This window comes from Ornithorhynchus anatinus, chromosome 6, assembly GCF_004115215.2.
Source record: "Ornithorhynchus anatinus isolate Pmale09 chromosome 6, mOrnAna1.pri.v4, whole genome shotgun sequence".
Taxonomy (NCBI): Eukaryota; Metazoa; Chordata; class Mammalia; order Monotremata; family Ornithorhynchidae; genus Ornithorhynchus; species Ornithorhynchus anatinus.
Window position 1 is genome coordinate 25,174,631 of NC_041733.1, and position 68,331 is coordinate 25,242,961.

At 41.6% G+C, this 68,331-nt stretch overlaps 1 protein-coding gene across 1 annotated transcript; it reads left to right on the forward strand.

Annotated features, from left to right (window-relative positions):
• The first annotated feature begins 12,156 nt into the window (after positions 1 to 12,156).
• Positions 12,157 to 60,726, forward strand: LOC100081443 (integrator complex subunit 6-like). Its single transcript, XM_029067260.2, is given in 21 exon segments — positions 12,157 to 12,636; positions 12,838 to 12,915; positions 30,216 to 30,227; positions 30,229 to 30,366; positions 31,441 to 31,530; positions 31,787 to 31,867; positions 31,869 to 31,971; positions 32,191 to 32,252; positions 32,255 to 32,321; positions 35,977 to 36,140; positions 37,826 to 37,978; positions 40,820 to 40,952; positions 48,800 to 48,894; positions 50,518 to 50,628; positions 53,066 to 53,281; positions 53,669 to 53,792; positions 53,971 to 54,113; positions 54,466 to 54,700; positions 55,498 to 55,884; positions 56,689 to 56,782; positions 59,743 to 60,726. Coding segments are annotated over 21 exon segments (2,697 nt in total). The 5' UTR covers positions 12,157 to 12,525; the 3' UTR covers positions 59,843 to 60,726.
• The last annotated feature ends 7,605 nt before the right edge of the window (positions 60,727 to 68,331 follow it).

Here is a 68,331-nt window from a genome sequence, read left to right on the forward strand (position 1 = left end):
TGTGCCTTTAATAAGGCTTTGAGGTGGGGAGAGTAATTGTCAAATATAAAAAGGGAGTGTGTTCCAGGCCAGAGGCAGGATGTGGGCAAGAGGTTGGTGGCAAGATAGATGAGATCAAGGTACACTGAGTAGATTGGTATTAGAGGAGCAAAGTGTATGGGCTGGGTTGTACTAAGATAGTAGTTTAGTGAGGTAGGAGGGGGCAAGGCGATTGAATGCTTTAAAGCCGATGGTAAAGAGTTTGTTGGTAGAGGTGGATAGGCGACCACTGGAGGTTCTTGAGGAGTGGGGAAACATGAACTGAATTTTTTTTTTTAATTTTAGAAAAATGATCTGGGTAGTAGAGTGAAGAGTGGACTGGAATGGAGAGAGACAGAGAGAGATTGGAGTAAAGGAGGTCACCAAGGAATCTGATACAGTAATCAATGTGGGGTAGGATAAGTGCTTGGATTAACATCGTAGCAATTTGGCTGGTCAGAGGGCAGATTTTAGTAATGTTGTGAAGGTTGAACCAACAGGATTTAGTGATAGACTGAATATGTGGGTTGAATGAGAGAGAGGAGTCAAGGGTAGCACTAAAGTTACGGGCTTGTGAAACAGGAAGGATACTGGTGCTGTCTCCAGTGATGGGAAAGTCAAGGGGAGGACAGGTTTGAGTGGGAAGATAAGGAGTTCTGTTGTAGACATGTTAAGTTTGAGGTGATGGCAGGACATCCAAGGAGAGATGTCTTGAAGATTGGAGGAAATGCAAGACCACAGATAGGGAGAGAGATCAGGTTTGGAAATGTAGACTTGGGAATCATCTGCATAGAGGTGGTAGTTGAAGCCATGGGAGCGAATGAGTTCTCCAAGGGAGTGGATGTAGATGGAGAATAGAAGGGTACCCAGAACTGAACCTTGAGGGACTCCCACAGTTAGGGAGTTGGAGGCAGAGGATACTTTCCTGATGCCAGAAGTGGTGAAATTTTCATCTAAATTACATATGTACCCTTAGAAGCATGAACAGCATTCTGGCAGATACTTTTGGAAGAATTTAGTAAGCTTAAATATAAATACAATAAGCTATTTGGAAGAGGTTTTTGTTTGGTTTTTTTAAATAGACTACTTTTTAGATTTTGTTCAACTCCTGAATGTTTCCATACAGGGGTACAAGTATTGGAAGGTCTAAAAGATTCAAAAATATATATTGATGATATATTGATTTTTGGATGTATTACTTGAGAAACCTAATAGGAGATTTAAATGGACATTGAGTGAAATTTGTAAGAAGGGCATAACTTTGACTAAAAGTAAATGTATAGGGAGACTAAAGGACATTTCATGTTTAAAGAAAAAATGTCAATGATTACAAACATTATTGTTTCAAAAAACAAGGAAAGATGGAGGAAGTGTGAGAAATTTTACTTTATTGGAGAGTATATTACAAATGTAGCAGAAGAAACAAGATATTTAAGTTTTATATCAAGGAAAATTTTGCACTGATCTTGGGAAGACTATCATTAAAGAAGTTTGACAGGTTAACATGTTGATTTGAAAACGGCTCAATATTTAAGGTAATTGATACTATTAGAGAAAGAAGGACCTAAACAGATGCTCTGAAACAAAGACTAGGAGCAATTCTCATGCAGAATTACATGTCTGATGAGTGGCCTACACATCTAAATCTATGACAATGACAAATATTATTCTCAAATAAAGGAGGCTGAAACACTTTGCCTATGACACGCAGCCTTTTTTCATGTCATGTAATTTCTTGTGCAAATTGATCAGAAACAATTAGCCAATTTGAAGAAAAATTTATGATACTTTCATCATTAAAAAGACTAATTTTACACCTATGGATGCAAAATATAAAACTGTGTTAGACTCCAGGGGAATCATTAATTTTTGTAGACATACTATTTAGAAATACATTTTGAAATACATTTCCACATATGATATAGAGTCATGATTTGGTGACACAAAATATGGCAGAATTTTACAGGAGTACTGACTCAAGATAACCCACTGAAAAAATCAAAAAAGGATATTCACTTAGGATGTACCACAAAGAAAATATAGTTCTCTTATTTGAGATTCAGTCAAGAATTAACAGAAGGGGTAATTTTCAAAGCTAATCCTATCAATCGTGCTTAATAACCTGAGATTAGACATAGTGGCACAGATACTTGGGAAAAAGAAATGTAAGAAGAATGTACTGGGTTACATTCTGACCACAAAAGAACAATGATTAAAGAATTTTGTGAAATCTTGTGTATGATAACCTGCTGGGTCAAGGTGCTCTGTCCACTGTGGACACTTCAATTCAAATGGGTCCTATTTGTACCAAACCAGCGGATGTATTTTACAATCTGCTGCACCTCTTGCGCTTGGATCATTTGGGCATTTGGTATTCACTCCACCTTCAGCCCCACAGCACTTATGTACAGATCTGTAGATTATTTCTGCTTATTAATGTAGGTCTCCCCTTCTAGACTGTAAGCTCCTTGTGAGCAGGGAACGTATGTGTTTGTTTTTATGGTATTTGTTAAGTGCTAACTATGTATCAAACATTGTTCTAAGTACTGGGGTAGATAAAAGTTAATCAGATGGGACCCAGTTCCTGTCCCACATGGGGCTCACAGTCAAAGTTGGAAGGAGAATAGGTATTCAATCCTCCGTTAACATTTGAGGTAACTGAGGCACAGGGAAGTTAAGTGACTTGCTCAAGGTCTTACAGCAGGCAAATGGTAGAAACACGGTTAGAATCCAAGTCCTCTGGCAACCAGGCCGGTGTTTTATCCATTAGGCAGTACTGGTGTCTGCCACCTCCCAAGTGCTGGGAGTTCCAAGTGTAGTGCTCTGCACCCTCTAAGTGCTCAATAAATACCACTGATTGAATGATTGTTGATTGACATCTGTTGCTTGCCTACTTGTTTGTTGTTCCATAGCACGCCAAGAATGTGACTGGTAGAGACAAGAGGGTGCAAGTGGCACTGGGGATAAACCCCTAGGTTTGTCATTCCCAATGGGGTACTCCATCAACAGCATCATCATTGATTGCCATTCAAACTTTCCTTCAATGATAATAATAATTGTGGTATTTGTTAAGCACTATGTGCAAAGTGCTGAAGTCAATACAATATAAGGAGATGGGCCACAATACCCATCCCACATGGGGCTCTCAGTCTCCCATGGTCTAAGTGGGAGAACAGATATTGAATCCTCATTTTACAGCTGAGGAAACTGAGGCACAGAGAAGTTAAGTGGCTTCCCACGGGTATACAGCAAGGAAGTGGCAGAGCTAGAATTAGGTCATTGTCTTTTGAGGAAAAAACATTAGAAGTAGATTACTGAAAATAATGGAAATGAAACTAGTGAAGGTGAGGACAGTTAATTATGATAGAATGAAATGAAAATTAAAATCTTGGCATGTCAGGTGTTATCAGTTTGCCATAAATTTATCATGCTCTCTTCATTGTTGTTCAGCTGGAAAGATAGGAAGGATGATATGACTTTTGTTGTCAAGTGGCATCATGAATATAAGAAGCTAAAGTGGAACCGTTATTGGGCAGGGATTGTCTCTGTTGCCAAATTGTACATTCCAATTGCTTAGTACAGTGCTCTGCACATAGTAAGTGCTCAATAAATACTATTGAATGAATTAAAAAGGGCAAACTTTCAGAAAAAAGGAAACATTTACAATATTGGCTAAAAGGAAGAAAGAATAATGGCAAAACACAATTTTGGAAAACTGGTTAGAAGGAAGCTGAATATGGACATCCTCTACGATGCTGGAGTTCACAAGAAAACATGAATAATAATGACAGTACTGAGGGAGGAAGAAACAGTTCCCTGTCAAGATACCTTAAAATCAACTAGAGTAATAATTCAGCCAATTTGAACTGTTTGATTAAGAATGAAGTCCTGAAACATATAGGATAAAGCTGTGATGTATCTGTTATTCAGTCAATCAGTGGTATTTATTGAGTGCTTACTGCATGCAAAGCACTGTACTAAGTGCTTGGGAAAGTACCACAAAGCAAAGTTGGTAGATTTGATCCCCGCCCACGATGATCTTAATGTCTACAAGGAGAGACAGGCATTAAATGGATGGTGCAGAGGGGAAGTAATAGAATATAAGAATACATAAATACTAAATACTTTTACAAGTCATAATTGGGAATTATCTTATTTGTATATGATGGGGAAATTTCCCTTTGCTGTTGTACATGAAGCATATGCAGTGGTGAGAAAATGGCTACTTTTTTCTGTTCAAAAGTAGCAATTTACTAGGTTAGAGATGCTAATGATTAGTAATACAGGTTCAGACTTTCAAACTGGAGAAATTGCCTGAGACAAATGTGGAGATTCATTGTCTAAAACAACATGTCACTGGTGAACTACATGTGAATCCAACCTTAGGAAGAGTGAACTACAAAGCATATCACTGCAATGTGCTTTCTGTTGGCTGAATGAAAAGTGGGCATGTTTTCTTGAAACTCTGCCCTTAAATTCTACTGAAATGGGAAGGTATCAGGACCCTAGTTATTGTTTCTGCGGTGTAATGATTGATTTAAAGGAAATCAGGACCTTGATTTGCATTTTGAAGGTTAGTAAGTGTAGAAACTGCATTTTACTAATTTCATTCATTTTGATATTAATTAATGACTCTGCATGGCCTAGTAATGCTTAAATTATCTTAAGCCCTGTTATGTACTGAATCCCTTTAATTCATCAATAGTCTATCTAGATTCAATGCTTCCAGCAACTTCTTTCATTCCTGTTCTATATTCTTCCAAATCTGGATTATGTAGCTCTTCTGTGTTTATATCTATTTAGCTGTAGTTGGTTTTGTATGCTTTAATAATGTTGATATTTAGTGAGTATGCCCTCACTAAGTGCCAAATATCGGTGTAGTCATAGGTGGAAAGAGCATGGGCTTGGGAGTCAGAGGTCATGGGTTTGAATCCCAGCTCCACCACTTGTCAGCTGTGTGACCTTGGGCAAGTCACTTCACTTCTCTGTGCCTCAGTTCCCTCATCTGTAAAATGGGGATGAGGACTGTGAGCCCCACGTGGGGCCACCTGATCACCTTGTATCTACCCCAGCGCTTAGAACAGTGCTTGGCACATAGTAAGCGCTTAACAAATACCAACATTTTATTTATAAGATTTGAGAAGCAGCAAGGCTTAGTGGAAAGAGCATGTGCTTGGGAGTCAGAGGTTGTGGGTTCTAATCCCAGCTCCATCACCGGTCTATGTGACCTTGGGCAAGTCACTTAACTTCTCTGTGCCTCAGTTACCTCATCTGTAAAAATGAGGATTAAAAAATGCAAGCCCCGCAGGGGACAATCTGATTACCCTGTATCTACCCCAGCGCTCAGAACAGTGCTCTGCACCTAGTAAGTGCTTAACAAATACCATAATTATTATTATATTTGACACAGTCCCTGTACCACATGGGGCTCACAGGCTAAGAAGGAGGAACAACTGGCATTTTATCTTCATTTGACAAGTGAGGAAACTGAGGCACAGAGAGGTTAAGTAACTTACCTAAGGTCATTCAGCAGGCAAGTGATGGAGCCTGGACTAAAATCTGAGTCTCTTAGCTCCCAGTCCTATGCTCTTTCCACTAGACCAGGCGATGTTCCTATTCCTTATAATAATAATTATGGTATTTGTTAATATCTCTGTGCCAGGCCCTGTACTAAGTTCTGTGGTCCCAGTGCAGCCTAGTGGAAAGAGCACAGGCCTGGGTGTCAGAAGACTTGGGTCCTAATCCTAGCTCTAGCACTTACTTGCTGTGTGACCTTGGGAAAGCCATTTAACTTCTCCATGCCTGAGTTTCCTCATCTATAAATGGGGGTTAAATGCATGTTCTCCCTCCTACTTAGACTGTAAGGTCCATGTAGGACAGGGTCTGTGTCCAGCTTATTAACTTGTATTTACCCCAGCAATTAGTGTAGGATTTGGCACATAGGGAGCAATTAGCAAATACCATTAATAATAATAAATAACATAATCCATATCACAATACAAATTTTCATGGGTCACAGTTATAGTCAACTTTATTTCAATTAGTATTGTAGCCAGGTCCTTTTGAATGCACCAATCCAGAGGTGGTTTTTTGTGTGTCTGTGTGTGTGTATACGTGCATGTGTTTATAGGTAGTGGGTGGTGGGAAGAGAGGGTGGGAGAGAGTGAGACCTCTCAAAGAGGTATTATAGCAGCCTTGCTAGGCAAACCATTGTCTGGTATGTCTTAAGATCATATTGACTCCACACCCACTGCATCAAAAAGGGGCCTCCAAACTGCCAAGGCAGCTATACATTAAGCTTCTGGAGAACGAAGACACCCACAAGGAGCTCAGCAGCAATATTTCACAGCCCTAAGGGAACAGAAACTCAAATTACAATCCTCAGTGTGAACAACAAATGGGCATTTCTCCACAATAGTAATAATAATAACTGTGGTATTTCTTAAGCACTTACTGTGTGCCAGGCACTGTACTAGGTGCTGGGGTGGATACAAGCCAATGGAGTTGGACACAGTCCTTGTCCCACATGGGGCACCCAGTCTCAATCTCCATTTTTGCAGATGAGGCACAGAAAATTGAAGTGAGCTGCCCAAGGTCACACAGCAGACAAGTGGTGGAGCCTGGATTAGAACCCGTGACCTTCTGACTCCCAGGCCCCTGCTCTATCCACTACGCCAGACTGTCTACCCATCATCTGTCAAGATATTGGCTAGGCAAACACACCAAACCATGGACAGCACTTACTTAGCCAGTACTGCTTTCCTGCTGACCTGTCCAGCAACCTGATGTGTCTGTGGGGTCCAAGCAACTGCTCCAGGGCTCAGGGATCTGGGCTGCATAAGCCATGGCAGCAGGGTGTGGACACCTGAGTCATAGCTACTGTGTCTAGGCTACCAAAATGTAGCTTGTCAGGCCTGCCTAATCCATGACTAGTGGAGAAGGCACCTGTACTGTGAACTTTAGTCATGGGAGAATGTCAGTGGGGCCAGAATGACACCCTGAAAACCTCCAGTAGACATCCTACAGCAGCCAGTTCAGCTAGTCCAGTGACGGCATAGGAGGAAGAAGCCTCCATTCCTCCCGTTTACGGCAGCACCATATCCGCAACTGTTCTTTATCCCTTCCTGCTACTAATCAAAAGCAGTCCTACCGGCCATTTTTCTTTGACCTGCAATTTGTGTCTGCCCTACCTTACATGGGATGATTGGTCATTCATTCTTTGGTGAATGCCATTGCAAAGCCATAAAGCCATTGTTTTTGAGCACTTGTGGAGAACAGGAATAGTCCTTGATGACTAGAAAATGAAAAGGCCTGTCCTTTAAAAGGAAGAATATTGCTTTGGTAATTGCAGACTGATCAAAATAGCTGTGATTCCTCAAAATAAACTACTGCAAATCATTGGAAAAACAACTCTGTAGAAAAGATATGCAGAAGCAACCAAAAAGAGTAAAGAATGTCAATTCAATTTAATTTTCTTCTATGAAAGAGTAACTAAATCAAGGAGAAAGTCCCTGTAACATATCAGGATTTCGATATACCTTTGGGGTGCCATCCCTCATGGCAAGGTAGGAAAACTGGCAAAAAACATATATTCACTGCAGTCAGTCAAATGACACTGCTGACATTTTGATTTTGTGTTTGATTCATGAAGCACTGTGGGCTAGTGGAAAGAGTATAGGCCTGGGAGGTAGAGGACCTGGATTCTAAACCTGATGCTACCATGCTACCATTTGCCTGCTGTGTGACCTTGGATAGATCACTTAACTTTTCTGCACCTCAGTTACCTTATCTGTAAAATGGGGATAAAATAGTTATTCTCCCTCTCTCTTAGGCTGTGAGTTCCATGTGGGACTCTGGCTGATCTGCTTTTATTGTATCAATCCCAGTGCTTAGTACAGTTCTTGACTCATAGGAAGTGTTTACAATTATTAATTCTTTTTATTATCATCTTCAGAAATATTTACTTTGCCTGAGTTTGATGTTTCCACAATGCATATTTAGGTCCCTTATTTTTAATAATAATAATGTTGGTATTTAAGCGCTTACTACGGGCCGAGCACTGTTCTAAGTGCTGAGGTAGATACAAGGTAGTCAGGTTGTCCCACGTGAAGCTCACAGTCTTAATCCACATTTTACAGATGAGGTCACTGAGGCACAGAGAAGTTAAGTGACTTGCCCAAAGCCCCACAGCAGACAAGTGGTGGAGTGGGGATTAGAACCCACGACCTCTGACTCCTAAGCCCCGGCTCTTTCCACTGACCCACACTGTGTAACAAAATCTATAGTGAAACATATGTTCCATACAAACCTGACGATAAACTGCTTTATAATAGTTGAAAGGTTTTTATGAGGGTGCAAAGGTCCTGAACTATATGATCTCTTGCTGTTACTTCCAGCATTACAACAGGACCCTGTGGGGGTAGTGGAGACGTGGATTTTAGTCACACCTCTACCTTCGGCAGGTCACTTAGCCTCCCTGTATCTTAGCGTTCTCATCAATAAAATGGGAATGATAATCACAATGTCACCATGAGGAAAGGAGAAATGACTAGGATAAATTGTGAAAACTACTGTAAAAGGGCTTTGTAAAAATAAAACTCCTAAATTATGATTCATATTGGGTCAATAATTGTAGTTGCAAAGAAGGAAAACAAATAAAATTGGACCCAATTTCTTATAATCTGTTTTAGTAAAATGATCAATGATTAATTTTAATGTATAAATCTAAATCACCAATATATCATAGTATATCTCATGTATATATAAAGAGCAGCATGGCCTAGTGGACAAAGTCTGGGCCTGGGAGCCAGAGAATCTGGATTTTAATCCTGGTCCACCACTTGTCTGCTCTGTGACTTTGGGCAAGTCACTTGACTTCTCTGGGCCTCAATTCCCTGTGTCCTATACCCAATTCACAAATTCTATTATATACCATCTCTAAATCAGTGTTCTTTTTTCAATAAACCAAATCCTCTTATTCAGACATTACGTGTCTAGAAAGCCCAGTTATATAGGTTTTAACAAGATGTATTTGGTTAGCCCTGGACTCCCAATAGCACTTATGTAAATATCTATAATTTATTTATATTACTGTCTGAATCCCCCTGTGGTAAGCAGGGAGTGTGTCTACCAACTCTATTATAGTGTACTCTCCCAAGCACGTAGTTCAGTGCTCTGCACACAGCAAGCGCTTAATAAATATGATTGATTACTGGATCCCAATAGGTCTGACTTTTATGTACTGTAAGGAGAGTGGGACTCTGTTAGGTCCCACTTTCAGCCAGAGCTTCCTAGGGGGCCATGACCTTGGCAGAGGTAATGGTGGAAAGCCCAGTGAGGAAAAATTAATAATTTAATTATTAAATAAGGAAAGGGAGAGAAAAGGCAACCCAGGCTATCTTTTCCCTGATGTTATCGTGATTGTTGCTGTGGCCATCACTTCCATCCTGGATGTAGGTTGTTCCCTGGAGGTTTTGATCATGATTGGGAACGTAGGCTGGGCAGTTGTAGTGAAAATCTCCTGGTAAGAGCTCACAGTAGCAACCAAAATGGAGACGTGAATAGCGATGGTCCTGAACGATGGTGGTAGAGGATGGACAGGACACTGATCTGTTGCTTCAATTACTGGATGGTCTGGATTTAAGACACCATTGAGGTTAATGTTTTTCTTGGGGAGTGTGCATATTTGTATGTGTCTATTTTCTTGCCTAAGTATCTCTCTCTCTTTCTGTGACTACACTATTTCACTTCACTCTCTCTTTTGCCCTCCTTGATCATTTGCCTGTGCCTCATGGAAATCCCATCCCTGGAAGTCCAGCTTCCTCCTACTTTGAACTCTAAAAAATATGGAGACTTTATGTAGCAGTAGATTATTTCAATTGGATGAACACATTAGATCTGCAAGTGATAAGTGACATGGTATTGTGTAAATGAGATAGAGATAAGTAATGACATGACTATCCCGGTATCTAAGATCATCATTTATAAGTCTTCAAGTAACAAAACACTGTTTCCAGCCCTTTAATTTTGTACCCTACCTTATTTACAGTTGGTAAAATAAATGCAGTTATATTTGGATAAAAATAGAAAAGCATGTTTATCATGGACCCAGACATTCAGGATTTTTGACTGCAAGTTCTTTGAGGGAAGGACCATTATTTATTATTTTTATGCAGCATCTAGTATAGTGTCCTGGCCAAGATAGGCACTCAATAAAAACATTTCAATATTAATGATAATTAAGTTTTAATGCACAGTACTCTGGAATTATGCTCAATAATTATATTTATTAAGCACTTACTATGTTCTGAGCAGTGAAGTAGATACGATTTTTCAGGTTAAAGTTCCTTTCCCACACAGGGCTCACAATTTATCTTATCCCCATTTTTACAAGTGAGGAAACTGAGGCCCAGAAAGATTAAGCCCAAGGACACCTGCAAGTCAGTGGCAGAGTTGGGCCTAGAACCCAGATCTCCTTACTCCCAGGCCCATGCTCTTTTTACTTCAAAAAGGATAAAAATGATCAAAATAGAGCAGTATTGATGTTGTTCTAAAACCCCTCTTGGATAAAAATGGTTACAATTTGGTTACTCTCTCCAAAACCCCTGAGCTCTTCTTATGTGTTATCTGGCACTTTCAAGATTGGTAGAGGAAACTTTTAAAGATAGTTAATAATGTGCCCATCCAGCGTGCTTATTATGGCACTGAGGCTCATTGGTTTGGCTTTGGGAATATTTTAAGTCTGTGTCATATTTTCTGGCTTTACCACACAGAGTTGAACAACCCAAATTGATGCATTTTAAAAAATGTGGCTTACGAATTAAGATTTGTTTTTGGAGATAAGGGGCACAGTACCCTCGAACTATTACAAATCCGTAATTTTAAGAGTTCTTGGTGAAATGGGGCATACCGTGGTTCAGCAGTTCTAACCCTAGGATCATTCCCACGACCGGTGTAATATAGGAACTCCTCCTGAGGAAACCGTGTATTCTTGAACCGTAGGGGAAAAAAAATCCAAACCCGGTAGTTTTCCCCGCTATATAGAAAGGGGTATCAGAGAAGCAGCGTGGCTCAGTGGAAAGAGCCCGGGCTTGGGAGTCAGAGGTTATGGGTTCGAATTCCGGCTCTGCCACTTGTCAGCTGTGTGACTGTGGGCAAGTCACTTCACTTCTCTGTGCTTCAGTTACCTCACCTGTCAAATGGGGATGAAGACTGTGAGCCTCACGTGGGACAACCTGATTACCCTGTATCTACCCAGCGCTTAGAAGTGCTCCGCATATAGTAAGCGCTTAAATACCAACATTATTATGATTATTATTACTTAACATTGTCAAAGGCGGGCCAAAGGGCACGCCCGGGACTGCCCACGGGGCTTCATCTCAATTGAAAATGTTGGCAAAACTCCCACATAAAATGGCTGTTCAGGGCCCCTCTCCAGAGCCATGAATGGAGTTCAACCTATAAGGGCCAATTTTTCAGATCGTGGTGAAATCCATGGAGAGGAGGTGCCTGGAGAATTCTCTCCACCCCACCAGGGCAGGAGGATTTAGTGGTGGGACAAGGACTGATTTTTAGGGGTGGGTTTGGGGGAGGTGTGTGTTTGTGTTTGTTTTTTTTTCCCCCCCAAAGTTTACAACTCGGGGGAAGCTTATGGTGCGTGTCCTTGATTTTTTTTAGCTGAGTCAAGGATCGAGCCGAGGGAGAGGAAAAACGAGAAGCGCGGCGCTCATTGGTTTTGTGAGGGAGCGGTCTGCCGAGGGCCGCCGACTCGGAAATGACAAGTTTTCGGCCTCGGTTTTTTTGACCCCGAAAGAGCAGGGCCGGGCCAAGTTGTCGGAGCCTATCCGCTCCGGCCCAACTGTTGCCCCGCTTCTAAATGACCAGATCTGAGGGGGGGGAGGGGGTGAAAAAAACAAAAAAGAGACAAATGTCTAAAAATCCCCGTCGACAGGTCCTGGGGGGGGGGGAAGAGACGGGAGGAAACGTCGGGGCCTCGAAGCCGCCCCCTCCCCGCTCCAAACTACAACTCCCAGGGTTCCCCGCGGTCCCGCCTCCTGAATATGCATGACTCGGCAGCCAATGGCGCGCGGCCGGGTCACATGGTGCCCGCGGTAGGTGAGGAGAGAGAAGTTGGGTCTCAGTGAACAGAGGCAGCTCCCAGTCCGGAGCCGGCGCTCCAGGCAGCGGGTGCGGCGGCCAAAGGCAGCGGAGGCGGAGGCGGAGGCGGCGGCGGCCAAAGGCACCGGAGACGACGATAGGAGCCGTGCTGGTGGCCGGGAGGGGGGCGGTGCTGGAGGACACACATACACCCTTCTCTCCAAGTCCCATCGCGGGGGGGGGGGTGTGTGCAGAAAGAGGCGAGGAGTCGTCGCCCTCTTCTCCCCCCCCTCCTCCCGTCACTGCCCCCTTCTCCCTCCCCCGGCCCTGTGTGTGTAGAGTGAGTGCGGAGCGGCAGGCAGGCAGGGCACCAGGGGGCAGAGGGGGTGGGGGTGGGGGGCTAGGGGGAAGATGCCTATCCTACTGTTCCTCATAGACACGTCCGCCTCCATGAACCAGCGCACTGACCTGGGCACCTCCTATCTGGACATTGCCAAAGGCGCTGTGGAGATATTTATGAAGGTAAAGGAAGAGGAAAAAAAAAAAAGGGAGGGGAGAGAGGGAGGACGAGCGCGGGGCTCGGCCCGGGGGTGGAGGGCCAGCTCCCGGGGCCGGGAATGATCAGCCGCTTCTGTTAACGTGTCTCTCTGTCTGTCCTCCCCCCCGCCACCTTTCCCTTCACCCCCACTCCACCACCACCTTACCCTCCCCACCCTCCCTCAGCTGCGTGCCCGGGACCCGGCCAGCCGCGGAGACAGGTACATGCTGGTCACATACGATGAGCCTCCGTACTGCATCAAGGTAAAGAGGGATGAAGAAAAAAGATAAAAAAACAAGGAAAGGGGATGAAACACCCCCCTCGGCCCCCCCCAGCGTCCGCCGCCGCCTTTTCCTTCCCCGCCCCGGGCGGTCCTGGGGGGGGGAGCGGTTAGAGGGGGGCGAAGAACGGGAGGGGGGAGGTGCGGGGGGGGGGGGGGCAGGCCAGGAGGAGCCGCAGCGGAGCGAGCCCGGTGGCAGCAGCAACAGCAGCCGGTTGCGAAGATGGCGGACATTTTGCTTTTGTATGGGAAGGGGAGAGGGAGGCTGAGGGCGCTGCTGAGATGGAGGGCGGGGGGAGGGAGGAGGGAGGAGGAGGAGGCGGCCCCGCCCCTTGGGCGCGCGCCGCTGCCCGGGGGGCGGGGCCGGAGGGAGGGAGGGGGAAGCGAGTGGGCCTGCGCGGGCCGACGGGCGCCCCCTCCCGCCGCCTTCCTTCGGCGTAGGCCACGCCCCTTCCTTCCCATTGGCTCCGCCCTCCGTGGCCACGCCCCTTTTCGATGGCTCCCGCCCCTTCCGGTCTGCGATCAGGCCCCCCCCAGTCGCCTCAACTCCAGCGGGAGTCGCCAGCTTCCCCCCCCCCCCCAGCTTCCCCACCACCCTTCTTGCCCCTGCTGCCCTCCGACAAGGCCTCGGCCTCCACCCCGCAAAAGTAGCGAGGGAGCCAAAGCGAGGCCTACTTACCATTTAGGCCCAACCCGGCGTTAGGGTTACTCTACTCACTGCTGTAGTGCAGGTCGGGGGTGGGCAAGGGGGGTCAACACCCACCTCTTAAAGGCTGAATAATAATAATGATGAGGGTGTTTGTTAAGCGCTTACTATGTGTCAAGCACTACTCTAAGCGCTGGGCAAGATTGTCAAGCACTGTTTTAAGCGCTGGGGGAGATTGTCAAACACTATTCTAAGCGCTGGGCGAGATTATCAAACACTATTCTAAGCGCTGTGCAGAGTGTCAAGCACTATTCTAAGCGCTGGGCAAGAGTGTCAAGCACTATTCTAAGTGCTGGGCGAGATTGTCAAGCACTATTCTAAGCGCTGGGCAAGAAACAAGGTAATCAGGGTGTCCCACGTGGGGCTCACAGGCTTCATTCCCCATTATCAAGTCCTATTCTAAGTGCTGGGTAAGATTGTCAAGCACTATTCTAAGCGCTGGGCAAGATTGTCAAGCACAGTTCTAAGCACTGGGTAAGATTGTCAAGCACTATTCTAAGCGCTGGGCAAGATTGTCAAGCACTATTCTAAGCGCTGGGCAAGATTGTCAAGCACTATTCTAAGCGCTGGGCAAGATTGTCAAGCACTATTCTAAGTGCTGGGCAAGATTGTCAAGCACTATTCTAAGCGTTGGGAGGGATTGTCAAGCACTATTCTAAGCGTTGGGAGGGATTGTCAAGCACTATTCTAAGCGCTGGGTGAGATTGTCAAGCACTATTCTAAGCGCTGGGTGAGATTGTCAAGCACTATTCTAAGCGCTGGGTGAGATTGTCAAGCACTATTCTAAGCGCTGGGCGAGATTGTCAAGCACTATTCTAAGCGCTGGGCAAGATTGTCAAGCATTATTCCAAGCGCTGGGCAAGATACAAGGTAATCAGGGTGTCCCACATGGAGCTCACAGGGTTCACTCCCCATTTTACAGAGGAGGGAACTGAGGCACAGTGAAGCGACTTGCCCGAGGTCACACAGACGAGTGGCGGAGCGGAGATTAGAACCCACGACCTCCAACTCCCAAACCCGGGCTCTTGCCACTAAGCCATGATGCTAGAGCTTTCCTTTGGTGGCTCAGAAAAGCCTTGATCCGCACCAGCTGTCGTTGGCAGGACGGAGGCTGGCGATCATAGATGTCCTGGAGCATAATGTCTGGGAAGTGGAGGGTGGCAGGAGGGGCAAATGGGTTGGACCGTGTTGATTTGCAAGTCCTCAAGCCACCAAGCGAGTTTTAAGGAGGGATTGAACAGAATTACTTCACTGATCAATACCAGATGTTTAGTTGTAGTTGTAGGGATCTTCTTTGCTTCTGTTGCCAAAAGGGAATGTGGAACCGGAGTACTCAGTTCACTAGTTTGGCAAGAGTAGCTCCCTCCTTAGTTCTTTTGTAGGCAGCCCTCTCAACCCTTTGAACTAGGTTTTTAAGAAACCCTTGTCTTTGGGAAAACAGTGCTTGGGTGCTTTAAGTCTGCTTCACAACATGAGTTTCCTTATTATTAAGAATAGCAAGAAAATGAGTTTGGGGGAACTAAGGGAACCAAAAGTCCAGTAAAATAAAATTTTATGTTTTAATACTTCACAGGAGCCTTAATTTTTCCTAAAAGTTCCCATTGCTTTTTGTTTGATTTAAAATTATTTAGGTGCGTGTAAGCGCTCACATTTTAATCAGGCTCCTTAACTAAGGTTTTTGGAATGTCATTTTCCTAAATCATCCCTCTTTTTTATGCAAAGATATACATAATCAGAATCCTAGTTAAATCTGTATCCTGTGGTTATAAATATTTACAGATAATCCCTAGGTATTACAATCATATAGAATGGCTCGTCTGGTACCCTGAACTAAAGTGGCCTGCTTTATCTAGTGATAAAAATTCACTCACTGTCATATTTATTGAGCAATATTGTGTGCAGAGCACTGTACTAAGTGCTTGGAAAGTACAATTCAGCCTTAAAGAGACAATCCCTGCCCACAATGGGCTTACAGTTTTAGAAGGAGGGAAACTGACATCAAAACAAGCAAACAGGTATCAGTAGCATCAGTAAAAATAGAATTATAGATATATACACATCAAAATAAGCAAACAGGCATTAATATAAATAGAAGTATAGGTATGCGCATGTAGACACAAGTGCTTTGAGGTGGGGTTAGGGGTAGAGCAAAGAGTGAGTTGGGTGAGGCAGAGCTGAGGAAAAGGGTTAGTCTGGGAAGGCCTCTTGGAGGAGGCAAGCCTTCAGTAGAGCTTTGAAGTGAGGAAGAGTGCTTGTTTGGCGGTGGTGAGGAGGGAAGGCATGCCAGGCCAGGCCAGAGGTAGGACATGGGGGCGGGGCAGACGAGAACAAGAAACAGGAGGTTAGGGGCAGAGGAGCGGAGTGTGCCGGCTAGACTGTAGGAGGAGAGAAGGGAGGTGAGATAGAGGGCGCAAGGTGATGGAGAGCTTTGAAGCCAATAGTGAGTTTTTTCTTGATACGGAGATGGATAGGCAACCACTGGAGATTTTTGATGGGGGGGTGAGATGCCCAGAACGTTTCTTTAGAAAGATAATCCGGGCAGCAGAGTGAAAAATGACATTCATTCATTCAGTCAATCGTATTGAGTACTGTCTCTGTGCAGAGCACTGTACTAAGCACTTGGAAAGTACAATACAGCAATAGAGAGACAGTCCCTGCTCACAATGAGCTTGAGGACTGTAATGTAATTATTTCTTCACATAAATCGTCTATGGAAAGTGTACAATTTTCTGAAAGCAGACATTAATACATCCTGTAAGTAATCAAGAATTAATTGTAAGTAAATTATTTTGTGGCAATTAAAAGGCCCCCAAATGGCTTGTTCTGTGAGGAGAGAGATGTATATGTCCTTAAAGAAATTGTAGCTTCTAGTTGCTTTTTCAGGGCTGTCTGTTTTAAATAGAAATCCTTTTAATTTCCCCCCAGTTACCAGATTAAGTGATCTGCATTTATGTATTGGAGGACTACACATTTTGTGTTTCTTTTTGTTGTAGCTCAGTAATTATATCATCATTCATTACATTTCACCAAAGCCTTTAAAATCCTTCCCCTATCACCTTGATTTATATACTGAAAGTGTTCCATTGTTGCTGTGGTTGACATATGAGGCCTGAGAATTTAGAGAAGCAGATTTTACACTATTGCGGTTTAGTTTTGTTTTTGTTGTTCCTATTTTTCTTCCAGAATCACCAAAAACCTGACACTTCTGCAGCATTTTCTTCTGCTATTTAAAATATGCACAAGTATCTGGTAACTATTTGTTCTTTGGCAGCTAGGATTTTTACATTTTTAAAGATCTGATGTAGGAGAAGACAAGGTAGATTTAAAAAATCCTAGCAGTTAATAACATTTATTTAGTACTTATTGTTTGCCACTAAGCACCAGGGTAGATACGAGAAAAACAAATTAAGACCTGGTCCCCGAAGGGGCTCCAAATCCGAGTTGGGGGGTAGCAGGGAGGATAACATAAGACAGCAGAATTTCACAGGAGCACAGTGAAAGTAATAAAATACGACAATGGAAAAAACATGTCAACCAAATAGCAGCTGGAGGCATTGGGCTGTAGGTACCGCACTATTCCAAGCCCAACGGTCCTTGACTTCAAGCAGCCACAACTATTTCTATGTTAGAAAAGTTGGGAAAGCAGCTTTATTCCAATGAGAGGTGCAGAGGAGAGAGGAGGGAGTTTCTTCCTGACACCGGGTGGTTAACATCTTTTCCATCTGCTTTTAATCTTATAGTCATCCTAGACGCCCGGGTCTCCAGGTTGCGTGGTTGCAAACATTTGCTCCACCACCCATTCTTAACTGGGAGAACTTACTGGGAGTCTGTCTCCATTCCTGTAATGGTCAGTGGGAGGAGGGAGGCTGCTCTGGGCAATGGGTGGAGGCCCACTGGATTGCAGAGTCCTGATGGCATGAGGATTTGGGATTCTGTGGTTTGTGTGTTGTTTTACATTCTCTTCTCTTCCAGTATGGCCTTTTAGAAGCAGTTCTTATAGTAACAGTATAAGGGCCTTGACTTGCATCATCCTTTATTGAAATGTTTGCAGCGTATTTGCCCCTTATGCACTTTCAGTCAATTAGTGTTAGGGCTCTGAAGACAGATGTGCTGCAAATAAATGAGATGTATTTTCAGTCCTTGGTCATCTCTTCTGCCGGTTCCTGACAGGCATAGCTCTAGTAGTCGCAAGTGTAATTACAAACATCCTGGATATAGCTTATATCTAACTGAATATTATTGCAAAATGCATTTTTTAAAGTAATTTTTCTTATATTTTAAATCATTTCCATCCATTCTGTAGTAAGCATATTTTTGAGCTGGTTGGAAAACATTTTGTTTTCTGTTAGATGTGCAATTCCCCCTACTGCTTGAAAAGGTCTTACTGATGGCATTTTCTACAAAGTGAGTGTTAAGTATATGAAATTCCATGTTTCATTGAAGGGCTTGGGAGCATTTTACTGTGTACTATACTGTAGTAGAAAATGAGAAAAGAGCATTTTCAAAAAGTAAATTGCCAAATCAAATGCTTTGTAATCCTTGATAGGGATTGAATTTATCAGTTTGATCTTTGGGGGCACATAAGAAAACATGAATTGCAAACATGTTGTACTTTTGGGATCCTTAATTCAAGCTTTGCTATGCAAGCAGAGCTTGTTATTCATAGTTTTGTAAACCATAACATTAAAATTGTACATTGTTAGCCTTAAGTAGTTAAAATGAAACCCTTTTCTAGATTTAAAAATATTGGTGAGGAATCCTCGAGAGTAGTTCTTGATAAAGTTTTTTTTTGGTGTATGAGCAGTAGTTTCAAACTCGATCTTTTGTTGGCAGTTCTGTTATTTTGACATTTGGTGTTTTGATTGTTCTGTTTTCATGTGAATCATAACTTCTTTTATGGTATTTGTTAAGCACTTACAACGTGCTGGACACTGTAATAAGCACTGGAGTGGATATTAGGTAATGAGATTAGACACAGTCCTGTCCTTCATGGGGCTCAAGATCTTAATTCCCATTTTACAGATGAGCTGGGGCACAGAGAAGTTAAGTGACTTGCTCAAGGTCACAAAGCAGACAAGTGGCAGAGCTGGGATTAGAACCCAGATTCTCTGATTCCCAGGCCAGTGCCCTATCCACTAGGTCACACTGAATTTCAGAGGAAGGTTTGTTATTTCCATTAACTGTAGGTGAATTCATATCACCAGGAACACAGGAACCATGGGAACACTGTTTTAAAAAACAAAAACAGCATTTTATTGCTATGGGATATGTTGTCACTAAAGGGTATTTAAAGTCCTGTAATTCATTTACCTATAAGTATATTGTTAACTTCTTGGTCTTTGCAAAAAAGGATGAAAGCAGCATTGAATGATCAATTATCCTTGTACTAGTTTGGATTCCCTGCTGAGGGAAGAGGTGAAAAACTGAAATCAATAGAAGAGTAATGTCTTATTTTCCTTTATTATACCAGAAAAAAATCAGTGCTCTGTACAGTTTTGGAAAGTTGATATTTATGTAAATATGTGAAGCTGGTTAACAACTGAAATTGTTTTGCTTTTCAATTAAAATACCGCTAAATTGAAAGTTGGCCTATCCAGAGACAGTAGGGTAAATTTATATAGTGGTCAGTAGTTTTTAACAAATTAGTAGGTATAGTGATCGAGCTTTTATCAAACATGCATGCATTTTTTAAAATGTAAAATTTTATGAAACAGATTAAGGAAATTTTATTTTAGAAAATATTTTTCATCATGTTGGGCTAGATCATCTCCCTGAGAATTGAGACATCATTTGGATAGTGGTCTTTGTTATTTTCCTATTTATAAGTATGATTAATGTTTACAAATGTGGTTGTAGAGGAATTTCCTTTTTCACATGAAGATCATAGTTCCTTCTGGCAACACCAAAGAGATGCTTTTAGGTCATTCAGTAACCAGGCGAGGGGTTGGGAAATGACTCCTGAAGTACATCAGCTGAGGAAGAATGATAACAGAGTTGGTAATTGCTTTTTGGAACTTGTTCCCAGAGCTAGAGACGAAGAAGGGATCTCAAGAGGTGACCTCGTCCAGTGCTTTTCACACTTCTCAATTACAACACTGATGTAATAATCAGTGGGTCAGAAGTTTGGGATTTGGATAGGACGGGGGAGCTTCCGTGTCCCTGTCCCAAGTGGGGCTCCCAGTCTTAATCTCCCCATTTCACGGATGAGTTAACTCAAGCCCAGAGAGGTGAAGTGACTTGGTCAAGGTCACACAGCAGGCAAGTGGCGTAGCTGGGATTAGAACCCACGGCCTTCCGACTCCCGGGTCCGTGATCTATCGACTACTACACCATGCTGCTTCTCTATGAACCCAGCCCACAAGGAGCTTACAGTCTAGGGAAAGGGAAGGCAGGCATTAAAATAAATTACCCATAGGCGAAATGGCAGAGCGTCAAGATATGTACACAAGTACATGGGGGACTGAGAGTGCTTAAGAGATGTCCTCTCTGAGGTTGGGCTGGTCCTTTTCACTTATAGCCACACTTCCCATACTTAGAGTGGACTGACATAATCAAGAGAAAAGACTTACCCTTGGAGATATGAGAAAAGTTGGGCAGAGGGAACCACTCAAAATTGAAAGTGTTTTGAGTGTGGCAGTCTGAAAATTACTGATTCAGTCAAAGTTTATCACTTGTGTACTTAATGCTGAGTCAAATGGTTGTCGGTCATTCTCAGAACACTTGGGCAAAAGGAGTTTCTATAATCCCCGTTTTAGTATTTTTTAAGGTGGGGAACCCTGCCTTGGAATGCAGACTAGGAAGTGTTGGGAGGAAGAACAAAGAGGGTGCCCAAAAAATATAGAAAGCAAGTTGCTTAATTTTAATAAGAAAATGGAGGAAATGCTTTTAAATTTCTCCTTTATTTTGCTTTTGTCACCCAAAAACCTTCCGCAATTATTTTTTACCTCTGGAGATATGCTACTGTGTGTCAGAGTATAGAGAAATATGTGTAAGCTTGTTACGGGCAGGGAACGAGTCTGCTAATTCTGTCATATTGGACTCTCCCAAGTGCTTAGTTCAGTGCTCTTCACATAGTAAGCACTCAATAGATATGATTGATTTATTGATGTTAAACTTTGTCTAGATGTGGTGGCAGGTGGATCAATTTAGAGAAGGGGAAAAATTATTTGGTTTTAGCCGTATATTGGCAAAACAGATGAGAAAGTAAGAATCATGGACCCAGACTTCTGTACTGTTTTTCAAGTAGAGAAAAATAACTTGCTACTTACTAAAATGTAATTTGATCCATGGATCTCCTAATGCCAGGTTTAGTGTGAAATAATGTAGTTCTCGGGTCACGGAATCATAAGGTAGGAGAGAATTTTGAAAAGGGTGTCGTCCATGCCCCGGATATAGGGCATGCTTGCATCAGTGAAGCCCTGAGAACATCACAAAAATAGTTATTCAGTATTTTATAAAGAATTCTACATCCAGGGCTTGTTTTGTTGAGGTTATATAATGCTAATGTTAATGCAACTGAATCAGTTGAAATTTGGGAAGTTGGCTGTAGAGGGCTGGCTGTGTCCTTATAAGAAGATAAATTATATGATTCAAGGAAGAGGAATCAATTCAATTTGGAATTCTTCCCGGTAGTGTCGGCTAATAAAATAGTAGAAACACATCTGCATCATAATCAACAACAGGTAATTATCGAAGCTCAGTGGGGAACATGGCTGCTATGGAGGTTTATAGATTGTGTGAATATGGTGATCTCGGCCCCAAGTACCTAAAAGTCTACAGAGACTAATTTAAAGGGATGATTTACTTGCAGACTTTTGAAAAGAACCTAATATAAACAGGAAAATGGCATCTAGGTATTTTAACACATAAGGATTTGTTTTCCAACCCATTCAAATGCTAACGGATGTCCCACCTCATCCATCAGTCAGACATGTCAGTGAAGTATTTTTAACTTTCAAAAATGATTTCTTTATAATTGTATAAAAACATTATAAATGTTTTCCTCTGTTGCACCAATGCCCAAGATGCCTCAAATTTAGTCACTGAAAGGAATTATTTTTCAAAAAGCCTTAGAGAAACAGGTTTCCTTCCCCGACAGCCATCCTCATGATTAGGGATGCTCCAGTCAATCAATCATGTTTATGTGTTTGTGCCAAGCTTATGTCTGCTAAATGGAAACCTTTTGGCTAAGAATGCCTTTACTCTATAATGCAGCATGTCATAGCAGAAAGAGCATGGACCTGGGAGTCAGAGAACCTGAGTTCCAATCCCAGCTGTGCTCCTTGTGTGCTGTGTGACCTTGGCCAAGTCACTTCACTTCTGTGCCTCAGTTTTCTCATCTGTAAAATGGTGATTAAATTCCACTCCTTCCTTCTTGATTGAGAGCTCCAGGCGGGACAGGAACTGTGCCCAACCTGATTATTTTTTATCTGCCCAGCTCTTAGTACAGTACTTGGCTCATGGTAAATGCTTAACAAGTACCATAATAATAACTGGGTGCTTACTGTGTGCAGAGCGTGCTTGGGAGAGTTCAGAGCTGCTAGGCACGATCTCTACCCCCAAGGGACTTATATCTGTAGTTCTTCATCCTAGACCTATCAACTGTGACTTAGCTAAATCTGTTTTCATCTTTTTAGATACTGACATACAACTTTTAATAACCTAATATGTCTCTCTTGTCTGTTAATTTGGTCAATTAACCACATTTGACCTATTGAATGCACTGCTAATTTTGTTCCCTCTGGGTAGACTACATAGAGGAGGAAGTTTTGAGTAGTATTTTAATGGGAGTTGGAAAGTAGAGTAGAAAGAAGCTTAGAGAGCCTTTGTAAAGGTTTTGAAGTAGAGTGGTAAAGAATGCAATTTTGAGGGATGGTTAAAAAAAACAAAACTTTGGCTGCTAGATTGCGGGAAGAAGAGCCCAGAGTTCTGCATAGTAGAACGAGTTGGCAGAGGGTCTTGAAACTTGACATGAGGTCCAGTTTTGCTTTGGAAGGGTGATTGCGAGTCTTTGAGTAGATTTGATGAAGAGAACAAAGAGAAAAGTGATATTGTGGGAAAGAGATGTTAGATTGGAACTAGAAGATGGGTTTTGGTGATTGTATTTTAGATGGAAGAAAGGAAAGTGGGGAGACCACTAAGGTGACTGTAGTTAGTCCAAGTAAAATATGGCCAAAACCTCTAGGAGGACTTTGACAATAGACGTGAGAAAGAAGAGATGAATTTGAGTAAATAGTAATAATTGTGTGTATTGAATGCTTGTCGTGTGCCAACCACTGTACTGGTCAGACACAGTCCCTGCCACAGTTTAAGTAAGAGGGAGAAATTATGGCGGGGGAAGTTGGATATTATTGTTGTTTGACTACCAAGTTGAGGATGGTGGAGTCAAAGGAAGAGTGGATTTAAAAGGCCTTATTTAAGCTTTTTCCAGCAAGGGAAGTGATATTTATATCAATGAGAGGCAACAATCTTACCAGAGAAGTAGTTTACCATCTCAGCAGAGGCACAGAGAAAATGTTGTGGTCCTGGTCATTAATCTTTGGCCTTCCAGAGGTCAAGATGAGTGCTGTAGAGAAATCAAGAGAGTTTAGAGTTAAGTTGCATAGCTTGTACTAGAAAGGAAAAATGAGACATTTACAAAGGTCAGACGTGTCTGTTGGAAACAGAAGTGAATTATCTGAAAAGAAATGACCCAAACTGAGTTGTGCTATTACGGCACAGCACAGGCACTGTGCCACGGTCACTTTATTGCAGCATGGGAGATGGATCCTGCACAATTAAAAGAAACAAAAATTTTTGCTTGCACATTGCAATGTGCAGCACCTCTGCCTGCCTCTTCACTCCTTGAACTAGGTGGCCATGGGGAAAATGACAGACAGGGATAAGGGTGTGAGTGGTTCTCTGCAAACCGATATGGGTATAATCAGTTGTTTTGCAGGGGTTCTCGATCCAGTAGTCTGAGGAAAAAAAAATTTAGTGTTTTCAACTTTGTCAGTTACCTAATTAGCACTTATGCTATCCTACAGCGATCAGATGATTTGACTACTGTTATCTCATCTAGCCTTTTGGTTGTGGAGCAGACTATTTGCAGCTTAAAATTCTTGCCATAACTAAAGACAGAACCAAGGAGGCATGAGTTAAGATGGGATGTGTAGGGTAAACCAACTGCTTAAATAAAGCCCTCCCTGAAATTATTCCTTTGAAGTAGTGCTCATTCCCACATATGAGGGAATTGAAAAATCTTGTCAATCTGAGTATTTCTTTACCTTGCCAAATATATGAATGGCTATAGTTGGGTCAGTGGCTTAGTTTATCGGTCCAAAATGCCATTTGTCAGATGCCTTTGCCAGAGTGTTCTTTCTTTGGTTTAATTTGCTTGATGTCTTAACACCTCTTAGCATCCCCTGCCATATTTGGAAACTGTACATCTACTAGCCAACTTTAATTTTTCACTTATCATGAAGAAGAGATAAGTATATTAGTTGAGCCCTAGTCTTGAGACTTCTTCCTTGGGTTATAGAAGGTTTTGCTTTTTCTTTTTCTTAAGTCTTCCTCAACTTCTTTTCTTCTAAAGTGGGATCCTTTTTTCTCTGACTTGTTAGTGGACTTCCCTATAAATAACTCAGCCCTGAATTGATCACCTTGGAGCAAGATTATAGAAGCATTTTATTCTTGTTCATGTATTGAAAGCCAGTTGTGTTTCTTTTTAAAGACCATTGATAATCCAACTGGTTGGATTAGAAGATGATTTCCCTATGTAGAATACAATAGAATAGATCATATTGCCTTACTAATTTAGAATTTTAATCACAGTGTATGAGCTTAATTGGAACTAATTCATCCACAAATAAGGGTTTTTTTTGACAGTACTTGTAGATAGTTTGCATTTTATGCATTGGAACTACTTAATTTTGCCTAATCCTTCAGATACAAATCAGTCGGCATTTAGCATGCACTTTGGCAGAGCACTGTGGACTAAGGGATAGAGAAGATGTGGTGAGGTTATGGAAGAAAAGGGATTTGAGGAAGGCAAGAATTTTCAGAAGTACTTGATGTACCTGGTTCCGAAGACAGTGTTACCTTAATGGTATCTATTAAGAACCTACTATGTTCAACTTTTCTGAACTAAGCGCTTGGGAGAATGCAATAGCATGCAGCATTGCATAAGACCATCCCTGCCCTCGAGGAGCTCCAATTAAATAGCGCCATTTTCTGCAGTAGTTGATGCCCATTTTTCAGCTGAGATACAACACTTGAAGCTTTTTTTTCTTTTTATTTCCATAAATATTTTCTATTCTCTTGGCTTTTGATATCCTGCTGTACCCATTCTCCACAGAAGCTCTCCCCAGAGCAGCTGTGTTGTGGTGAGCATAGCTTCAGTGCTAGAAGACTGACTTCATTGTTTGTGATTCTGTCAGTTAATCTTCGGGATGACTGTGACACTGATTGAAACTTGTCAACGTATCGGATGAAGCATCTATGGGGAACACAAAGCCTCACCAGCCCTAGAGAAGCACTATAGTTCTGTAGATGTTTAGTCCATAGCCTAATACCATGCTGTCACCACACTGTGTGTGAATGTGCTGACCTTCTTGATTCAATTTACGCCCTGCCCCAGCCAACCCACATCACTTAGAGTTTCCCAAGAGCCCTCTGCTTCCGAACTTCTAACCGCTCAGACCTGCCTGCATTTGGCACCATTTATGAGCTGCTTCAGAGTGCTCCTCTTGTGGGCTGATTCTATTTTAGGCCACAACCCTGGTGAAGGAACTGGGTTGGACTGCAGCTTAAAATAGATGTACATGGGCTTGAGTGGCAAGTTAGTAAAGTACTCTGATTATTTGACTGTTCCAACATTGTCTTTATAATTACCAAGTTACTTATTGTATTTGGGGCTTGGTGATAATAGGAAAGAAGTAAAAGTCACGATCCCTGCTCTCAAGGGCTTTAAAGTCTGAGGGAGGAGAGACAAGCAGGCCCACCTTTTTGAACATTCATGTGAATAAGTAACCCAATGAATGGTTTGAACCTAAGTTCTAAAGTAGAGCAGCCTGACTCAAGAAGGTGAACGTTGCCAATAGGAAGTAGTTTTGAAGGAAGGGAAGGGTGTGATTTGGAGAGGAGGAGAAGGTTCTAGATGGGAGAAAGGGGTGAGCAGTAGGTTGGAAGTGAGTCGAGAGGAGGTTCACTTGGGAGGCCCTAAGAGCGTAAACTGGAATGTACTGAAAGAAGAGATAAAGAGGAACTCGGCTGCTGGAAAGTTGAAGTCACTGGTGGAGCATAGAATGGTTGAAGAACCAGTTTTAAAAGTGAAGGCCAGTGGTCTGGTACTGGGATGTGCAAGCCACATAGTGGGCACATTACTCTAATGTTGATATGACAGTGTTCGTGCGGTTCCTTTTTAATGATTATTCAGCTGATTTCTATATGTCAGTCAAATTCCATGATGCTTGTGTTTACATGACCTTGGTAAGTCACTTCACTTCTCTGTTCCCGAGTTACCACATCCGTAAAATGGGGAATGAAACTGTGAGCCCTATGTGGGATAGGGACTGTGGTTCAATGCGATTTGCTTTGTATCCATTCCACCGCTTAGTATGATGTCTTCCACATAGTAAGCGCTTAACAAATATCACAATTATTATTATCCACCAAAGAGTTGATGATTCTAAGAATTTCTGTTCTTTTGGTATTCTTTCATACCAAAGATGGTTTCTCTAAAAAACAGATACTTTTCAGAAGATGTCCATTTGTTTCTGAAGCTTTTTGAATCATATCATTATTGTTAAGTCCCACAGATATTTTCAAGATAATATCTAATGCAGATCTAGCCTGCCTGAGCTGTCCCCTGACATTAATGGAATCAGTTTTGGCACATCCCCCTGAAACATGGAATTACAAATTTACATATATAGTTTTTGAGTAGTAGCATATTAACCATTTTCAAGGAGTGTGTGTCTTGTCATACGTTCCATCTGAGCGGGCCCCAACACTGCCCATTCCAGTTCATTCTTTATGCTTCAGGGTAGCCTCTTGGATAACTTCAGAGAGAAGAAACTGCACTCCCAAGAACTCCCTGCTTGCCTCTGCCATACCTGCCGGTTGGATGGCTTCTCCCTTATAGTTTGCTCCACAAAGTTATTAGCTGCCTGACCTCTTGACCTCCCTCTTCCTAATCCGACAGATCATCACTCTCCCACCTTCAAAGCCTTATTGAAAACACATTTCCTCCAAGAGGCTTTCACCGAATAAGGCCTTATTTCCTCTTCTCCCACTCCCTTCTGCATGACATTTAGATTTTGAATCCTTATTCATCCCTCCCTCTGCCCTACAGCACATAGGTACATATCTGTAATTTTATTTATATTAATGTCTGTTTCCCCCCAGCCCCACTGTACTCTCCCTGTGGGCAAGGAAACAGGTCTTGCCAACTTTTGTTTATATTGTACTGCTTAGTACAATACTAAGTACAGTAAGTACAGTAGTAGTGTACTTAAGCAGGATTGTATAATACAATCCCAAGCACTTAATACAGTGTTCTGCTACATCAGTTAATAAGAGTGATTTATTTCCTCCCTCTGCCCCCTCTCCCAACAGGCAGTCCACAACCCTGCACAGTTTTTTCCTTCACTATTTCCCATGTAGCTGCAGAGCAGCTAGATGGGGGACTGTAACGAGCAGAGAAAGCTGCCCACACTGTCAGCTTTTTCAGGAATAAGCTGCATCCCCCTGGAGTGAATAAGAATTCTGCATTGTACTGTTCTAAAAGGGTGGCTACCAAGTCTCGCATTTTCTTGGAAGTTGAAAGAATATGGGGGAAAGTTAGCAACTGGAGAAAAGAGAAATAACCCCCAGCTCTCCTGATGGGTGAAAACTGAGCAAGTCCCCCAAGCTCGGCTTTTGATTTTTCTGTAAATTAGGACTAGTTGTTATCCCCCATTAGTGATTTCACAGGTGAGGACTTGAGTAATATGATGATGAAAGTGTAAACATTTATAAATGATTAATAGAAATGCACCCAATCATACATACTATATATACATAAATGTGGGTATGTGTATGCAAAGGTAGGTTTGCATATACACAGAGTTGAACTGTACCTTCAGTGAAAAAGGTTTCTCTGTACAGTGCAGCAGGCAGATTAAAATTAATTCAACTCTTTATACTTCTGTTTGTTGTTAAAATTCATTTAGAGGAGTAATTACCTTTTTTTTGAGGAGCACAAATTAACTAGTGGCCATTTAACAGTGAACAGTGGCCATTTTAAGTTTTTTCCCAGTTAGGTTTTTTTCCTATTTCTGCCCAACATTGTTATTATTATTTCTAGCATATATTAAGCATTTATGAAGGATAAAACACTGTAATAAGTACCAGGATAATTGCATGCAAATAAAGATTGCTTTGCAAATGGTTTAGAAGGCCCTTTATCTCTAAATTAGGATTCCTGTATGCTTGAGAAAAGTAACAGGCACATTAAAAAAAAAATCTGTGGTATTTGTTATATGATTCAGTCTCTAGCATCAAAAACTTTTACACTTACTGTACTTATTTTGAAAAGGAAGTGAACAGTGGAAGAGAAAAACTTCATTAAATTGTTGCACTACTTTGTGTCAGAAATTATGGATTGACCAGCAGTCAGAGATAAAATTGGATTCAGTTAATCACTAATCAGTAGTATTTATTGGGGCCTTACTGTGTGTAGCAGAACATGTACTTAGTGCTAGAGAAAGTTACAATCGATATTCAGGTCTTTTTATTAAAATTTTCATATTCTATATTTGTGCATATTCATCCTATAGTCTCACATCATTTGGATTCACTCTCCATCAGTAGACTTCTTCCTGATGACAAATGCACATTTAAAAGTGTATCAGCTATGTACTTACAATGTATCAAATAGTTGTCGATCATTTTCGAAGCACTTTGGTCAAAAGGAATTTCTATAATCTCTCTGGTGTTTAACAAGGTGGGAGTTCTGTCTTTGAAGACTAGGCAGTGTTGGGAGGCGAGAGAAAAGGGGGGCACAAAAAGCATATAGAAAGCGAGTTCCTTAATTTCTAATAAGAAAAATGGAGGAAATGCTTATAAATTTTAAAATTTCTCCTTTATTTTGTCTGCTTTTGTTACCCAAAAACCTTCCGCAAATATTGTTCACTTCCGGAGATGAGTTGTCATTTATTTTGTGCTGCTGAGTGATAGAGAAATTAATATTAAACTTTGTGCAGATTTGGTGGAGGGTACATCAGAAAGAGATGGGAGAAAAGATTTGGTTGTCATCCATGCCTTTGATTTCAGGCAGGCTTGCACTTGTGAATTCTTCGGAACCTCAAACAAAGATTGCTACTTTGAGAAAATTGTATGAAGAATTCTACATCCAAGGCTTGTTTTGTTGAGGCTGTGTAATACAAATGTGTCCTGACTCTACAAAATAAGTTATAATCTTCCTTTGTTTTTGCGCAGCCAAACCGTACTCTTTAGTCATTTTTGAGTTACTCGATTTATCAGTTCTTTTGATTCACTTTTTAACATTTCTAGTTTTAAACAACTTTCAAGAGCTAAAATTTCACAATATCCCTTTATTTTCTTCTTGTATATTTTCTGTATTTGTGCTTATATCAGTTGACTATCTGTAATCGTTAGCAGTGCTCTAAAAGGAACTTCTTCCTCTTCGGTACCCCATCCTCACCATTTGCAACACCTTCCACTCAGTGTCCTTATAAGGTTCTTCTTATATGTTACACAAACTGGACTTGGTGTATGCCTAGCTTTATGTCATCGTTATCAGATTTTAATCTTTCTACATCAATTTTAAATTTGTGGGTAAAATTTCATGAAATAGCTTAAATATACTGCTATGTAACGTGACTTTTACTTTTATTGGACTTGGTAGTGTCACTTATAAAGGAGGAACTTCTGCCAGAACTCTGGCAGTGTTGCAGTAGAGCTGCTGTCGTATCGAACTACAATAAGAGGAGGAATTGCCAGGGGGACCCCTGCCCCAAATCAGTATCCTCCTCTTCGTCTTCCTCCCTCTTACGGGTTGTTCCATCCGCTCCCAGTTTTGCAGTTTTTACAGAGTGGTACGCACTGCAGCGAATTACTTTTATGAATTTATTTCTAAGGCTCTTTGGGGGCGACTTCAAGTACACTTATCATTAGGGTGAAATTAACTGGACCAAAAAATGAAGATGTAAATCGTAGAGAAATATGAAATCCTTTAAATATGTATAATAGGGCTTCATTGTAAGCTTGAAGCTGCTCCTTTTACTTCCAGGCCCAAATGTAGCTGAAGTTATTGTGATAGTTGGTTAGGAAAAATTTGATAAAGCCAGAGGAAAGAGCTTATAAAATCCTTTAGTAGGATCCTTTGAGAATTTCTTGGTTATAATCATTGAGACGGGACCATCTTTCTTGATGAACTTTTTGAAATAGTTTACTTGGTTTAGTCAGGAGATCAGATTGATTGGGCCGTTAATCTGTCAGAGATTTAGAGGGTAGTTGCTGTCATGATGGTGTGTATTTTTACATCCCGTTGGATTCATAATGAGTCTTAATTATAATCATTTTTGTTTTTACAGGCTGGTTGGAAGGGAGAACCATGCCAACATTCATGATGAACTGAAAAATCTGCAGGCTTCAGGACTGACTACACTTGGTCAGGCTCTAAGATCCTCATTTGATTTGTTAAATCTCAATAGATTAGTATCTGGAATAGACAATTATGGACAGGTAAAAAATGTGGTGGATATAGTAAAATCCCTTCTTGCTTTTTTGGTGGGCGGACGGTTGAGACTCTAAATTGGTGTGGTAATTTTTTTTTATATTCATTAAATCTTCATAAACTCTTGAAGAACTCAAATATTTACCTTTTAAAATACTAGATTTTTTTTTTCGGTACACTGGACAGTGCTCATTCTCTCCATGTATTCACTTTGCAAAGTACAAACGGTTACTTATTTTTGCATCCATTCTTCACACTGTAAGGCTCTGAGTTTGGGCAGTGTTTTCTTCAGCCTGTGCCAGCAGTGCTGTCCACGTCTGCCCACAGTCGTCTGGGTCCAGGAGAGGCCTTGATCCCAAGTCTGGACACTAGAACCAAAATTCTAAGAAGCTGGAAATTGTAAGCTTACCTGCCCCTGGGCCTTCCAGAGTTGGGGCCACAGCTGTAGGATCATTTTGGGGGGCAGGCACTATCTCTGGCCCCAGGGACCGAGAGGAAGTCCCGTGTGGCAGCAGTAGGGTTGCCAGGCCACAACCCAGGGAAAGAACACATGTGTTCTCCCTCTCCCCTCCTTCCTCTCCCCTCCTCCCCTCCCTCCCCCCCCAAACCCAAAGAAGTTTCTGTGCAGTATGGTGTGTGGCTGCGATGCACCCCGGTAGCTGCTTGTCCATTCCACCAGGGTTGATATGGCAATTGCCTCTGGTAAGTGTGAGTGGCTATCTGCATGGCTGATATTACTGTTACTTGCTTTCGATACTCCTCTCTTGTAATATTGAATTGGAACTAACTCAAAGAGCAAGATATTCTCATTCCGTAGGCCTTTTTGGAAAGAAGGGGTTGTGTATAGTCAATTGAACTAGAGATACCATATTCACCTCTTCTGTGAATGTAAACCTCCTGAGCCCCTCAAAACGGAAATGTTTTTCTCTTGGGAAATTGCTTGAATGTATTGTTCACCAACTGTTGGCTTGGTATCCAAAAAGAAACACTACCTATCATTTTTTTGAGAAATATGTGGGAAATTTAAATAAAAATAACTGTTTCACATTGCTCTGATATTTTTTTTTTTACTATCTTTTTAGGGAAGGAATCCATTTTTTTTAGAACCATCTATTTTAATTACTATCACAGATGGAAACAAGTTAACAAATACTGCTGGTGTTCAAGAAGAGGTAAGATTTATTTTAGGTCTTTGCTTTGTCAAAAGGAAGCAGGGAACATGCAGTTATATCTGTGGGAGGCATATAATTTTAGTTAAAAATAATTTTTTTTTATCAAAATTTTCCACCTTAACAACCCTGGAAAGGCTTCTTAGTTTTATTCAGTTACGTAAAAGAAGAATGAACTTTGTCATCATGTCGAGTGACTTGAGTGCCTGCATTTGAAATAAGAGGTATTAACTCGGGTTTTCAAATCTTCTCCCCTCAGCTTCATCTTCCCCTCAATTCTCCTCTGCCTGGAAGTGAGCTAACCAAAGAACCTTTCCGATGGGATCAAAGGTTATTTGCCCCTAGTACTACGTTTGCCTGGAGCGGCTTCTGCGGAACCAGAGCAGTTAGGGAGTGTACCCACTGACGAATCTGCCATCACACAGATGTGTGAAGTAACAGGAGGTATTGTGGAGACTTTACTTTTTGTTTTCCTTAGGGCTGGAAAGTGAGAAGAAAATAGTTTTTTAAACTGCGGATTTGTGATCCCAACTATAAGCACAGTAGCAGGCATTTCCAGAAATACTGGAAAAGGGTTCCAGTATTTGTATTAAGAAAACACTCTAACAAGGGTACTAAGCAAGTTACTCAAACTCTTTTTGCTGTTTCCTATTTCATCTACAGGTCGCTCCTATTGTGTTCGGACACAAAGAATGTTGAATCAATGTTTAGAATCTCTGGTTCAGGAAAGTTCAGAGTGGGTGTTGTTATTAACTTTGAGAAGACGGGACCAGATCCAGTTCCTTCAGGAGAAGGTACAATCACTACCTGTTTTTTGGACTTTTTTTTCTCTTTAAGGGGCAAGTGTAGGGTAAAAAAAAAAAGTGAGTTTTGACCATCTGACAGATAAGATTGAGCATGTATGTGATGTTAAAAAGTGCTATTTAGTTTTTCATTAATTCTCAAATAATTGCAGAAAGTTAGTGAAAAATGAATCCCTTTCCTGGTGGAACCATGCATTATCCTAAGCAGGAGACACATTGAATTAAATAACTGGTTTATTTTTAATACTAATGAATTTAATAGAATGGTTAAAACCAAAGTGTTAGGTATTTGCTAAAATGTAGTATCATTCTGCATGATCAAAGCAATAATCCTTTGCATCTTGTGTGTGTGTGTTTTGGTTGGCGTGTGTTTGCCCAGTCAAGTAAATGTAGCTAGAAGAAACTATGTGGGGCAGCACACTGTGATTAGTCAATGTACTAAAATGAACATGAAAACATTATTTCCGTCCTTAGAGCATAGCTGTTATTAACTGTTTAGGTTGAGGAGGAAGGAGAGGAGGAAACCTACTATGGAAGTAATATTTTCCATGTTTCACAAGTTATTGCTTTCTTTCTGACTCAGAGCCTTCTACATTACATTACAAGCAACTAAGTGACTTTCCAATCTAAGAATTGTTTGGTTTAGGTTTTTTTTTATAATGCATTTGATAGCAGAGTTCTCCACCATATTTAATAGAGAGCTAAATTCTTGAAGAAGATACTATTGAAAATAAAATGATTGACCCATGGGTTTGTGTGACTAGGAAGTCCAGTGGGACCCATAGCATCTATCGCATTGTGTGATTGTACCAAGATAGTCCTTTACTGGGCTTTGCAGCACTTGATGCTGTTATTACAATGGATTGAATCTAAGAATTAGAAAAAATCAATCAGTCAGTGGTTTTATTGAGCGTTTACTGTGTGCAGAGCATTGTACTAAGCGCTGGGAGAGTAGTGTACAGCCAGAGTTGGTAGAGAGATTCCGTGTCACAATAAGCTTACAGTCTAGAGGGGGAGAAAGACATTAATATAAATAAACAATTTATAGAAATGTATGTAAGTGCTGTGGGGCTGAGGCGAATACCAAATGCCTAATAAAGCACTTAAAGAGTAAGTCTGGGTATGGCTTAAGGGCTAAAAGCTTTATCTTAGTGTATGGACTATACTGACAGTACGTAGTTAAAAAAAAAAAAAAAAAACCCTAAAAAGTAAGTGTACCGGAGATCTTCAATACTTTAGTAATTTTGAATGCCACCAGCATGCTATATCATAATAGTCTCATTGAGCTACCTTTTCCCTTGAATTGAAAGTAGTTGTCCTCGATTTTGCCATTCTGATAGAACTGATTTCACTTGGCATTCCTGACATTCTTGACTAATGCTTTGATTAATGATTGAGTCTAAGCAGATTGTATTTCGTTTATTTTGAATAGACACCATTGCTGTTATGCCCTGTCTTTTTATCCATGCAATAGAAGTATTATTGTGTGCAGCCATCAATGCAGTGGTACCTACCACCCGATTATTGTTGATGATAATATATTGTTTTAAGAAGACCTGTTAAAATTCAGTGGAGTTTAAAATACTGCAATAATGCAATAAGTACATTTGCCAGTTTCCTCAAAGCCTACTCTGGATCCCACAGTTCCCTCCAGCTATCATTCTCTGCCCATGCTCCCATTCACGTCCTAACTACTTAAACAGATTTTATACACCTGCCTCTACTTCCTTTCCATCAACTCTTTTCTTTGTCACTCTACAATCCTAATTTTGCCCCCTTGATTCCCCTGAGAGGTCACCAACTACCCCCTCACAGCCAACTCCAGTGGACCCTTCTCTGTCCTATCCTTCTTGGACTCTTGAGTGCCTTTGACACTAGACCATTTCTTTCTCCTTGAATCGTTTTTGCCATTGTGTTACTCTACTTCCTCTGTCTCATTTTCCACCTCTAGTCCCCCTTTAATGTGGATATCCCTTAAAATTCTCTTCTGTGTTTCCCTCCCTTCTCACTCTAATAATAATAATATTTAATTTAATAAGTGTTTACTATGTGCCAGACACTATACTAAGTGCTGGGGTGGATGCAAGCAAATCCAGCTGGACGCAGTCCATGTCCCACAAAGGACTCCGTCTTCATCCCCATTTTACAGATGAAGTAACTGAGTCACAGAGAAGTGAAATGACTTGCCCAGAGTCACACAGCTGACAAGTGGCAGAGCTGAGATTAGAACCCATGACCTTTTGACTCCCAGGCCCTTGTGCTCCATCCACTATGCCTTTGTGGATAATTTGAGGAACTAATCTGTTTGAGTGGTTGTAGCTACCACCTTTAGGCAGATGACTCCCAAATTTACCTAACCAGTCCAAACCTCTCCTGCTTTTCCTCATGCCTTCAGGACAGTTGCACTGGCTTGTCGCACAGACACCTAAAACACAGCATGTCTGGAGCTAACGTCATCACACTTCCTGAACCCACTCCTCCTCTAACTTTCATATCTCTGTTGTTAATACTGGCATCCTTCCTGTCCCAGAAACCAGCAACCTTGGTGTTAAGCTCTACTCCTCACTGTGTTTCAATTCTCAGGTTCAGTCAACAGCTAAATCCTGCTGGTTCTTCCTCTAAAACATTTCCTAAATTAGCTTCTCCCTTTCCACCCAGATACCACTTTGGTCGAAGCACTTGCCATATCCTAGTCAAATGATTTCCTAGGCCTTCTCACTAATTTTCCTGCCTTCAGTGTCATCCACTATTGTCAGTTATCTTCTTGAAACATCACTCAGTACGCATCTTTCAACTCTTCAAAAACTGACTACTTTTTTCAGTCCTCATCAAGCTAAAAATCCTCACAATCAGCTTTAAGGGCTCTCCTTTAGCTCTCCCCATCTTACCTATTGACTTGTTTCACTTTCTACTCCCCAACTCACATTTCTGAGCCTCCCAAGCTCAACTTCAAATTGTGCCTCAATTATGATTCTCCTGCTTCCAATCCTTGTCTCATGCTATCCCCATCTTACAATTCTCTCCCCATCTAAATCTGCCAAAGCACATTCCCCCCCCCCAAGTCATTAAAGGCCTTCTTAAAATTTCCTCTCCTCTAGGAAGTCGTCTTTGATTAAAATACCGTACCGAGCCTTGTCAATCCAACAGCCATCCTTAGCACTTATGTCCATACATATATTAAATTATTCATTTAGCTGTTTCATCCTTCCATATTTGTACTACATTTTTTTTCTCCCTCCTGCTCCCAGTATTTATAAATACTTTGCTGTTGGTTTCCCTCATTAGATTGAGAGCTCCTTGAGGGTGTTTCGCCGTATTTCCCATACACTTAGTACACTTCTTTACACGCAGTAATCTTTGTTCAGTTAATTGAAGAGAAGTGGCAAAACTTATGTGGTTGGAATTCCAAGAAGGACTCAAATAAGTTGCCCAAAACAATCTCCAGACTTTTTTATAACAGAAAAGGAAAAAAAATTACTATGTGATATTTAATCTTTGAATACTATAACTTGAATATTTAATCATTGACACTATGGTGGAGTGATAGAATACTTGATTGTGTTTTTTTTTTTTTTTTTAAGAAAAAAAGACATGCCTTTACGAAATTTTGATTTTTACTTATTTATTTATTTATTTATTTTTTAAGATGGACTTATAGATTCGGGTAGGCCAGTCAGTTCATTTGCTGTTCAGCCATGGCATAGTTGTCATAAGCTCATCTATGTACGGCCTAACCCTAAAACCGGTGTTCCTGTTGGACACTGGCCCATTCCAGAATCTTTTTGGCCCGATCAAAATTCACCTACACTGGTAAGTGTTCCAAGACCAAAGGTAAAAGTCTGTCTAAATTTACTATTTGCTGAGAATTTTAAATGACTCTCTTTTAGAAGAACTTTGAAAATTATCACTCATCTGCACACTTGGAGTGCCTAAGCTTAATTGGAAAGCGGTGGTGGTTTTTTTTTTCCCCACCTCATCCCTGAAGTCAAACTGGGACCTCCAGGGAGCAAATTCTGTGTCCTAAATGACATTTCTCACTACCATCCACCTTCCTCTCCCTACTATTTCCCATGCCCTTGTTCTGTGTGGTTAGGAAGTTAGAGCAAGAGGGAAAGGGGGTTAGTTTGCTATATCTATTTTGAATTACATTTTACTCTGGTTTGATTTTTGGATCTACTTTTTAATTTGGGTTTCAACATCGATTTCAAAAGTTTTATGTTTTCAGGAGCCCAAGGACTAAATATGGCAAATAAATTTTAGAAAAGTTTTCATTTGCTTGCGTTTCCTGTTTGCCAGTTCCATCTGAGCTTGATACCATTCTTCATCCCCACTTTTTTATTCCCATACTATTTTGCTGACTCCCTCCCTTAGTGCTTGGATAGAGTTTGAAAATAACAGTGGCTAGATTGCTAGCTGTCCTGGGTAAAGCATAAACTGAGATCAGGCTCATTCACTTTGGGGCTTTATTTTTGACACCAGACAGATGTAGTAATTACTGTCCACCTGTACTGCAGAGGAGGCTGAGCCCTCGTTAACTTGTCTCCTTTTGACGCACTTCTACCCTTCCAAGAATGTAGAGTCCCCTACTTTTCTCTTTGTCGTCAGTGAGCCAGAATTGGTTTTGATGTTGGGAGTGTTAATAGACTGTATTAAGCGATTACTATGTGCAGAGCATCATACTAAGTACTGGGAGAGAATACACAATTGGGAATTAGACATGGTCCCTGTCTCTGGTGGGGCTTAGTGGGAGTGACGACCAGTACCATTCCTCTGTCTGGATTATCGGAACAGTGCCTCCCACCTTGTTTCCTTGATCCAGATTTTCCAAGCCCAAAGATCTGAGATTGATCTTCGTTGCCATTAATCCCGACAGTTAATGTTGTTCACTATCCCTCCCATTACCCCTGCCAGTGCCTCCCTGCTACTGCCACTCCCTCCATTAGTAAAATGCACTCTTCTTCAATCCTCCCTCCCCACTGGGCTTTTTCTTAACTAACTGCTTACCAGCTTTAATACCGTGGCTAGATAATTGTCAGAGCCACTGTAGAGCTCAAATGACGCGAGACGAATGAGTGAGCGAGAACTGCAGGCTAGTTGCCCTCCCATACCTCTTTCTCAGCCTTTTGGGAGCTCCTGAAATAATGACCTCAGAGGGTTTAGAAGCAGGGCCAGGCCTTGCCCGGAGACAGCAAGATGAGTCTGGTGTGCAGAGTGTGCTTCTAACCTTTAGATTCTGATGGTAGTGAAGCTTTGCACCTGTTCAAGACAACGTTGGGCTTCACTGAAATTTTCTAGATTTGTCCATTAGAATTTAAATACGCCGTCTCTTCCCTCGCACACCTAAATTTGAGTCCCCGGCCCAAGGAGCCAGTGCCTGGAAGTGGAAGGAAGGAGCTCTGTAGCAAAATGCTGCCTTGTCATCCTAAGCGTAATAGAATTTGTCAAAATTGTTGTGCTGATGGATCTAACTGGATTGTAATCTTTTTCTTTTGTAGCCTCCAAGAACATCTCATCCAGTTGTGAGGTTCTCCTGTATAGATTGTGAACCAATGGTTATTGACAAACTTCCTTTTGACAAATATGAACTTGAACCATCACCCTTAACTCAGTACATCCTGGAACGGAAGTCTCCCCACACCTGCTGGCAGGTATTTTTCCTAGTGGCAGACTTTTACACCATAGGATTTGTTAATTACCTTATCTAGTTTCTGAAACTGTTGGAGAATTTTAGACTACGGAACTATACTAATGAAATAGTTTCAAAATGTATTCTTGAACATAGAACCAGGCAAGTAACTTAAGTCAAGAAACTTCAACCGTCTATGTACGTCTTTAAAAATCAAGGTTAAATGGAATAACTCTTTAGGGGTAGTCAGTGTGATGTCTGGATGCACTCAGCGTAGAGTTGGAGTCCATTTCTGCAGTGGTGTGACAGCTTGATTTTATGCAGTTAAGCTCAGTGAATGACTTACTTGGGTAAGGTTCTAAAGCAAGAAGGTTAGTGGAGTTCCAGGTTGGATGGACACTTTATTATTTCAAATTGTCCTTGTGGGATTGTATACCTCAAACAAATATTTTATCATGGGTGGATGATTTCACCCATGGGTTTTAACCTGTAAAAATGGGAATGATAGTTGCTGCTGCTTCATTTGAATACTTGACTCCTCAGAAGAAATCCTACTTTTTTAGGAAGTTCATTCTGTTGTGCTATTGTTGACAGGTTCTACCTTTTGGAGGAACACTGCTCTTTGTCTATGTGTGGTATTTGCTTTGTAGAACATAATTATTGATTTGAGATATTCTAAGATGCCAGCTAAACTTCTTACCATCTCTCTCCATTCAAGATCCTAAAGTCTGTTAGTAAGAAATGGAGGAAGAGAGATGAGAAAGTACAAGAAATTTAATAAGTTTAGATAAAGTTAAGTCAGTGGAATCAAGATTGAATTAGTAAAATGAAAACTGTATCAAAAGCCGACAAACACACCAAATCATTCATTCATTCATGCAATAGTATTTATTGAGCACTTACTATGTGTAGAGCACTGTACTAAATGCTTGGAATGTACAATTTGGCAACAGATAGAGACAATCCCTGCCCATTGACGGGCTTACAGTCTAATTGGGGGAGACAGACAAAAACAGTAGCAATAAATAGAATCAAGGGGATGTACATCTCATTAAAACAATAGCAATTATGTGGCTTAGCCCTCTTTGTTTCTTAAACAGTAACGCATTTCAACAAACTCTGAGACTATACAAAACCATCCTTGATTTTGAAAGTTCTTTATGCTGAATACCCCTTTCAAAAAGCTAGCAATATCCAGCTTTAGAAATTTTCCTCTCCTTGTTCCTCTCATCTCTTCCTTACTTTGTACTTACCCCTTCAGTACGTTCTACCTGGGCAGCCGGAAGCCTGATTTAGGCCACCACAGGCCTTGCGGTTTCGGGGAAACCCTCAGATTCTGGCATTACTTTGGAATTTGTTATCCATAGCCTGCAAAAGTTTCTCTGCTTGCTCAGTACTCTGCTTTATAGATCCTCTCACCCTTCCTCCCTCTCCAGCTAAATCTAACTGGCTATTGCCAAAGTAAGTTGTCTCTGTGGGCAGTTCACACTCGCCTGATCCCTAAGAGGAGGATTCCAGAGATTTCAAAGCAAGTGATCCTATTCTGCACTTGTACATTCTCTCAGAAGGCTAGGGATAGGAAGGGCAGTTTTATTGCTTTTAAAGTGAGTTTTTATTTTGCTGAGTAATTTTGAATTTGCTAATCTAAATTGTTTTCTGCTGAGATAATATTATGGAGAGAGATTTTTCTACCAAGCTTCTGTGATTTGGATTGGTTTACTATGGTGGTTTTCATTAAAACAGGATTTTTTGTAGCCATATACTGCTTTTAGTGTATATCTCTAATCAAGTCAACCTAAAGCAATGTTTTCTCCATAAATTCCAGGATCCTCTGATTCTTTACTCTGACTTTCTGAGCTTTGTAAAAAGATGAATTAGGGGGTGAAAGAGTGTGGCAGAAAAAATAGGGAATCTTGACCGTGGGTAGTAGAGTTTGTGCCAAAGAGCTGGTAAAGGATCAGGTCATGGGACTTTAATCCAAATGGTCATCTTATTTCCTTTTGGACTCCCCTCTGACATTTGTTTTTGGAAAATTGCAAATAATGCAACTCCTGTTACAATGGTCTTATTTTTCAAAGAGAACCTAGTAGAGGAGGATGAGAAATAGGATCTCTCAGGGATCTAATCCTTAACATTTAGGATGTCTTAAAGTGGACCCAGAGAGGTTGAGTATGGAGGGTATTGGAGGAATGGTAAGGAGGGACCCCAATTTGGGTGGCTGGTCCTTCCGGGCAGGTGATAGGGAGGCAGGATTAATAAGTATGGGGAATGGATGTTTGCGGGGGTGGGGATTGATTTGGGGCTTACCTGCGTAGTCTGGAATGGAAAATGCCTATTGGATTGCCCATTTAGTTTGGGAAGGTTTAGTGTTGCACATCCATGTATTCTGTGAAAAACAGAAATGCCATATTTCTATAATGCTGTTCGTAGGTAGAAGCCTTAGGGCATTATCCCGAAGGCATTTACTGGAGATTTTCACAGAATTAGTGGTGAGCTAATTGTGAGTTACTTCATTTGTCTCAATGGTTGGTGCCTCATACCAGTGAATTACTACTGTAATATTTCCAGAAGGTCACTACGGAAGGTGCAAGGCGGGGTGGAGAGGAGGGAAACGTGGATGCAAAGTACTTGAGACTAGAGTAGTCTTATTTTGTATCTTAAAATATTTACAATCTTACCCTTTTTACCCTCATAAATTTAAGCTATATACTCCAAAGTTAAAACTTCCACCTCACCCATTTAAACAAACACACACATACACACACACCATTCTACTATGCTTTTATATTGGTATGTACTGCTTTTTTATTGAATAAGATCTTAAATTATAATAATGACACCTCTTCCTTCATGTTCTTATTAGGTATTTGTGAGTAGCAGTGGAAAATACAGTGAACTTGGACATCCATTTGGTTATTTAAAAGCGAGCACTACTTTAACCTGTGTAAACCTCTTTGTGATGCCTTACAACTACCCTGTCTTACTCCCTCTTTTAGGTAGGTAAAATATACTCCATTTAATCACCTTTAAAATAAAAGACAGAAAAACTAATGGATAATGGACAGCCTAAGCATTTTTAAATTTAATCAGAACTATTATTTGAAAATTAAAATTAGAAAATGTAAAGACTCTTAGCTTTTAAATGTGATTTGGGGGAAGATTTCCACATTGCCTCTTCTGTTGCAAGCAACAGCCTCTCCCCACCGCTCCAGTTTCTGTTCAGCCTGGTGGATTTTGTTTTTTGTTTTTACATCAAATACAGAAGGGGAGATGTATATATGTGGTCCATATTTGTTGTCAACCCCTTTTAGGCAAACTTAAGTGCCCATTCTTTTCCCTGCTTAAGTGCAGTTACTGTGTTGGCAACTTAATTTTGGCTAGGGAGCACTTGGGGTTTTAAAAAATTTGATTAATAAATTTCTCCAAATACCAGAAAGTTTCTTTAGTGAGTAAGTAGTATTGGTAACAGCCAGCAATGCTTCACTCTTGGTTTGTGTCTTATTTTCTTCAGAGTAGTACATTTTTAAAAATCAATGTATTCGTAGATCCTGGTGGTAAAGGCTTTGATTCCCATGGCCAAATGCTAAAAATGAGAACTTTAGAAAAAAGCTATTGCCCTGATGCTGCTGGTTTTATCGGGGTCTTTCTGTTGTATTTGACGCTCCCCATTGTTGTAGAGTGATGTGCTATAGGATTTTGTTGCGACTGACTTAAATTGAAATGATGTATACATTTAATTACAGTTCATTTTGTAGTATTGAAAATGATCAAACTTTCACCAGGTTTTATTCTCTAATGAACAGGAGGGAACATTTTCAGATGATATACTACTTCTCCCCATTTTCCATTATGATTCATTCAGAATATTTACAATTTTTAAGATTTGTGGTTTAAGAATGTGTCTTGTAACCAGTTTGCCGCCAGATTTGTGAGCCGCCAGCCCCCTTCCCAGCCCCCCGCTTCTGAGGATTGGTTTCTGTTAATCTAAAGTGATAGATACAGAGTGGCAGTTGACTGAGGTATCCAGTTAATAAGATCCTACATTACCCTTTTCATTATTTTTTTAATTTCCTGCAGTTGTTTTGTTGTTCTTTAGTTTTTAGGTTTCCTAGTGTTGTTGGCACTGTGCATGACGTAAAAAAAACCCCACCACCTCTCATTAAAAATGAAATGGAAGGACTTTAAGACACAATTATTCAACTGTAGTGATTAATTTAAAGTGAGCTAGAGGCAAGTTAGGGACTTGGACCTCAGGAGTAGGCCAGGGAGAAGAAAGGGGAAATAGAAAAAGCAGAAGAGGTTGACTCATCAAGCTTCCACCCTGCTACCAGCTTCCACCCTGCTACCAGCTGTGGCGAGCACTTGAGCAGAAAGATGGCAGCCAGTGGAGAAGACTATCAGAGAGAAGAAGGAAAGGTGAAGGAAAAACTGCAGTTGCTGCCACCCTGGCCAAACCTGGAAACCCAGTTTAGGTCTGAGTGGGCAGGGGAGCTAGAACCCTAACAAGGCTGTTGGTCTGTCTAATGCAGGGTGCCCGGTCACCTTACAGCCACATTAATGAAACCAAATGGTTTTGGAAACTTCACATTTCAACGCTGCACGTTAATTTGATACAAAAATCCAAACTAGTGATATTGTGTAGAAATTATACTGGTGGATTGTGAAATTGCTAATTTATAGTGAATCCGTTCTTGGACTTTGCTGAAAGCAGTGCAGATGGTTTTCGTTTTCAAATATAACCCCTCTCCCCTGCCCCCATCCAGGCTTTTTTGGATTATAATTTTGAGTCTCAGATCAATCAGTCATATTTATTGAGCGCTTACTGTGTATACAGCACTGAACTAAGCGCTTGGGAGAGCATAGTGTAGCAGAGTTGATAGAACCATTACCTGCCCACAAGGAGTTTACAGTCCGTAGTGGGAGACAGACCTTAAATTATTTGTATTTCAGACCTGCATTTTAAAACAGCCTTAATAGAACATCTTTTTTTGATTAGCAAAATATTAATTTAATGTTGATATTTGTTAAGCGCTTACTATGTGCAGAGCACTGTTCTAAGTGCTGGGGTAGATACAGGGTCATCAGGTTGTCCCACGTGAGGCTCAGTCTTAATCCCCATTTTACAGATGAGGTAACTGAGGCACAGAGAAGTGAAGTGACTTGCCCACAGTCACACAGCTGACAAGTGGCAGAGCTGGGATTCGAACCCATGATCTCTGACTCCCAAGCCCATGCTCTTTCCACTGAGCCACGCTGCTTCTCTAATTTGGGTTTTGCCCTCCCTTCCCCCCTTTGCTCAATAGAATAATAACTAGGGGCAATTACAGGACCAAGGTGCCTGTGCTCCAAATGATTTTTTCAACTTCCCTTCTCCCTTTTTGTTTTCCTTAAAAGATAACATCAAAAGTTCTCCAAGCTTGGATTTTCATTTTTAATCTGGTCAGAAACCATTTTCCTGACGTGACAGTTGTTAAACGTATATGTGTAGTGCCATGACATGTTGCTATTAAAACACCACCAAAATGCCTTGACATTTTTAGATCTAAATACCTAATGACCTTTATTTTCTAAATTTGCAAGAACAAAGTATTAAAATCTGTATTCTGGCCCAGGAATCTGTTTTAACCTACCCCATAATGTGTAGTTTAGTGGAAGATATATTGCCCCCAACAGCCATGATCTAGGTGAATTGGAATGAACAGAGTAGTGAATGGCCTTTCAGCCCTATGGTGAATACAGGCTCTCCCATCTTTCTGGAAACTCCCTTTCCCCACATGGAGAATTATCAATCATGTGATCTCCACTGAGGATATCTCCAGGCTTGGCCGGGGGGTACATTTTAAGAATTTGAATTTTTTTGGTCTTGCCCAAATATACTCTCTACTGAAGAAAAAAATGATTAAAATTGACAAGGCAAAGATTAGGAAAAAAAATCTCTTTATGTCTTGGTCAGTAATTTTAGTAAGACTAAAAGAAATATGATGGGGCAAGAAAGAAATAATAACCTGTTCGACATTATAGCTTCTCACTGTCATTTGTAGTCTTAGTCCCTATAAATATTCAAAGGTTGTATCTTAATTTAAAATTGAGGTGTTTAGCTGGGGGTTTGTTAAGATGATGCCCGTGGAGAATCTTTGTCTTTGTAAATTAAAAACCTTAAATTATGCAACCCGGTAATAAAAGTGGCATCGAAATTCATTATAAACCTAACAAAAATTCTAGACTCTGTCTCTAGTGATGACTGGAAAAGGGAGAAGAATCCATTTTGGAACATTTACATTTGGAGAAACCTAAAGTCCTGGAAATGTTCCATTTCTCTCAGACTAGGAAAGAATGTTTCGAGTGGTCATGGCATTTTTCTATATGAAAGAGTGTTGCAAAGAAAATCCCTTTCATTGAGTCCAATTTCTATGTCCGGGCTCCAAGAAGAGGAGGTACACACTCCCTGTAAGATTACTTAATGCTTTCTGTTCCCCTTCTTGACTCTGGCGGGTAATGCTGCCATTGAGATCAGTGTATACCTGTTCCAATGGCATGTGCTGGCAGTTCTGAGACATCCAGCTCCACAGAGCACAGTCAGAGGGCCTGGCACTGAAAACGGCCCCACTCTGGCTGCCATGGGTCTCAGGGTGATGCTGACACAGGCCTACTCTGAGCCACGGACATCATAATAATAATAATAATAATGTTGGTATTTGTTAAGCGCTTACTATGTGCGGAGCACTGTTCTAAGCAATGGGGAGGATACAGGGTAATCAGGTTGTCCCACTTGAGGCTCACAGTTTTAATCTCCATTTTACGAGGTAGCTGAGGCACAGAGCAGTTAAGTGACTTGCCCACAGTCACACAGCTGACAAGTGGCAAAGTCAGAATTCAAACCCATGACCTCCGACTCCCAAGCCCGGGCTCTTTCCACTGAGTCATGCTGCTTTTCTAAGCAGTGGACGTGTTTGGATGGGTCAAACCTGCCATGCTTTTGGCATAATACAAGCAAGGGACAATCTGCTTTGTGCCCTCCCAGCTGCCTAGTGGTTTCCCTGTTGCTTGGAGCTGGTCCCTGATGACTGCTCCAAGTCCATATCAGCCATGAGAGTCGTGGAGTTACAGTGGACTGGGGTGGAAGTCAGGCAGAATGGAGCACTGGTAAAGGAATGAGTCAGCCTGCCTATTCTGGCTTGAGAGTCAAGGAGGACAGGTAGATTTTTGGATTATTTTTTTTCTTATGGCCTCAGCGTGGTGCCTGCCCCTACCTGAGGCTGCATCATGAAAGTCTGAACTGCAGATGTGGCAGGTAGCCAGAAGACCACCAGCAGGGCTGTGTGCCCCCACAGTGAGACAGCATGGTTCCCTCCAGGTCAGGGGCAGCCAGGACACTGGCTCTGCTCGAGGTTGGGTTGGGGGAAAGCTGGCCCATGATCCTGCTGCTTCCACCAGCAGGATGCCACCTCTCACCCAGAATCCTGCAGTGTTTCCCTCATCTGTGCCAGGAATGCAGGGCCATCCAAAATCTCACTGCCATTGCTGTGGTTTAAAATACCTTGCTTCTCTCTCCCCAGTCAGTCCATCAATTGTATGTATTGAGTGCTTACTGGGTGCAGAGCACTGTATTAAGCGCATGGGAGAATACAGTGTAATAGGATTGGTAGACACATTCCCTGTCCAGAGTGAGCTTACAGAGGGGAGACAGACATTGATATAGATAATTAAATTACGGATATGGTCATAAGTGCCATGGGGCTGAAAGAAGGCTGGATAAAGGACAAGCCAAAGAAGGGAATGGGAGAAGAAGAAATGAGGGCTTAGTTGGGGAAGGTCTCTTGGAAATGTGCTTTTAATAAGGCTTTGAAGGTGGGGAGAGTGATCATCTGTTGGATATGAAGAGGGAAGGCATTCCAGACTAGAGGGAGAACTTGGGCGAAAGGTTGGCAGCAACATAGACGAAATTGGGTTACTGTGAATAGATTGGCATCAGAAGAGTGAAGTGTGCGGGCTGGGTTGTAGTAGGAAATCAGGGAGGTAAGGTAGGAGCCAGTGAGGTGGGCTTTAACACCCACTTTGCAGTATTTAGCCTTATGGGAATGGGGGCCAGGCACCATTAAATGCCTTGGCCTCCCTCCTCCCTCTCTTCCACCCCTCTCCCTCCCGCGCCCCCCCCCCCCTTTGGTTGAGTTGATTTTTACTTTCAACCCTGTTCTAGATCATATGCACCCTAGCTAAGCACCCCAGAAAAAGACAGTCTGGTGTACCTGAGCCAGAGTGGGTGGTGACAGAATGGCCATTAGCTGGCCTCTCATACACAGTGTGCTACTGGAAATGTGAGCTTATTGAGCTTAGAGTTGGCATATATATCCCTGGGCATTAACTACAGAGGGAGGTGTGGTCCCCCTCCCCACCCCTGTAAGTATGTGCCTTGTTCTCCATACTTAGGGAGACTAGGTCTAAATAAGATTGGGAAATGAGAACATCAAAGCAGGAGGCTCTCTGGTTGTTTAGGGTAGTTTTTTTGTGTATAATAAAGCAGGTTGTTAGCTCCCCCAGAGCAGGGACTATGATTTTCACTTTGGCTATGCTTTTAAGTGCCTAGTTCAGATCTCTGCACACCGGCAATTTGGCTTAGTGGAAGACAGATGGGACTGGGAACATGGAGGAACCCAGGTTCTCATCCCAACTCTGTCAGTGACCTGCTGAGTGAACTTGTAAAAGGGGGATAAAAGTCTTGCTGTTTCTCCCTCCTAGATTGAGACCCTCATGGGACAGGGACTGTGTCCAGTCTGACCATCTTGACTCTACCTCAGTGCTTAGCACATAAGTCCTAGATAAATATAATTATTAGTAATAAAGTATAATGTGCAGAAACCCTGATGTGTTTTATTCCTGAAAAGTAGCTTTGTACTTATCTGTTCAAGCCATTAGCTATTAGTCTCTCCATCCAATGCTTTTTGAGAAAAGCCTGAAAGTGTTTTTTTTTCTCTTAGAAATAATGTCACTTCTGTATCATGCAAGGTTTTGAAGGACAAAGATTCTCCATTCCCTGAGCCTTCAGCCCATCTTCCAATCAAGCAAATGAGTGGAATTTTTATAAGTGCTTACTTTATGCAGAGCACTGTACTAAGTGCTTGGGAGAGTACAATGCAACAGAATTAGCAAACTAGTTCCCCACTCATAAGGAGCTTACAGGCTTGGGCAGTTGGGCAGACAGGCATTAATTAAATAAGTCAGTTTATAATTTAAAGATATGTACATAGATGCTGCGAGGTTGGGTGGAGCGAATCTCCCTGCATCATAACTCACCTGTGAGGAAGACTTTGGAGGGCCACGACTGACCAGAACCTCCCCATTATCTCCCTTAACCGTGCTCCTCCTTAGATTAGAGAAGCAGCGTGGCCTAGGGATAAGAGCACTGGGCTTGGGAGTCAGAGGACTTGGGTTCTAATCCCAGATCCAAGGTCGCCTGTGTGACCTTGGGGAAGTCGCTTAGCTTCTCTGTGCCTGTTACCTCATCTATTAAAATGGGAATTAAGACTGTGAGCTCTATGTGGGACAGGGACTCTTGTATCTACCCCAGTACTTAGTACAGTGCCTGGCACATAGTAATTGTATAACGAATACCACAGTTGTAACAGAGGGATGAGGAAACATGCTGGGGGCTTGTCCAAATTGATGGTTCAGGTCTCTAGGGTTTCACAGGGTTGCCTCGTGACCTCCTTTTTTGGCAGAGGAAAACTGCAAGCAGGATCTTTGAGAGTCATGCCATCAACCTGGGAATCCTACTACCTCTCCTCCTCCCTCCCCGGCCCTTGTCGCCAGTTATTGGATCAGGAGAAGGGGGCATAGGTCTTTGGACCAGTGCCCCTTCTATTTTACTTGGAGTGCTGCAGGGGACTCTGGAACCCAGCATCATGGGAGATTTACCTGCCGCTTAACCGCCCTGCCACTGAGGGGTGGCCCAGGCAGAGGAGAGTGCTGGAGTGCTGGAGGGTGCTGTGGGAGTTCTGAGACTCCACCGTTTGGGAGTTAGAGTTCTCGCTGCCTCGTATTCTGTGTTATGTAGCAAGTGGCGATATCAGGTATTTTTATATTGCTGTTTCTAAGTTAGTGACCAGCAGATGGGATCTGGAAAATTACTGCCAAATGTGATTAATCCATGATAACGGAATAAAATACATGAGTAGAAAAGCTTAGGATCATCGATTAGTCCAAGAATTCATTAACTCTTTCTGGCTGCACCTTAGAGATCATCAGGTACCAGAACAAAGTGGACATTGTTGGATTGGATTTCACTCCAATTCACTTCTCACATCGATTTACATGTGCTCACTTTAGAGGACAAGATCAAATTTATTTTAGACAGAGACTTGAAGAGTCCATATCTTCGAATTAGAGAAGCAGAAGGCAGCTCTTGGGGTAACTGCTTGCTGAGCATTTCTCTTCGAATTTCACTTTGGGTTGAATAGGCATTGCAGTAAAATGCCAGAATGTATTTGCCAGACCAGCTCTTAAGTGGATCACTATTACAGTGTCATGCTCAAATAATTATACAAACAATTGGAGAAGTCTGTTTAATTTTCCAGAAAGATTATCTGAGCAATCTACTTTCTGACATTTTGTTGTGATGGTTTTATTTTTTGTTTTTGTTTTATGCCGAAATGAACCTAAATATACTTGAGGTAAAAATGCAGCCAGCATTGATATAGCCACAAGAATTCTGGATGAATTGAAGGCAATTATACATGAACTTCCCATTGGAGCTCAAATAAATGAGGACCTTTACTAGTTGGGAACAGTTATGGAAGCCCAGAATTTAGGATGATGTAATCTTTTGTCATTCTGTTCCCTATTGCAGATGATTTGTTTAAAGTTCACAAGCTTAAGCCAAATCTGAAGTGGCGACAGGCTTTCGACAACTACTTAAAAACTATGCCTCCTTATTTCTTATTGGTATGTATTTTTATATTTATTTAATAGCTAAAAAATAGCTACCACATCAGGAATTAATACATCTTACACTTTTTCCCTAAAAACTAAAATGTTTACTCTCAATTATTTTAAATGGCTGTCCTTCTTATAATATGTGGTTAGACTGTCCATTGGTTATCAATTCAATCCCCAAGTAGTACGAATACACAAACTCTTGCTTTCTGTTCTCTCACCCCCACCCCCCAACACACTTTCCACTGTTATTCTCTGTCCTAATACACCCCAAAACACTCCGAAAGAGGATCAACTGCAATATTAACTGTTTGTATTTTCTCCCTTGCTACTTCAGTGCTAGGAACAACCACCACCACTGCACCTATTTGGGCCTCCTCCTCAGTTGACTGGGCTGGGAACTTTTTCCCACTTGCTCAGAACCAGAGGCCAGGCAAAGGCAAACCCACTTTGTGGAGATGCAGCTGTAACTTTGTCCAGTCAAATGGTTCTTCTCTGTGCTTCAAAGACTGTTAATGACAGCGGCTTAAGGTGGCAGTCATAAATAGATTGGTTACATACCTCCGTGTCCTTCGAAATGAAGCCTGAGCCACATTGTTTGGCTAGGGCTCACCGGACCGAGGCCCAATTTAAGCAGGAACTGGGGTGGGCCCAGCAGGTGATTCCCCGCTGAGCAGGGAGAGACCGCTCAGATCATGCTGGGGAATAGGTCTAGTAAGAGAGTTCAACTCCTCTTCCTCATCGTACCTATCAGTTGAAAGGGCAGGAGAGGATTTTCCCCCCCACCACCCAACTGAGAGGTGGAGGTGCCAATGTGTCAAACTTTCAATGACCTGATGGGCTTTAGGCCCTAGTTTAATTTGGATAATCTGTGTTGCATAGAAATATGGGGTTTCATTGTGTAAACTCTTGAAATTAAACTTTCTCTGCTTTTGGTCCTTTTCCTAATGGGCAAATTTTGTAATGTTGCTTGGTAATTGATTTACTCAAACTAAAATTCTGGAATTACATTTACTGGCTGAATTCAAGAATAGTAAGCTAGTCTGTGTTACTCTTAAGACTTGCTGAATTCTAGTGCTCTTGATAGTGCAGATGCCACAACTTTCAACTCTTAAAATTCCCTTAATTCTCACTATGGGCCTGTTGAATGGAGGACTCGTAATGCTAAATTGACTTTGATATGGTGGCCTAATGTCCAGTAAAACCCCAAAGGAGACCATCAGACTCATTTCAGGCGTTGGCTAGATTAGATTTGAACTAAAGGTTTCAGAAGTGACAAATTGGAGACTTGAATTTTATAGTACCCCTGGCAAAACAGAAGCAGTGGGGGACAATACGAGTTGGTGGAAAAGCTTCTGGAATCTAGGATGTTGATTGAATTATTTGGATTTTCTGTTTTCCTATTCTTTCTATCTCACTCCCTTTCTTCTGTTTCTACCTTCTTTTTGCTTTCTGTATTCTTCCTGCTATTTTCATTTCTCCCTTTGATTGTTTCACATTTGAAAGTTTATGTATCGTGCCTTAACCATTAAAAAATAAGTTGCCGAAACTACTTGCCCTTGAGCCTTATAAGTGAATTCTAAAGTATTTTAAGACTCTTTTCTTACTATTGTGTATTTTGTTTCCTTATAGCCATTAAAGAAAGCACTAAGGATGATGGGAGCTCCAAATCTGATATCAGATAATTTAGATTGTGGACTTAGTTACAGTGTTATCTCTTACCTTAAAAAACTCAGCCAACAGGTAGTATTGATAAAACCTTTGCCCTTAGAAGTGCATTTTCTTTTCTTCAGTAAAATTGCAATTTTATAAATGTTCATTTCTATTCCTTTTGGGATTAGTATTAAATTCACTACATTGATTAAACTTCATGTAAGGATCTCTTTGACTTTTCATAATGTTGACCCAATTTCTCCTCCCCTATTCTGCTTTCAGCAAGACCAGGAGTTAGGCAAATTATCTAGTGGCTAATCTGTTGCTCACCTACTTGTGTGCTTCTCAGTATATCTCTTTGTTTTATAGCAGTTCCCCAATTAAGATTGTCCAACTTGCAGGTGGCCCTTGGGTAGTTTCCAGAAAGTTTTTGAAAATCCTGCCGGGTCTCCTATATTAAAACCCAAGATGGTAGAGTCCAGATCTAGCGTGACCCCAGTTGGGATCACTGGAAGCACGGGCCAGGAGACCTGAGTATGAGTGTTTTTACCTTGCCTGTTGCCACACAACTGATCAGTAGCAAAATGAGGACTGTAGTTCATGAGCTGGTGATTCCTACCATAGGGTTATTAGTGTATTCACTGTATTTCTGAAAAATCTGAGAGTTAGTCCTTGTTTCTCAAAATGAGGGTTTTCAAGAGGAGTTGTGGAGCTGGGTTTAAGGCTCCTTAGCAGTTTCCTCGGATCAATAGAATCACCTCATTAGACCATACCAACACGCTCAGTACTGCCCACCTTTTCTGAACCACCACTTCCACACTCCACCGTGTTCCCCATTATTGCTTTTATTTCCTGCCCATTTCTCCCCATTAGCACCTTGCTCTCTACCTGCCCCTCACGGTCATTACCTCTGCTCCCGTTATCCTAGCCCCAAATAGCCCTAGCCTGTAATGCAGGTCAGAATTTGGTCTTTTTCTTAAATGGGTGAAACAAAGAAAATTGGGTAACAGTAACTTCTATCTCAACAGCATGGAAATTTTGCTGTGTTTTGGCAGGGCAGCTGGAGAAATGATATGGGGAAAAGAGGCGGTGAAATGAAAAAGCATGAGAACCTTTAGAAGCGTGGCTACTATATGTGGAGGAATTATTTATTTATTTATTTATTTTACAAATTCTTTTGTTTTCATTCCAAGCTGTTTTTTGGAATTGCTATGTGCTCCTGAGTCAAGGAGACATTGATGACAGAATGCAATATCCAGGATAATAACATTAAATTAGACCTGTTTTCACTAATTCCACCATCATAGAATTAAAAAAATTACCTCACTAAAGAACAGATTGGCACTGATTTTTGGTGCTGTGCTAAGTAAATTTTAATTGTAAAAATTAAATTGGTCTCTTCATTATTTTTTTTTAATCTCACTCACTTCCTGCCACCAGGCTTAAAGGCCCCAGAAAGAAAGGGATCCAACTGACTTCACTCCCCTGTCTATTCAAAAGTAATGGGTCCCACCCATGGATGATATTCTAGATAAACGGGACCATGTTTTGTTTTGTTTTTAATGGAATTTGTTAAGCACATTACTGTGTGCCCGGCACTGTACTAAGCACTGGGGAAGCTAAAGCTAATCTGGTTGGATACAGTACATGTCCCTCATGGAGTGCACAGTCTTAATCCCCATTTTATGGATGAGGTAACTGAGGCAAAGAGAAGTTAAGTGACTTGTCGGAGGTCACACAGCAGGCAAGTGGTAGAGCTGGGACTAGAACCCAGGTCCTTCGGATTCCCAGGCCATGCTCTTTCTACTAGGCCACACTATTTCTCAAAGCCATGTTTCCGATTTCACATAATATAAACACTTATCGACCATGATGCTGAAAACTGTAAAGCTATGGTGGAACTAGGTCTTTAGTTAGGGAAGGAGGGAGAGATGCTAGCCACATCCCCTCTATTTGTGGACTCTAGAGTCTTCCAGTGATCTAGAGCAGTTGTGGAAGTACAATTCTGGTTGTGTACTACACTGCCAAATTAGGTGACTGATGGACCAGACTATTTTTCCTTTTTGGGCTCTGGAAAGTGGATCAGCATTTAGAACTCTAAATTCTAAACTTCCTGGTTAAGTGGGTTTAGTTCTGCTCTTGCTAGAAAGCGAGATTAAAGCCCACTGATTATTGATAAAATGTCTTAAAAGGAAAAGGCTTTTGCTAGCACTGTTTTGAAATCGAGTTGTATGGTAACCAAATATTCTTTATAAATATGGGTGTAGATGCCAAATTTTTTCTGATTTTCTTTGTTTATTGATCTAATCATTTTCGTACTAATTGGAAGCTAAACAACTGTTAATTATATTTTCTCTAACTCCATATATTAGCTATATCCAATTTTCTTAGAAGAGCACAAATACCTTAGAAATTAGGTATAGTTGAATTATACATCTTTGGTATATTAAACATTATCTTTAGTTGTATTGGAGAAGAGTTAGCGATATAGTAGATGTATTTAATATGTAATTTAACTTCATTTTAGACCAAAATTGAATCAGAAAGAATAATAGCGTCGGTGGGAAAGAAAGCCCCTCAGGAGACTGGAATTAAAGTGAAAAATCACTCCACTGGATTGTCTTTAGTTCATAGTAAAGATTTTAAACAGCTACTGCAAGGAATTACAGGTGAAACTCCACTGAGATTAACAGAAATGAACATTAAAGAGTTTGCTGGTTTCCAAATAGGACTCTTAAACAAGGTAAATTTTTATATAAAAGATTTGAAATTTCTTAGTCTTTCATGGTATTTTTGTTGTTCTCATTTCTCAGTTTGGAAGGGAAACAGCCCCCATTCAAAATAGGAGTAAGTCTAGATTAATTGGATGGGTGGTTTACAAATGTTTGAAATATTTTTCCAAGATATTCCTAAAAATTAAGAGTTTCAAAACCTGGAAATAGAAATTTCTCCCAGTCACTGCTGAAAAGATAATCTGGAATGTGACTGGAGTTATTGGAGAATGCATTTAATTTTAGAAATCATTATTATTTCCGTGTAGTTGTATTCATTGTATAAAAATACAAATGCCAACATTATTGGATGAAACCGTCTAGACTAATTGAGATTAATTGTCCTTCATTTAAAACAGGATTTGAAACCTCAGGCATATAGGAATGCTTATGATATTCCTCGTAGCAGTCTTTTAGACCAGTTAACTAGAATGAGATCTAATTTACTGAAAACCCACAAGCTTATTGTTGGACAAGATGAAGGTAAGGAACGGTTTCTTGGCTACCATTGGGCTTGGGGCTATTTCTTGCCTATTTTTCTATCTTACCATTTAGAATGTCTACTTTAAATGCCCCTTACACCCACAAACAGAGCAACAAGCAGCTCGCCTGGGCCAGTTTAAAGTAATTTATACCTGTTTTGTATGCTGTACTCTCACAGATTGCCTTCATAGTGTACCAGTAGCTCAGATGGGTAACTATCAGGAGTATCTGAAGATGTTGCCTTCTCCACTTCGAGAGATTGATCCAGATCAACCAAAAAGACTTCATACTTTTGGCAATCCCTTTAAACAAGATAAGAAGGTAGGAATTTTTCTATTTCCGGAAGGTATCTTTCTCCCTCCCTTCCTTCCTGGGATAAGATTCTCATTGTAATTTGGAATTAGCCCATTGTTTTCAAAATTGAAATCTGGTATCTGTATTAGTATAAGTAGTGAAAGAGTGACCACTGAAAACCTGAGGAAGAGAATCCTATAGTATTCATTGGACTTTGAATAGGTGTTATCTTTGTGGGAACCCAGAGTACTTTAATTGGAGATAACCTTACCTGGAAATGTAAAGAAGATTTTTGGGACTAACTGTAAAGGTGGGGTTTTGGGGGTTTATGTTTGATAGTTTTGTTTTTTAATGGAATGCTTTCATTTCGGCCTCCTAGGGAATGATGATCGATGAAGCGGATGAGTTTGTGACAGGTCCACAGAACAAAATTAAGCGTCCTGGAGAACCAAATACTCCAGCCTCATTGAAAAGAAGGCGGAGCATGTCCCCTCTGTTAAGAAGACCGCAGACACCCCCTATAATAACTAACCACGTTGGAGGAAAAGGACCACCTTCGCCCTCGGGATCTCCATCTTATCCAAACCTCATAAAGCCCATCCCAGTACTTAAAGGTATAACTACAGAACCATGGTGGCTAAGATTTCTTTTCCAGTGGCGTCAGTAGTCTTTAAAGCTGTTGTTGGTTATGTTTTCTCTGTTCCTGTGTGTTTATTTTACCTTCCCACAAATGATATGCAGGGGAAAAAATAGGATGTCCTCTTAACAACGATAATGATGATGATAATGGTATGAGCAGTAATTTAAAAAATAATCAGATCAGACAATCCCTGTCCCTCAAGGTGCTCTAAGAGGTTGGAAAGGCAGGTATCATTCATTCAGTCATATTTATTGAGCGCTTACTGCATGCAGAGCACTGTACTAAGCGTTTGCAAAGTACAATTCAATCGGGAACAGGCACAGTGAATTTTTAGCTATTTGTCCAGGGCTGCAGGAGGCCCATGATAGCTGAGACCAGAGCTTGGGTCTCCGGATTCCTAATTTCACCTTCGTTCCATTAGGCCTCGCTGCCTTCCTCTTTAAAAAACAGGCAGTGGCTTTATGTACTAGTTCCTTTGTCGAGCAAACAAAATAAGCCCCTGGCAATTTTAGCACACCATAGTATTCTTCAGATTTAGTACCCTGCAATTGAAGGTCAGGAGTGTGTGTGGAATTGCGGGGGGGGGGGGGGGGGGGGGGGGGTATTGTCAGGGGGAGGAGAGCTCTCTTGGGTGAAGGATTGTGGAATCTTCATTATTATTCATTTTGGTACTTATATTTGGACAGAATGTGGTAGGGTACTCCAAAATGAGTAATTTTGCTCTTATAAAATGGTGCAATTATAAACTGAATATCTTAATTTGAATTCCAGACACCAGTGCAGTTCAAGATGGTAATGGAGAGAAGATAGAAAACTGTCAGTCACAGGATAAGCAAGTCGATGGCTTGTCATCACAGTTGGTTTCATCGGGTCCTGCAGTTATTGGGGAAGATGGAATTCTACCAAATGACCTGGACTCTCTGCCTAATGAAATGAATTGTTTAAGTGAAGATGGACTGGATCACAAACCTGGTAGCAATTCACTTGTTAGAGGATCTGTAAACTACAGTCATTCACTAGATGACCAAAAAGTGGTGGTGGAGGAGTCAACTTCTGGAACGGTGCCAAGTGCATTGAAAATCACCCATAGTATGATAGAAGGGAATAATGCTGATATCAAAATTAAAGTAATGAAGGAGGTTCGCAAGCCCGGAAGAAGTAAGTGCAAAACGACAGTCTGATAGCCCAGTACTTATTGAATGTGTTCCTTCAGATAAAAGGGTTTCATTACAGAATGTCGAGGCAGGGAAACTGACATCTTGTAGTCAGAGTTAAACACATCTTGAGATGGCTGACTCGTTTTATCCTGTCTTTTGGTAAGAAAATAGGTCAATTACTGAAAATTTACCTTCTCCCACTTGGGTAATTTTTCCGTGCTTTACATATAGTATCTTCCCCTGGCGAACACTGCGCGCAGAGAGTTGTGTACATGCATAAAGGCCTAATCAGCTCACGGTACTTATTAAATACTTACTGTGTAAAGGAAACTATTAGGAATCTGGGAAAGTGCAGTAGGGATAAAAGCCATAATTCCTACCCTTGGGTTTACAGTTTAAAATGTGGATTTTTTTAGATTATAACTAAAATATACTTTTTATATAGTTGTGAGGTTTCTGGGTAAACCAAGAGAACTGGCATTGACCTCAGAAATGGTCTTTTAAAAAGATGATTGAATATGCTTAATTTATATGACAATTATTTGGGGAAGTAGATACCATATTGATTTAACTCTTAGAACTATTTAGAAGTTAGAATTCAGTGTGCAGATTTCTTAACTTTGGTGATAACAGACTTTTAGCAGGCTGTGTTGTGTTCATAGAGTACAGAAAAAACCTGGCAACTCAGTTATCGAATGCCAAAGAACTTTATTTTGATTAAATACTAATATCTTCTAAAACCATAATGAAAGATTACAGCTTAGAGAAATAGCACAGAAAAACGAGTTTGTTTTTTAATCTTCAGATTATGAAAAGATCTTCACTTTGCTCGAGGAAGTACAAGGACCTGTGGAAATCCAGAAATACTTCATCGAATTTACTATCAAGGAAGCAGCAAGGTTTGTATTAGAGAAGAGCTGGGTGGTCTTTTCTTCCTGGGACCGTGACCGGGGCAGGGCAAAAGAGCTGCTGCTTGTTCTCTCCCTGCCTCTCCACTCCCATATAAAGATATCCAGATGGTAGGCTCGTGTCTAGCACTTACCGAGAACATCGAGCCTCCTGTATCATCTGAGATTATCCAAGAGGCTGAATTTATGTGAGAAGGGAACAGGATTGCGTAGTCATGGGGAGGGTGGAAGGATTAGAGGCTTCAGCAGATAGTGATAAGGTGTAGTGCTGCAGGAAACTTTGCACCACCGTCTCCTCCACTGGAGGAAAATACAGTTTTATGGGGAAGAGAATAGCTCTACCCAAGACAACATCTCTGGTCACCGAATAAAAACGGCAGGTGAGTCAGGTCAGTGTTCTAATCCCAGTTATCCTAAATCGAGAGATGCCATGCTGGCAAAACTGAGGGGGGTCTTAAGCATCCTGACACAAGGGAGAAGTGATTGAACGTACATAGTAGAGTGACTGAGGGAAAACTCCAGAGTCTGGGCAGGTTCCCACTTCTGCCATCCAAAATGAATGGTTGTTTTTCCTATTTCCTATTTTCTTGGGTGGAGGTTCCACTTCCTCCTTTGGTCGTCTGTTCAAACTGTCAGGTGATCACAAAATTTTCTATTGTACTGACACGATTTCACTCACCTTCCTTCTGTCTGTGGAATTGGAGAAAAATTGGTTTGAAATCTTTTTTACTCTTAATATTCCCAAACATAGTTAAATAGTGGTAAGTGGTAATGTTTACTGAGCATCTGCCGAGTGAAATGTATTATGCTGAAGTGCTTGAAATAACCCCGTCAACCGTATTTTCTCCAGAATAAATTTGACCAACTCAAGATTTTTCACAGCTACTATCCTCTGCCCGATTAACCATTTTCTTCTTGTTGCTCTTTCCTGGGACCATGCAAGTTTCTCTCCATTCTTAAAATGTAAAGAATAGAGCGGGGCACGACACTACTGAATGAGTCTGACCATCGTTGGATCCAGTGGTTACTTCTCATCTTTTCCATGTCCTGTTGGTGCTAGCAGTCCAGAACTCGTCATTTCAATAACAATGATATCGCTGAGTCACGGCCATTAGGACGTGACATTTTTCTGCTGCACTTGGGCCTTAACTAGATATTTCCTTTGGTACTTGGTGTAATTTGGTGATTTTTCTCTAGACGGAGGGTTTTATTTTGTATTTGTCATATAGTAGTAGTATTCATATTTACTGTGATTGTGAGCCCCACATGGGACAGGGACTGTGTGAAACTCAGTTTGCTTGTATCCTACCCAACATTTAGTTCATTGCCTGACACATAGTAAGTGCTTAACAAATCCCATTATTATTATTACTAAGTGTCAGTTGAATGCAATGCCCTGAATTAAACACTTGGATAGACAGTAGAAACACAAGACACACTCCCTGCCCTTATGGAGCAAACACTTTAGTTGGGGAAAGAAATATGGAAATGTTCACAAGCTCCATGAAACCAGCAGGAGAAACATGCTGACCATCTAATGAAGAGGGGTATGAGGTGGGGAGGGGGGCTTGGAGTAGTTGAGAAAAGCAAGCAGGGAGGGAGGGAGGGGCTCAGTAATGCCAAGCAAGGGGAAGAGGGAAGTGGGGCTGTGTGATCCAACTGTAAAGAAGCTTAACGCCGGATATAACCGGGTGCAGACAAATAGAGTGGTAAGAAAGTTAAGGCCTTTGGGTTCTTATCAAGTTCTATGTGTCTTCTAGCTGGTCATAGTTGTAATTCTTTGATTCCCTTTTCCAAAGTGAGGTCAACCTAGAAGATGCTGATAGACTCCCCCAAAGGCATCCTAACAGAGTGTCACATGTCACAGGACAAACACTTTGAAGCCCTTATTCCAAATGAGTACCAGAACAACACCTCACCCCCACCCCCTCCAATGGCCCTGGGTCCCTCATGGGCTGGACAGGGTGCCCCTGTGAAAGAGCAATGGGCACTGCTCTGTGGAGCAGTTCTATCAGCCAGTCTCAGTACCTCCTTGGGGGCAAGGAGGGAAGCCCTCAATTTCAGGCACATTGTCCCCCTATAGTCTCTTCCTCTCTGGGTGGTGGGGACTGAGGGATGGGGGATAATGTGAGCAATCAGGGGAAGGTGTCCAGTGGGCTCCCAAAGGAAGGCATTTCAGAAACCACTCAGATTCTGGCCCTTAGCCCAGAGCACCTTCTGTCCAGGGAAAGGGGAACTACCCACCTGCCAACTAAATCCCCATGGCTATTGAACTTCCTCATCTTGGTTCTGAATTGACTGTTTTTCTCATCTTGCCAGGCCATACCTTGCTAGATTTTAGTAGTACTAATCTTGGTGGCGTCCTCACATTTATCAAGCATACAGTACTTTCGATCCCACCATTCAAGGCACCAGTCGTTTATTAAGTGCCCACGAAGCAAAGCACTCTTCTCGGCCAGTGGGAAAGTTATAATGAAATGAGGGATCTCAGATACCTGGCTCTCTGGGCATTTTGCACTCTGGGTGTGGTTGGGAGGGGAGGCAGGGTGAGAGAAAAGTCAACAGACACATGTCAACTTGCACATCTTAATGTCGTCATCGAACCCCAAACCAAACACCAGTTGCCCAACCTCTGGGGAAGGTAGCAGCTACCTAACCCTCTCGGTGGAGAATGAGGCGCAGAAGGGGAAGGTTTGGCTCTCTTGGAGTGGTTAGTGGGTGGTTGGTTGGAGAAGAATATCCTGGTCAGTCATTAGGATTTGCAGGCGGGGTTTGTGTCAAGGGACCTCCCGAGCCACGGGACACTATTCGACCCCATCCTTTAGTACCAATAAACAATGAGGGAAGCAAAAAGAAAGGGGGACGTATAGGGTACAAAACTGGCTAGATAAAAAGATGATGAATTTCTCTTAACAGCATCTCCATTAAATGTCGCTCTCTCGTTCTTCCAGGTTTAAAAAACGAGTCCTAATACAACATCTAGAGAGAATACTAGAAGAACTAGATTTCAACAGTCTCCCCAAGAGAGTTAATCATGTCAACAGCAGATAATAGCGAATCGCCAGACAAATACGGACCGGGGATGAGTTTGCTGTGCTGCAGAAGAGTGGGACAGGGTGTGGCTAGCACCCTCGCTACGCTTGGCGGTCAAGGGACTTCACTGCCAGCCTGAGAAGAAGCAGTGGAGCTTTAACTTTACGAACCACTTGTCAGCAGGAGCTGGGCAATGGCCGTATGAATTTGCTCTGAAAGGTGTGGCTTTTTTGTCTGTGGAGGGTGCTATTCGTTCAGCACGCTGAAGACAATAACCATTGCTGCCCCTCCTACAGGTGATGAGAGTTTACTCATTTGAACTTTGTCATTTTAAGACATTTCTGGGCCCCAGGCAGCATGCCACGTTAGAAGTGTGGCCCTGTCTGCACTCTGTGGAAAGACGCTCTGTGTTCAGACTCGAGTGGCGATATTGCATGTTGCCACAGCCAAATACCAGAGTAATGTTTCTGAGAACATAGCCATGCCTTTAGACTGTGCAAGTTTCAGTGTAGATTGAATCAAACAGTAAAGAAACTGCTATTCTGTAGTCATGAGAAGTAAAGGCAGCCCTGTGACTGTTTCCTCCTGGTGGTCACTAAACAATCTACCTCAGACTCTCTTCTGTTTTGTCTACAGACATTATGAAAGTGCACCTGAGGCTTCCCAGGTCCCTGACTTCAGTTGTCTTTCATCCTGTGAGGACGGAGACTCTTCAGGTGGACTTGCACACGCTGTGCTTTGGAAGCACTAAAAGAATGTTTTTAAAACGTGTATTTTACATTTAATGTTCATACAAAAGATTATTTTGAACAGTATTGTTATGAGATCATTAATTTGATATTTTAACTGTAAAAATTTTGGACCATGTGTACATACAAAATAAAAATTTTATCAATTTTTAATTGGTGCACGATCTTACTGGAGAAGGTTTTAAGCAGTATGTCTTTGCTCCTAATATGCTGTTCTTCCTTTCACAAAAATTTTAGGAAACAAGACCATTACTTTTGCGGGGGAAAGGACTAAAATACAAAGCGTCACTGATCCTGTGTTTAATTTGACCCAGGAATACTAAATTTGATAAATGAGAAAAATTTTTAGCAATAAGTTGCAGTTGGTGGGGGGGTGGAAATTCACTCCCCAGTTGATACTGAAAGTATTTCAATAGCGACAGAATGGTGAGTGGTTGCATAATTAGAGACTTGTTTAGAATTAGTCATAAAATCTACTGTTAATGTTAGAGCAGGTTGGCACATTAAATTCCTCCTAAAGGAAGGAAACCCCCAAAATAAGAGTTTGAATATTTTTAAAACGGGGCAGACCTCCTTTTCTCTCAATTCTAGCTCTTTAAAAAATGTTCAGTTGTGCTTGCTGATACTTACTTTTTCCAAAACAGGTCACAAGGCCCTCTCGGCTTTACTTTTATTTATGAGGTTTTTTTGGGGGGGGTGTCGGTTTGATTTTTTTCTGGTTTTTGACTAATTTAGACAAATTGCTAGTGCTTCGATTGCGATGTAGAATTTCTCAGTGATAAAGCTGGAACTTCTGAATAAACTTCCAAGTTACTGTGGTGCATTCCTACGTAGAGAGTTGCTAGTGGAAACCCTTCTGAAATTGTTCCTGTTTTGGAGATGGATAGCCCTCTGGGTAATATCCCAAGTGCTTAGTACAGTGCTCTGCACATAGTAAGGGCTCAGTAAATACCCTTGATGATGGGTTTTGCTTATGAGCCAAGAAACCCTCAGGTGAATTAGTAGAGATTTCTCTAGATACATGCCACCTCACTTTTGCCTGAAATGTGCATAGGGGTATTAACAAAGGAGAGTCCAGAATGTTCTTTATATCTGGAATTTATATATCTGGAATTTATATCTGTCTGGACATGTAGCCATTTGCAAGGCTGTTTGCTTCTGTTTGGCCAGTGAGTGCATCTCCTGCTCATTTGGGTTTTTTTTTAATGGTATTCATTTACTCTGTTCCAGGCACTGTACCAAACCCTGGAGTAGATACAGGCTAGTTTGGACACAGTCTATATCCCACATAGGACTCACGGTCTTAATCCCTATTTTACAGATGAGGTAACTGAGGCACAGAGAAGTTAAGCAACTTGCACAGAGGCACAGAGGACAAGTGGCAGAGCCAGTATTAGAACCCAGATCTAATCCAGTGCTTAATCCACTAGGCCTCGCTGCTTCTGATGCTGTTCTTCTGTTGTGTCTTTCCAAGTGATTTATGGTCACAACTGTAATAAGGTCTTGTAAATGAAGAAAATTACTGGGGAGAGACAGGACAGGAGGCAGGGAGGTCGATGAGGAGGCTGATGCAGTAGTCCAGATAGGGGAGGGAAAGTGATTGGGTTGGTTTAGTAGCAGTTTGGATGGAGAAGGATGGATTTTAGCAATGTGAAGATAGCACTGATAGGATGTGGCAATATTGAATATATGGTCAAATGAGAGAGATGAGTCTAAGATAATGACAAGGTCATGGGCTTGTGAGACATGGAGGATGACGGTACTGTGTACAGTGACAGTAAAGTCAGGGTGAGGATAGGATTTGGGTGAGAAGACTTAAAAAGTTCTGTTTTAGATGTGATACATTTGAGGTGTCAGCAGGACATCCAAGTAGAGGTGTCCTGAAGGCAAGTGGAAATGCAGAACTGCAGAGTGGAGAGATGAGGGCAGGAGATGTAGATTTGGTAATCATCCGCATAGAGATGGTGGTTGAAATCACGGGAGCAAATGAGTTCTCCAAGGGAGTGGATATAGATGAAGAATACAAGGTGACCCAGAACTGAGCCTTGGATTCCCACATTTATTGGAGGATGGGAGGCAGGGGATTTTGGCTCCTAAATAGTTCTAAATATTATAAATACTCACATACTCCTTCTACCCATGAGTGCATTAAGTTGCTCACCCCAGTGTGGATTCTTTATTTAAAGGTAAGTGTAAATATTTGCAGTATATTATTGCAGTACTAAGTGCCTAGTTTTCAGAGCTTCCATCCCATTCAGTCAAGGTGTGTCTGCCACTGTAGAGCACTGAAGCAGTGCTCTGCTCTTCTGAAATGTACTCTCTGCCTGTTACTTGTCCACTATTTGATTGAACTGTTATATATCACTTACTTCTTAGAGAGGGAAACCCTGAAGACTGGAGCCCCTGATCATGTTTGCATAAACAACTATACTTTTTTGGTTAGGCTGGCAAGTTTTGACTTTGCTTAGTTAGAACTGAATAGGTTGAATCTGAAAAGCAGCAAGGCCTAGTGGAAAGAACACAGGCCTAGGAGTCATAGGAACTGGGTTCTAATCCTGCCTCTGGTACTTCTGCTGTATGACCTTGAGCAAGTTACTTAACTTGCTTCAGTTCCCTTCGTCGGCACAATGAAGATTCAATACCTGCTCTCCTTCTTACTTAGATGGTGAGCCCCATGTGGGACCCGATTATTTTGTATCTACTCCAGTACTTGTACAGTGCTTTAAAAAAACCCACAATTAATCAAACCACAATGTGAAACTCAACAAATTGCAATTTGGAGTATTAAACCACCTAAATAATAAATTGTATAGTGGGCCTTAGGATTACTTTTTGTCTCTTTTAATAATAATAATAATAATAATAATGTTGGTATTTGTTAAGCACTGTGTGCAGAGCACTGTTCTAAGCGCTGGGGGAGATACAGGGTAATCAGGTTGTCCCATGTGAGGCTCACAGTCTTAATCCCCATTTTACAGATGAGGTCACTGAGGCCCAGAGAAGTTAAGTGACTTGCCCACAGTCACACAGCTGACAAGTGGCAGAGTCAGGAGTCGAACCCATAACCTCTGACTCCCAAGCCCAGGCTCTTTCCACTGAGCCACGCTGCTTCTCTATATTATAAAAACAACCATGGGCCCCAACCTATAAACAGGGCCGCTCCTGGGGTGGGAGGAAGTGGAGTACTGGGTGAGGAATTTAAAATATAAGTATTTTATCCCTCAATCCAGCAATCGTAATTATAGAGTGCTTATTGTGTGCAGAAGCACTGTACTAAGGGGTTTTTTTTAGATGTGTTACATTTGAGGTGTCAGCAGTTTAGATGTGTTTTTTATAGATGTGTTACATTTGAGGTGTCAGCAGGACATCCAAGTACTAAGGGTTACTAAGGAGTCATTCATTCATTCAATAGTATTTATTGAGCGCTTACTACGTGCAGAGCATTGTACTAAGCACTTGGAATGTACAAATCGGCAACAGATAGAGACAGTCCCTGCCCTCTGACAGGCTTTTTCATGGTATTTGTTAAGCGCTTACTATGTGCCAAGCATTGGACCAAGTGCTGGAGTAGATAAAAGCAAAGCAAGTTGGACACAGCTCATCTTCCACATGGGGCTCATAGTCCTAATCCTTACTTTACCGATGAGGTAACCAAGGGAGGCACAGAGAAGTTAGGTGACTTGCGTAAAGTCACACAGCAGACAATTGGCGGAGCAGGTATCAGACCTAATGGCGAAGTGCTCTATCCACTCGGCCATTCCGTTTCTCATATAAGCCCAGTGCTTAGAACACTGCTTGGCACATAGTAAGCGCTTAACAAATACCATAGTAAACGAGTACAATATAAAAGAATTGGTAGACACATTCCCAGCCCACAACAAAGCTCCTCACTTTTCCCACCAATGAACCCTGCCTTTCCCAACAGGATTTGAAAACGGCAGGGACTGCCTCTATCTGTTGCCCACTTGTTCATTCCAAGAGCTTAGTACAGTGCTCTGCACATAGTAAGCACTCAATAAATACTATTGAATGAATGAATGATTTTAGCCAGCCCAGGCCTAAATCCCCAGTGCCATTTTATTCTCCCCTCCCCCAGTGCTCTACCTACAGGGTTCTTAATAGAAGAGGCACAGCACAGTTGCCCCAACTGACTACATCTCAGGGAAGACCCCGCCCACCAAATGGGAGAGAATTAATTGGCTTTGTTGGCTTTTGGGAATCTGAGATTTCTCCCTTTTACTCTGTGACTGATAAAGGGCTAGGCAAAGGTAAGAAATACTATTAGTAGCAAAAGGTTAATTAGTGGTCGTTCAGCAACTACCATAAGATGTGGCGATCAGGGATTCTCCAAATATATTGGTGTGGAAATAGGAGCTGAAGGCATTCCTTACCATCGCTGCTTGATTTTTAAATGGGGTGTACCTACACACACACAAACACACACACCCCTAGGGTTGGGAGGGCTATCAGCTACCTACTGGGCATTGCACCAGCAAATTACCCACTGCTGCCAAACAACAGAGGGAAGTCCAGATCCTATTTCCCTTCTGTCCCTGTGAATACCTTGGCTATATTCACTCCTGCTACACTGCTTTGTCTGGGAAGAGGACGAAAAGCAAGCACTAAAGAAAGGAGTGTGGCTTCATGGAAAGAGCACAGGCAGTAGAGTCAGAAGACCTGGGTTCTGATCCTGGCTCTGACATTCCCCATTTCTAGGTTGGGGCCCGTGGCTGTTTTTATAATATAGGAAGCTCAAAAGAGGCAAATATGCCCATCAATGGGCAGGGATTGTTTCTATCTGTAGCCGAATTGTACATTCCAAGCGCTTAGTACAGTGCTCTGCACATAGTAAGCACTCAATAAATACTATTGAATGAATGAATAAAAATGTTGGTATTTGTTAAGCGCTTACTATGTGCCGAGCACTGTTCTAAGCGCTGGGTTAGACACGTGGGAATCAGGTTGTCCCACATGGGGCTCACAGTCTTAATCCTCATTTTACAGATGAGGTCACTGAGGCACCGAGAAGTTAAGTGACTTGCCCAAAGTCACACAGCTGACAAGTGGCCGAGCCGGGATTCAAACCCATGACCTCTGACTCCAAAGCCCGTGTTCTTTCCACTGAGCCACACTGCTTCTTTAATCCTAAGGCCCACTACACAATTTATTACTTAGGTGATTTAATACTCCAAATTGCAACTTGAGTTTCACATTGTGGTTTGCTTAATAATTGTGGTTTTTGTTAAGCACTGTACTAAGTGCTGGAGTAGATACAAAATAATCAGGTCCCACATGGGGCTCACCGTCTAAGTAAGGAGAGCAGGTATTGAATCTTTACTGTGCAGATGAAGGGAACTGAAGCAAGAAAGAAAGGAGTTTGGCTTCATGGAAAGAGCATGGGCATGAGAGTCAGAGAGCCTGGTTCTGATCCCGGCTCTGCCATTTCCCTACTGTGTGACCTTGGGGAAGTCACCTGACTTCTGTACTTCAGTTTCCTCATCAATAAAATGGAGAGTTAAAACCTGTTCTCCCTCCCACTTAAGATCGTGAACCCCACGTGAGACTAAGACTATCCAACCTGATTAACTTGCATAGGACAGTACTTGCAAAATAAGTACATAATAAATGGCACCATTATTTTTTTCTATGTTGTGATGGCAGCCCTGTTACATACACTTTGAACTGCATTGATTTCTTAAATGAGTAACACCACGAGCATTGTAGTTAAGTTGGAGAGGTTAGGGCACAGACCTTTTCTTTGTTCTGTCTCACAAGAACATGCATTTCTCAATTATCTCAGTGCAGGGTTAATAAGCCAAACAAGTCATTTATCAGCTACTGTCTGCTTCAGAGTGTAATGGCCTATTTCAGACTCGGCTATTAGGAGAAAAAGCATGAGAAGCAGCATGGTCTAGGGGAAAGAGCACAGGCCTGGGAGTCAGAGGACCTGGGTTCTAATCCTAGCTCAGGCACTTGTCTCCTCTGTTACCTTGGGAAAATCACTTCATTCTCCTGTGCCCCAGTTAACTCATTTGTAAAATACATGTTATATATTATACTATACATTATATATATGCGTATATATTATACTACCAATGTGGCTCAGTGGAAAGAGCACACGCTTGAGAGTCAGAGGTCATGGGTTCTAATCCCAGCTTCGCCACTTGTCAGCTCTGGGACTTTGGGCAAGTCATTTAACTTCTCTGGGCCTCAGTTACCTCATCTGAAAAATGGGGATTAAGACTGAGCCCCATGTGGGACCACCTGATTACCCTGTATTCCCCCCACCCCCCACAGCACTTAGAACAGTGCTTGGCACATAGTAAGTGCTTAACAAATACCATTATTATTAAAATGGGAATGAAGACTGAGCCCCAAGTCTGCTCCTGATTATCTTGTGTCTACCCCAGTACTTAGTACAGTGCCTGGCACCTAGTAAGTGCTAAACAAATACCAAATGGTTTGTTAAGCACTATGTCCCAATGTTTCTTTGGCTTAAGAAGATCCTTTAACCCCTCCACCATATTTCCCAAGAAGCAGTAAATCAATTTTGTAAGCACTCTACTTACAGAGCTCTACTGCGAGTTTTGGTTTCTGGTGGTATTCACAGCATAGGCTTAAAATGGCTTCTGTGATATTCAGAAGTGACACCATTGATGGTGAGTGCCAACCCATGTAACTGGATGTGACTGAAAAGGTCTTCATGACCAAAACCTGGTTAACCCATTTCCCTGCTCTCACTGTTTGTATGCACCCAGTTTATTAATACAACAACTGCTTGGGTGTCTTACCGGCATATCCATTTTCATTTGTTCCATGCAGGCAAACCGTATTGCAATCAGCACTAACAGAGTGCTCCACAGTGCTAAGGAGCTATGTTTCAGGACCTTTTTGAAGTTGATCCTGTTTCGCTCTTTGATGCTGACTATGGCTCACCATTGAAGCTGATTAAACTTCCGGAACAGGTTCCTCTCAGAGGTAGGTCCAAGTTGCACATCCAGGTAACAGTTTGGCCATTACCACAAGTTTTATTTGGGACTAAAGCTGAATGCTCTACTGACACCAAACTCGCAATCTCTGAAGGACCTATTAGCCTTCTTGATCCGGTTTTCTCTTCTTTGGGTATCAATGTTACACACATAACAGGCTGGTGTACTCCCTAGGCAGATTAATTTGATGACAAGGTTAAGTTCTGTGTGGCAACTGAAAAGTTTTTGCTAAGTGTAAGGTTTACCTGACCCGTTAACCTCCTCCAGGAGTGTCCACCAAACTGTCTAGGTTGCACCACTACAGCTTTTTAACCAATGCTAAAGGCAGTTAAGATCGTTTCTGTACATTCTTTTATTTTGAACCTCAGCATATCTGAGGATAGAAATAATTTTTTTAAAAATATGGTATCTGTTTGGACAGATAAAAGGTAAACAGGTGGGACAAGGTTTTATCTCACATGGGACTCAGTTTAAATGGGAGGAAGTAGGATTTAATCCCCATTTTACAGATGAGGAAACAGACAGAGGGAAATTAAATGACTTGCCCACGGTCACACAGCAGACAAGTGACAGAGCAGGGATTAGAACCCAGGTCCTCTGATTCTGTGCTGTTTCCACTAGGCCAGTCTGCTAAACCCCAGGTTACAGCTGTAAATTATCAGAATTAAAAAACTCAATCATCCTGTCAGCAGGCCTTATCCTGAAATAGCTTAAGCAACAAGGTCTAATGCTTACCACTGATATGCCAGAGTCACAGATTCATCGAGAC